The 72,089-nt window shown below is 43.3% G+C and overlaps 1 protein-coding gene across 1 annotated transcript; it reads left to right on the top strand.

Annotated features, from left to right (window-relative positions):
- The first annotated feature begins 11,499 nt into the window (after positions 1-11,499).
- MTPAP (mitochondrial poly(A) polymerase) lies at positions 11,500-39,140 on the top strand. The gene is made up of 9 exons (XM_075550361.1): positions 11,500-11,682; positions 13,987-14,159; positions 14,658-14,891; positions 18,913-19,137; positions 22,082-22,293; positions 26,486-26,712; positions 33,111-33,203; positions 33,487-33,560; positions 38,195-39,140. Exons 1-9 carry the CDS (start codon positions 11,526-11,528, stop codon positions 38,555-38,557), a joined length of 1,758 nt encoding a protein of 585 aa, XP_075406476.1. The 5' UTR covers positions 11,500-11,525; the 3' UTR covers positions 38,558-39,140.
- Positions 39,141-72,089: the final 32,949 nt, after the last annotated feature.

Raw genomic sequence — 72,089 nt, 5'->3', positions numbered from 1 at the left:
TCAGTCTCTCCCCCTAAAAGAAAGTGAATTTCGTGTGCTCGGCTGCTGAGCGAAAGGTGCCTCGGACGAAGCGCCTGGTTATTTCTTCTGAAAGCCCCAGGGAACAACTCCCCTCGGATACTCCTGGAGCCGCCTCAGGCTTTGAATGGAGTGTGTGATCCACACTGCAAGGACACTGATGGCCACTCTAAGAGCTGACGGATGTGCCTGTTTTCAGGCATGTGACATTACTCTCTTGTACGCCAACTTAGATGTAACCAATGCTTCATGATTACCCAAAAGCAGGACTTATTTAAGGAAAAAAAACAAGGGGATATGCGGGTGGTCGCATGAATCCTACTCTTTACATTAGGAGCGGGGAAGGCCTGGCCCTGGGCAGTAAGTTCAAGAAACACTGCCCTTCCATCAATGCTGACTCACAAGACCCCTGTGGGTTTCCAAGACTGTAACTGTTTACGGGAGTACCAAGCCCAGTCTGTCTCTTTCGGAGCTGCTGGTGGGTTTGAACTGCCGACCGTGAGGATCTTAACCACCTGGGCCCCCTTTGGTCAGTAAAAGGTCCGAGAAATCACCAATACCAGCTAACATTATGTGTCTCACAAAAGCGAAGCAGTACCAGCCATCACCTTACCGGTGAGTTAATAAAATGATTTTATAAATACCCAAATGGCCCTTGGCGAAAAATGGTTCTTCTCCCTAGCTTTACAAAAAACATCTCAAAGAGTAGCATGGAACACGTACAATGTGTTCATTGAGGGAACTCTTTGGGTCAGAGCTGCTGTTTAAGTCACTGAATAGACTGCAGTAGGTTATTTTGACCCTGATTTGAGGCCTATTTCAAAGTCCTTAGGGTATGCTGAGGTGCCTGAATTATTGCTATCATTATTACTTTTTTCAGAAGGATCTCTTGTGATTCTTGCTTATTTAAAGTATTGTTGACATGCTTCTTTTTAAAGTCATTTTATTGACATAATTCACATTTCATACAAGTCAATGATTTAATTATATTAAAAAGGGTTACGCAATCATTGCCTCAATCAATTTTCAAACATTTTCTTTATTCTTGTCCTCAATGTTATTAGCTCCCCAATCCCAACCTCCCCCTGCTATGCTATACCCCTCAGAAACTATGGATCTAGTGACTGCTTCTATGTTACCTAGTCTGGATTGATTATAAAGTAAACCCCACAAAGAAAAGCTACCACGAGTACCACAAAATCAAACACAGGAGAAGTTCAATCCAAAAGCAGACAATGAAACAAACTAGAATAAATTAAGAATGGGTCAAGGGAGGATGGGGAGGGGTGATGGTAGATTGCAACCTAATCTCTGTGCACTCATCCCTTTCCAATGGGCTCGATCCGAGGGCCAGACTATCAACGTCTCCAGTCAAAGCCTTCTTCCTCTCTCTCTTCCTAAGATGTATACATTGTTGCTGTGCCATCGAGGCGACTTGGACCCACAGGGTCGCCATAGGGCAGAGCAGAACTGCCCCATCGAGGCAGCAACTGATGCAAAAGAGGATCGCCAGGGCTTTCTCCAGTGAAGATGGTGGGCTTGAACCCCGAACCTTTCAGTGAGCAACCATTGTCCACCAGAACACTTCTTTCTGTCTGTCTCTCTCTCTCTCTCTACACACACACACACACACACACACACACACACACACACACACACACACACACACACAATTTGTGTATGCATATATGCTTGTGTATCCAACAAAATCAAATGGCGAAACACCCAAATCCTGTCTTTTTACTTACTCATCATACATAAGTCAAACTTCACGTAATTAAATCATTTTTAATAAGTGACTTTTAGCGGCTGCGTATTCATCTTCAATCTGACGCTCAAGTGATCAGGAGCCCGGTGGCAGAGTGGGTTGCCCGTTGGGCTATTAGCCAAAAGGTTAGCAGATCTGAAACCACCAGCTGCTTCTTGGGAGGAAAATGAGGCTTTCTACTTCCATAAAGGTTTACAGGCTCAGAAACCCACAGAGCCGTCAGTCCCAGGCCCACTGCACCGCTGTCTGCCCTCCTCTGATTTCTCCTGCAGGAGAATCAAGATCAATAACCCATGGCTGGTTCTGATGAGGCTGAGATCAGATGTGAATGTGCCTCATGTCACCAATGGATTCACCAACTTGGTCACCAGCCATCCCTCCCAGGACTTCTCCATTTCTGCTGGGCCTGATAAATGGTTTCCATGGCCACACAGAACTCACAGACCAAACTGACACCTATGGGGCTTATTAGGGTAGTGGGAGGTTCCAATCTGGGATCAGGATGGCCTCGAGGACAACAGGAACCAACTCAGTTCTGGATCAGGGTCTCACTAGCTCTCCACCTTTTGCCGGCTCTGCCGCATGTTACAACACTCTCAGCTCTGCTGGTAGATAGAAGTCAATCAGCAACTGGGTTTAGAATCATCACTTACTCTGCTTGCGGTCTTGGTCATTGTACTTAACTTTTCTGTTTCCGTTTTCACATCTATAAAAGGGAGGTATTCATGGGCGAGCTGATGGGGTTAATGAGACCATTAGACACAAGGCTGAAAACACTGGCCATAGGACCTTGTAAGAACCACTCTTCCCAATAGTGACTCCTTGCGGCCAAAAGAGGAACAGCAGCCCCAGAAAATCTGTGCTGAACCCTGATTACTGTCTGAGTGTTAACCATCAGTTCATCAGTTTGAAACCACCAGCCGCTCCTTGGGAGACATACAGGGCCAGCTACGCCGGTAAAGAGTCTCAGAAACGCACAGGGAGGGTTGCGATGAGTTGGCATTGACTCGATGGCAGTAATTTTGTTGGGTTTTTTGGTCAGTTAGGCGGCGTCCCGGAGGGTACAACCCTCTAAGTTTTAAGGAGTTCGGTTGGCGCTCAGCGGCTAGTACACGTATTGCAGACTTCTTAGAGGAGCCTGAGAAGAAACGTCTGGCAACCTACCGCTGGAAAATCAGCCACTGCAAAGCCGACAGAGCCCCGTTCCCCTCATACACACACAGGGCCACCAGGAATCAGAATCCACTGGATGGCAGCTGTTTGGTTTTGTTCTTTCTGGTTGTCAGTAATGATCATATTCATCAGTTATTTCTCCCCATCGGTGTTAACAAGACTTTAGACAGCAGAAACCCCTGCCTGGAGTTCTTGACCCATCAGGGACAAGTAGACAGACCTTCAGGACAGAGAGAAGGCATCCTGTCCATCTGCATGGAAGGACCTTGCTCAATTACTTTAAATCTCTAAAGGTGATTTTAGACCTCAGGTTGGTCAAAGCGTTCATCTTCGTTTTCTTGGAAAAATGAAAACCCAGCACAGACCTGTCTGCCTCGTTGCATAATAGAAGCGAGAGAAATCACTTGGACAATTTTATCCGTACAACCCCAATTCTGGCCATGCTCTCAGTTATGGTTAGGATTTGCATACCGATCTTGAATAGGCAGTTTCTGTAAGGCCTGAACTGTGTCCTGCGCTGTGCTTGCTTCACCCAGTCCTCCCAGCACTGAACCTTGATGACAGTAACCAGTCAGGAGACACAGAGCCTCGCCAGGCCATGCGCCAGGGTTGCTTCTTGGAGTAACAAACCCACTGCAAGATGGAGCAAGCCGATCTCTCAGACAAATGCCTGTAGGTTGTGTTACTGGGTCAAAGGCACTTGCAATTTTGACAACTATTGCCCAACAGTCTACAGGGCACACCCTCATCTCAGGTCTGCAATACATGTCTGCCATCCTTCCTCCAAAGGAGCCTTCTGGCCGCCCCTCTTCCAAAACAGACGTTTGCTCTTTTAGCAGTCCACGGTACTTTTGATATTTCATGATTTCAGTGCATCATTTCTTAGCCAGCCTCCTTTATGCATTGTCCAACTTCCACGTACCCATGAGGTAATGGAAAATGCATGGCTTGCGTCAGGTGCACGTTAGTCCTTAAAGTGACATCCTTGCTCTTCAACACATCAGTGAGATCATGTGCAGCAGACTGGCCCCACATAGCGCATCCTGTGATTTCGTGGCTGCTGTTTCCACGAGCACTGATGGATTCAAGGAACAGGAAGTCCTTGCCGACTTCAATCAGCTCTCGTTTATCAAGATACCACACCCGAGGTAATCTAAGACTACAACTATGGAGTGCAAGGTTATAAATATAGATAGAAGAATATAATTGTGCTTTCAATTTTAGAATATGTAAAAGTATACTCAAAAGCCTGTTTAGCGTAAAGAAGCAGATAGATGGGAAAGGCCATGTTGAAATGAAAGGCAACAAGGTAAAGCAGCATGAATTCAAACTTATAAGCATGCTGTGAACCCACTGTGTTCTTACTGCTGGGGAAACAAGGATAAGAGCCCACAGTCCCTAACTTCAAATGGCACACAATCCTGAATGTGTGTGTGTGTGCGCATGTGTGCACAGTCGTGTGTTTACCTCGGATTGCTTCCATTGACTCCCCCTGCCACTGTCCTTTAGCTCCACCCACCCATCCCTTGAGATCGACTTTTGCTCTCTTAACACCAGACCCACACGAACATTTGTCCAGTGTTTCCTCCTCGGGAGAACACCAACAAATATATAACTTTGTTGCTCCTGGTGTGTAACATGAATGATTCTAACGCGCCAGTAAGGAGCCCTGGTGGTGTGGTGGTTATATTGGGCCGCTAAGAGCAAGGTCAGTAGTTCCAAACCATAGATGAGACTGTCTGCTCGTCTAAAGCATTCCAGTCTCAGAAGCCCACAGGGACAGTGCTGCCCTGTCCCATAGGGCTCTGATGAGTCGGAACGGCTCAGTGGCAGTGAGTCTGGTGTGGGTCCCACCTGTCATTCCTCCAGACAAGGAGGATGCTGTCTCGTTCTCTAAAGAGTTCACGTCTCAAAAAGGCGCAGCGGCAGTTCGACTCTGTCCTAAAGGGTTTCTACAGGTTGGAATCAACTCCTTGGAAGTAGGACAAGTATCTGAATGTGTTCATTACATTGCAAATTTTTGTCAGATGGTACGTTAGACAGGGTTCTCTAGAGAAACAAAACCAGGACACTAATGATTTTATATATACTTATATATACAACATTAGAAATAAACAGTTAATCTATAAAGCAGTGCAAATGGCTCAGTGCAACTCACTCCCGTGAGACAGCTAATACACTGGTAGTCCTTCAAATCCTGAGGGCCGCCGGGTAGTCCTCTGTAGAGCAATTCAGGCTATCCGGCCATAGGCAGCAAACAGCAATGAGGGTCACCAACAGTCAGCCAGATGACTGTCCCCAGCACAAGCAACGTATACTCCACTAGCATGGCAAAAGCAGGTCTTGAAGGAACCTCAAACTACAGCAACACAATCCACAGGTTAGGTGTCCCACAGGTAGTGCAGCTCGCAAATTGAGGCAGAGATAAAGCTAAGGCAGCCGCACACTGGTCTGATTATCAGAGAGCAAGAGACAAGAGAGGCGAGGCTCACTGAGTCATTTATTTCTCCGCCCTTCAACTAATCCCACATGTGTGCATTGGCCATGTTGGCACAATAAGCCTATCACAATCCACCCCTTTCCAACTTGGCACTTGTACACAATTATTTACCCATATATAATTTCCAGAAATTAATAAAACCACACTTATATGTAACATCAAACATCTATCATACTACAAATGAAACACACCGAATCCAATTGTATCTGATACAACATATATACCAAAGGAAAGATATCCAATAAGCACATATAAAGAAAATAAACTGACAATCACAAACTTCACTTTTGCAATTGATCACATGGTCAGAACTGATAGGTAGAACTACCTTCTTCTACTGCCCATTCTGTATTACCTTTGCCCTTGGCAAGCATCTCAACTGTTTTTTTGTCTGGGGTGACCCACACCTTCATTCCTGAGGGGTCTGGGTCATTATAAGTCCTGTCAGGATTGGGTTGCTGTAACTTACCATTTACTTTAATAGCAGAGCATGGTAACACTAAGAGTCGGCCTATGGGATCTCCTGAATTCTGACATATTCTTCTTTACCTCCATTATGTAGTACCAGTCCAATTTCTCCTTGGTATTCAGGATCAATCACACCACTTAGTACAGTGACACCCTTCCTGATCTGTTGATCCAGAGGCATGAGAAGCCCAAAGTGGCCAGGGGGCATTCTCAGCTGCCAGTTCAGTGGAATCCGTGCTGTGTTTCCAGGTGGGAGAATTCCTTCCTTTGGGATCAGGACGTCCAGGCCTGAGGAACGCAGGATTGCTGGGACAGGAAGCAAAAATGCTGCAAGTGGATCACTAGGAGTAATAGTGAGTGGTGCCACTCCAGCTTCCATCCCTTGGTTCCTGGACCCACGAAATCTGGCTATTGGAGACACAGCACCATATATTGGCCGCTGGTTTAGAGAGTATGCAGCTTCTTGGAGAACATTGCCCCAGCCCTGCAAGTTGTTGCCACCTAGTTGGCACCATAATTGTGTCTTTAGGAGCCCATTTCATCGTTCTATCAAGCCAGCAGCTTCAGGATGATGAGGAACATGATATGACCAGTGGATTCCATGGGAATGGGCCCACTGCCGCACTGTATTTGCTGTGAAGTGAGTTCCTTGATCTGAAGCATGATATGTGGGATGCCGTGTCGGTGGATGAGGCATTCTATGAGTCCATGAATGGTAGTTTTGGCAGAAGCATCACGTGCAGGGAAGGTAAATCCATATCCAGAGTAGGTGTCTATTCCTGTAAGAACAAATCACTGTCCCCTCCGTGATGGAAGTGGTCCTATGTAATCAACCTGCCATCAAGTTGTTGGCCGATCTCCTCTAGGAATGGTCCCATATCTTGGACTCAATGTCGGTTTCTGTTGCTGGTAAATGGGGAACTCAGCAGTGGCAGTGGCCAATATACGGTGCTGTGTCTCCCTATCACAGATGGGTTCAGAGAAGAATCCTGGCATCCAGAAGTTACCAGACAAGAATGAGAAAACAATGACATTGACTTTCTTTGTGAAAGACACATAGCAAGTTGCTGGTAGGGTCCTGACAAGAACCCAGGCCTCCTAGTTCCCAGTGCTCCTTCCACAAGAAGCCCAAATAACATAGACGGGTGTGAACTGGATCAAATGGGTTCAGTTATGGGCGACGCAGTGCAACACATGGGTGAAGCCGAATGATAATTGGATTGTGAAAAGTAACCTGTCGAAGTCTGAAGCGGAAGGCTCCAATGAGGCACCCTCTAGAGCCCTTTCAGGAGCATGATGGGCAGGGGGTGGGGGGTATGGATCCTTGCCAGGGCTGCCATCTTGGCTCAGGGCTGAGAGATTTGGTTGCTACACAGCGCTCACTCTGCCTTTGTTTTCTAAGCAGGAGGCTAGGGGTCTAGAAGGGTGTTGGCTTGTAGTTTTTCCTGTTTGGGTTTTCATTCTGATACACTGAAATTTTACAAATTGAGCTTTGGGCCATAACGGAAGACTCCCACTTAGACCATCGTGATCAAAGGGAAAAAATATTGAGGTTGTGAAGAATTTCATCTCACTTGGCTCTACAATCAACATCCATGGAAGCAGCAATTCAATCAAAGGAATTACTACACTGGGTAAAATTTTTGGCAAAAGACCTCTGTACAGTATTGACAAGCAAAGACGTCGCTTTGAGGACCAAGGCGCACCTGGCTTACGTGTCCAGAGCTAGGAATCTTGACGGAAGCAAGCTGCCTCCTCGTTCTCAGGAGAAGCCAAAGGAGGTCCAAATGGCTGACCTTTCTGACAGCAGCCGGGCCATGCTTAACTCATGGTGTCACTAGAGCTCCTTTCCGATGTCCGTAGGATTTTTCTTTCTTCTTTTTAATGATAAAAGGAACACTTATTTGCTTTATTAATTTTAATTTTTTTAACCAATGAAAATACAAAGTCTCTAATTCCCTCCCCGGAGGTTACCACGGCTGACAGTCGGAAGAATAAATTTCCAGACATTTCCAAGGCAGGGGGCTGTCTTTCAGATAACTTTCCACAGAATTGTGCGTCTATCGGCTTACTGATGTGTAATAAATTGCATCTGATTGGTGATTGTGGTCTGTTGTCAAAGTAATTGTGGTAGTCACCTAATCTGGCATCAGTTTAAGGATTATGAGTGTAGGGGTGGAGTCTAGGCTGTCAATCTGGAGTTAGCCAATGAGACTTCTGGTTGGGCAAGGGCGTCTCCTGAGGATTCTGGGAAATCTGGTACTTCCTCCTTGGAGGTGGAAGACACCTCTCTCTCTCTGCTACTCCCTGGGAGACATTGCTGAAGACAAGTCACATGGACACAAGCAGACCGTGGAAGCCAGAGAAGCTACAGAGAGACCCCCTGCCAGCACTGAGATGCTTACAACATCACTGGACCCAAAGACTTTCTACCCACTGACTTGTGATCATCTGCATTTGGCTTTATTGCATGTGTATTGTGAGTCTGAAGAGGACTTTATAGATTGGTATCAGACATATGGGCTAATATCAAGACTTATACCCTTGGACTGGATTGGGTTGGGATATTTTCTCAAAGTTCAATTCCTCTTGTATATAAATCTCTCCCTTTTATACATATGCATGTTTATGAATTTGTGTCTACCCAGACTAACACAGTAATATTTATAACTATACTTTCTCCTCCTCCTCCTCCTCTTCTTCTTCCAGTTTCTCATTTCTCATTTGCTCCTGAGCCCATTCCAGTTGGGTTCTGTTAGCTACCAAACCAATCTCTAATGAAATCGGCTTTATGGGGGATGGTGTGTAAATATGGCTGGTCCAGTATGTCTGATTTCAGGAATCTGCAAACTGCCCATACAAGGTGATGGGTAGGCGAGTAGCTAAGTGGATGAGGTAGGTGCCAGGAAAGTTCTCAGGGAGGAACCGCCCACACAGAGCCTGGAAGACCTTTGCTCTTACTCAGGGGTGGGAAAGGCGGCCCTGAAGAGCATGGAAAGAAGAGCGACAGCATCAGCACTGGAGCCTTTGTGTTGAGAACAGCTGGCCGGAGGCTTGTAAAAGAGACCAGCCAATGCTTATGGATTTATAGGGAAAAATACAGATGAACCGGACCCAGCCATGTGTACAAAGGGTGGGTTGTGGTTATGTATTGGGCTGCTCATCTCAAGACCAGCCATTGGAAACCATGCGACAGCAGGGAGTCATGGCCCAGCTAAGTCAACACATCACCTAAAGCTCTCAGCCAGTGTTCCTCACCCCTTGACAATCCTTACTGCGGCAGACGTCCATTGTGAATGTGCAGAATAGTATAAGAAAGATTTTTTTTTACTATGGCCATACATGTGAAATGTTGGCCAATGTGATGGACATTAAGTACACAGTATAAGGCTACATATGTGTGAAAGGCTACATATTATATGATCTCAATTAGGAGATGCCCCAACAGGACAATCTATAGAGTATATGAGTGTGGTTGCCTAGAACTGGAAGAAGGTGCCCTGGTGGTGCAGCGGTTAAGCACTCATATGGCAATGGAAAGATTAGCAACTCCAACCCACTGGCCACTCTGCAGAAGAACCATGCGGCCGTCTGCCTCTACGACTGACAGCCCTGGATCTGTTTTGATTGTGTCTACTCTGTCCTCAAGGTTTACTAGGAGTTGCAAGCAACTCAACAGGATGGACGCACACTAAATGCTACTCTCCATTCGCTTACATATTTGAAACGACAGCGTTCTACCACTCTGAGGTTGTCTGTTCTTTGGAATGTTTTTAAGAACATGGCATTCAAAGTCGCTGCGGCTGTACATGTTATAAATGGTATGATACAGCCACTCTAATGCGATCTTCTCACGGGACTCAGAGCACCGCAGTCCAAGTGGTTGGTGTCAGGTGCCTGTGGTTCTGACGCCTACAACAGGACACACACTGCCCAGTCCTGTGCCATCCTCTCGAGGGGTGCCTAGGATGCGGCCACGGTGCCAATCTGCCTCATGGAGGGTCTAGCTCTTTTCCCACTGACTCTCTACCAATACTGGGCCCATTTTCCAGGGGATGAATCTTTCTGACATCTGCAAACTACATGATCTATGCTGACTTCTAAGGAGCATTCCCGCTCTACTTCTGGGATGTATTCTTTCTTCTGTAAGTCTGTGGTACCTTCAAGATTCCTTGCCAGCCCCATAATTCAAATGCTCTCCAGTCTTCCCGCTTTCGCATGCTTATGAAGTAGATGCTCCAGTCTCAGACGACAACTTGGTTCTCAAAGTAAAATCTTTGTTTTTAAATATTTTAAAGAGGTCTTTTATATATTTTCCTATGGCATGGTCTCATTTCTGTCTGCTGCTTCCAATACATGAACTGTGGATACATGATAAACAAAATCGTGAGATGTCAATATTCCCTCAGTTTCTCATGGAATAGCTTATTGGTCCAATGGTGAGGATTTTCATTTCCCTTATGTGGTTTATATGCCACCACCAATTCTTTTGATACAATGTCCTTGTTTCCTAATGCTTCCTGTGTCATTTAATGCTCCCCCCTGCCCCTAGAATCCTCCAGTCTTTCCCCTTAAATTTTTCGGCTTGAATTTTTAAAAAATTCTTTCAAATAGACTACATCCACTCCATTATATAAATTGGATGGGATCTTTATTTTGGATTTTTAAAATTCTTGTTCACTTATCGTCTCTAAAGGTATTTAGAGAAATTAAAGGTTTTTTTCCTTTTCTATGAATGGGAGCAAAGGAGTATAGTCTAATTAGTAAGGCTAATTTCTAAAATATTAATTATTCATGAAAGGGAAAACAAGAGGAGGGGAACAATTGTAATAAAAACTGAGTCAGCCATAGAAATTATTTGGCAGTCACACAACTAACATTTCCTAAAAGATCCTCCCTCTAATGTCCAAGTTTAATACAGCATTGGAAGGCAAAATCGTGTTTAGTTACTGAGCTTGTTAGCCTCCATCAATGTCCTCTTTTGTGGGGAAAAAAAATGAATCAATGAAACGTGTAAGTTGCACTCTGTGATAAAATACTACTTACCCGTGTATATAGTGTTGGGTGGATGGAATGCGAGGTGCAAGCGTTTAGATTGTGTGTGTGTGTTTGTGTGTGTGTGTGTGTGAGAGAGAGAGAGAGAGAGAGAGAGAGAGAGAGAGAGAGATTGAGAGAGAGAGAGAGAGAGAGAGAGAGAGAGAGAGAGAGAGAGAGAGAGAGAGAGAGAGAGAGAGACAGAGACAGAGACAGAGACAGAGACAGAGACAGAGAAAGAAAGTGTTAGAGGTCTCTGGATGGACTGGGGACTCCCAAAGTCTGCAGATCTATTGTTGGGACGCGACTTGAAAGCGTAGCTTGGCTTTCACTTTATTGGAATTCTCATTTAGGAAACTGCGGAGAAGCAGAAGCAGTTTGTCCCAAAGCTCAGGAATCTTCGTTTGGCTCGCGATTCACTTTTTAGCGCCCGCCCCCAAAAGTGAACGCCTTGCGCCTACTTTGACCCTCTAGGCCTCCCGTACTCTCCGTCCCAGGACGCATGCGCGGAACCCGCCGGAACCCCCCCACCCCCCGTTGTCTTCCGCGACTGCTGCGTTTGCCATGGCGGCCCGCAGCGTGGGCTGGCTGACCTACGTGCCCCGCTGTGCCCAGGGCAGGGGGCCGGTTCGTCGCCCCATTTACCGCCTTTTCAGGTGTGCAGGGACTGTGGCCGCGGACCTGAGGAGCGAGGAGCGGCTTCCCGGAAGTGTGGAGCCAGGTGAAGGGGCCACGTCCTCGCGTCGCTCTGCCTGGACCCGCCGCGGGCTGGAGGGAAGGGGGAGAGAGACTGGCTCCGCGGGCGAATCCGAGGAAACGGCCGTGGGACTTTGGGCCGGAGGCTGAGGGTATGACCTTGAGGGATTCGTGCCTTTTCTTCCTTCGGGGCGACTCCTGTACTGCAGAATTATTCGGATCTGCGATGCAGTCGGTCGGTCAAAAAATCCCTTTAACGCTTAAAAATCTTTCCCCTGGGGTATGCCAAGTGTGAGGAATACCGCCCCTGAAGCAAGGAGTTCTCATGCAGGGTTTGCGCGTTGGCTAGACAGCTGTGGGGCTCTGGGGGGTTAGGGTTTCAGATTTGAAGTGCAGGCAGTCTTCAAGGTCTAGGAGAACACACACACCCGTGCTCTTCCTCTGGGAGAAGGTTCTGGATAATGTTGACTGCTGCCCAGTCTGATGGTTCTCCTGAAGTTGTAACGCCTCGGTTCTCTCAATGGTGCCTGGTTGTAAGGCGGAGCCTCCCCATCTCGTGAGAATTCCCTGCAGATGGGAGAATGTGGAAGATGGTCTGAAGCACCATGGTAACGGTCTTGTGGTCATGACAAGTGAGCCGATTCGGCAGGGGCTCCAGGACTCCAGCCACTCCTTGGGCGAAAGATGAGGCTTTGTGCCCCAGGAAAGATGTGTAGCCTTGGAAGTGGACTGGGAGAGTTCTGTGTGTTCTGTAGCTGGAATTAAATGAGCTGGAATTAAATGGACAGTGGCGTGGTTTTGTTTTTAGGGTCAGCCAGATCACAGCATTGTGCAGAAAAAATACTGCTTTTCCTTGAGGTTCGCATTGCCTCAGCTTCGTCCACACTGGAGCGGGTGGTCCAGGAGCATGGCCACTCACAGGTCTATGTGCACACACTTACAGGTTTTTAAGGAGAGATGAACATCTTTTACCCGAATGTGGAAACTTCCAGGAAATGCTTTTTACTGATCATATGTCTACCTGTCAGACCAAGAGGATATAGTGTTGAAAATAGCCTGGCTTAGCCAATGGGGTAGAGTAAGTGTGAGGGGCCTAAAATGGCAGGGGGAGCCACATCTGATCTGGCTCCATGAGGCAGGGGCCAGCCGGACTTCTCCCTCCATCTTTCTTTACCTATTCTGATACCATCCGTTCCTCCCATGGCACTCTGCTTCTTTTCTGGGTTCAATGATCTTTGTAGTGGCACTCAGAACTCATGGATAATACTCAAGGTGACGAGGGTTTATTAGACGTTAACAGATTATGACAGAGTAGGATCTTTAAACAGCAAACATTAAGGATTCAGCTGTTCATCTTGGCCTCTGTCTCCTTGTGCCTTGAAGCCGGCCCTCCACTGCCTCAGAGTCTTCTTGTCTTCGTGCTGCTCTTCTGCTCTATCTCATGGTCTCCTTGCCTCAGTCTCTGGTTGATAAATCCTTTGTGGCCAATGAATTATTAAAATCTCGTTCTTGACTCTCACAGCCCCCCCCCAATTTTCTGTGATTGTAAAATCTCTAACCCCTAGAGTAGTTTTCAAATTAAAGAAAAAATCAGTTTTCTTAGTAAATAACCTCCCATTCATGGACAGCACCTAGCTTTTAAATTCTTTGATTTTCCTGTTGTAAAGCACACGTGGTAATGGGTTACTCATTAGTATTTGAACCAGATCAAGCCTTGACTACTTTAAACTTCCCAACCGTTGTCTAACTACCCTCAGGTTTACCTTTACTTCCTTAAGGTTTTGGACTATCACAATTTGCAGAGATTTTTGTTTGGGGCAGTATTAAATGAGTATTCTTATTTTCTGCTTTTACTCTGGAAAGTTTGGCAGAATCTTTGCTTTTGTATTCCGTATAGTGTGTCATCAACCCAAACAGGAAGTGGACATTTCTAATGAGTGTTACGGGAGAATGCTAAAGATGACAGTCGTGTTGCTTAATCTTTAGAGAGGCAGAGAAAGAGGCGATTTTAGATCTAAAATCTTTTTTTATTCTAGCAAAATGTGATTTAAATTTTAATATGTGCATGATGGAAATAGCCTTGGTGTGCCTTGGATAAAGTGTTTGACTACGGGTAGGTAGCTCAATGGGTTAAGAGTGGGGCTGCAAGGTGCGTGGTTCAAGCCCACTGACCAGGAGATGAGGCTCTCTGCTCCCATAGAGATTCCTAGCCTGGGAAACCAACGGGAGAGCACGTGGCCTCTCCCCTCTGGACGCCGTGAGTCAGACTTTACTTCATGTCAGAAGGTTTGCGTGTTTGGTGATGGAGATGTTTTTGTTTCACTTGTAGACTCTCCAGACAAGATCCTCCAGAAGAGATTCTCTGAGGTGCAAAAAGAAAGACGAGAACAGGCACAGCGGACGGTTTTAATAAATTGCCCAAATAAAATTAGTGAAAAAAAGTTTCTTAAATATATATCCCAACATGGCCCTATTAATAGTCATTTCTTCTATGAAAGCTTTGTAAGTATATATGGATTTAACAATGTTCATGACCTTCAAGAATATATGTTCCCATTAGGTATGTTTGTTCTGTTGCCTCTTCAAAAAATGGAGAAATAAGACTTACTTTGGAGACTACATCGTACTGAAATTTTCTTTATTGGGTTTTTTTTTGGTCATGAGGACAGAACTACTTATGGCAGTACTATAAAATTATAAGGAATTTATACTGGAATTCATTATTTGAATACTTTTTATAGTCCCATTGTCATACAGACAATGGGGATTTTTTTGCCTCTTTAATTTTCTTTTTTAGATTATTTTGCCTTCTTTTGAGTAATATCTGTGTGGAGGTTTTATTTTTAATCTACTTAATGAATAAAATGAATGCTCATAGAAATGTATAATTTGTAAGCAAAATGAGCTCTTTAAGAATTATGGTACTCATTCGGAAAGAAGTAACATGCTGTTTTACATCTGCCACTATAACATGTATTCTGTTTCATGTTTCTGGCACAGGGTCTTCATGCTGTTGTAGAATTTTGTCAAAAGGAAAGTGTGGCTTCGCTGCAGGATGCTGTTTGTACTCCAAAATTGGGCACAGAACCTGCAATTCCATTCCGATCACGGTTCTTCAATTTAAAATGGAAGAATCCATTAAATCCGACTTCTGAACAACCTGATGTACAATGCAGTAATCAGTTACCGCCTACAAGCAAGAAGCTTTTTCAGTTACTTTGTCGTGCAGAAAGTGTAAGTTTACCTTTCTAATTCCGACAGCCTTTAAAAATGTGTGTTCTGTGTATACCAGAAGTATTGCTACTGGGATTCTAGTTCATGCTTGCACAGGTTTATTTCACATAAACCATATTTAAATATGTCTCTAATTAGCAACTGTCTGTCGAAAAAGTCTCAGAAATACACATGCTCAAAACAAAAACCAAATCCACTATCATCAGGTCCGTTTTGGCTGATGGTGACTGTTAGGTTTCTCCTGCAGGCAGATGGTGGTTTTTACACTGCCGATCCTTGGTGGTTAGGCCCACTGACTATCCCACGGTGCCTCCCGTGCTCCTGGTGTTTTGAAGTCAGGGAGGATTCAAGTGGAAATCTTTCAACGCATTGTAACTGGTGGAAATGTATGAGAACTCTGTCCCGCATACACAAAATGTTTATGGAAGGCCAGGAAGACCTTGGAGATGAAAACAAGGTAGAGAGAGGTTAGCTCAGAGGTACCTTGCGGGGTGGAGGTGGGGTAGGATTTCCAGTGGGTAATATTGATCGATTTTCTTGAAAGACAGTATTGTCACACAAAAGTTATACAGATGCATTCCCCCCCTTAACGACAATGCACCTGCTTATTCATCTTTGAGGACAGCAAGGGCTGTGCTGTGAGAAACCTTACCCCATCCACTCTGCACTTGGCCTTGCTCTCTGACTGCTTCTTATTCCCTAAACTCAAAAATCATGCAAGAGGCACACAACTGCAGTACCCTGAGGATCTCAAAACTACTGCTTGGAGATGATGTAAATTGAAGAGCACAGAATTGGGGTAGAAGGTGGGGGATAGGGTTAGAGAGATGGAAGGAAAAGTGTATGGACCTAGACAGGGTTTGGTATTTTTGTTTAATGAAGATTTAGATGATATTTTTAGCGATATTTAAAATTTACCCTTGTAAAATTTTGTAAAGCCTTGTTGCTATTGATTTCTTCTCATGGCAACTTCATGTGTTTCAGTATAGAACGGCGTCATCGGCAACATCCCTGTAATCGTCACAGAAACACATAGCCAGGCATCCCTTCCGTTAGAACTGCTACTTGAGCTCAAACCACCAGCATTTAGGCTGGCAGTAGTCGAGTGCTAACTGTGTGTGTCAGCCAAGTACCTTGTATGTTTACATAGGCACACGTGCACACCTCTACATGCGCCACTATTACACTACTCGGGCAGTTCAGAACAAACTCACTGTCAGCGAGTTGATTCCAGCTCCCAGTGACCCCATACGACAGGGTAGAACTGCCCTGGGGAGTTTCCGAGACTAATTCTTTACAGGAGTGCAAAGTCCCATCTTTCTACCACCCTGACTTATGTTCCTTTCAGGTAACTGTTCTCCCAAAGGGGTTGGCCGTTGAACTTTACAGGTTTTCTTTTTCTTTTCAACAAGTTAACACAAAATTTTACATCATATTTTATACATTGTAAATATTTATTACTAACTGTATCTTCTCCTGTCTACAAACTACCCGTCTTGACTTTTTTGCTCAGTCTTAGCAAAGTTTTGTGAACGCAGAACCTTAAAGGAATCTGTACATACTTTGGTTTATCCAAATACTTTTTTAGTTCAATTTCTGATTTTAAAATTTCTACTGCTGTGTAGGAGGTGCAGTGTAGTGGTCCTGGTCCTCATTTTGAGACTCCCAGCACTTTTGAGGGAGAAAGATGAGGCTTTCTAATCCCGTAACAAGTTAGTCTCGGGAACCCACAGGGCAGATCTACCATTTAATAGGGTCGCCATGAGTCAGAATTGATTCAGTGGTAGTGAGTCTGATTTGGTTTTTTGTTGTTTGAGAGTATACATAATAGAGTATATACCAATCTAACAATTTCTTCTTTTTTTAAATCATCTTATTGGGGGCTTGTACAACTCTTATCACAATCCATACATACATCCATGTGTTAAGCACATTTGTATATTTGTTGCCATCATCATTCTCAAAATATTTGCTTTCTACTTGAGCCCTAAGTATCAGCTCCTCATTTTCCCCTCCCAATCTAACAATTTCTACACGTACAGTTCAGTTGCATGGATTGTGTTCTTCCAGGTGTACAACCATTCTCACACTCCCTTTCCAAGTTGTTCCACCCCATTAACAAAAACTCCCTATGCCTGATCTGTCTAGTTGGATCTTCTTAGAAAGAGCACAGTGCTCAAGGCAGACATTTATAAGTTAAACCGAACTATTGTTAGGCTTTAAGAAAATTTCAGTGGATTTTTTGGTGTAAAGCTTTAAAAATTATATTAGGGTAGTAGTTTGGGGGTCCATCCAGCATCAGTAACTTTAGAAAGTCAGGATACAGTGCGCATTTTAAATTATTTTCCACAGCTGTCCCCCCTCTTTTTAAATTAGTTTCATGAACACATGCAGTTCAAGAGTTCAGTCATATTAAGAAGCATTGTGCAGTCATCACCACAGTCAACTTTGGACCATTTTCTTCCTTCTTGTGCCCATTGGTGTTGACGCTCCATTTCCCCACCCTCTTCCATGCCATCTGATAATTATAATTTCAGTTACAGTTTTTAAAAATCCACCTATCCTGCCTGTCTTCCTTATACAAAGCATACAAAAGAAGGACCCCCCCCCCAAAGAGGAATAAAAGGACCCAGTAACAATGATCATATAAAGCAGAGAAAGACCCCAATCCAAGAAAAAGGAGAAGATAGTGAAAATTTAGAATAAATTGAAAGTACCATATATACTCGTATAAGCCGAGGCACCTAATTTTACCACAAAAAACTGGGGGGCTTTTTCAGCATTAAAAATGTGCTCAACAAACTTGGCTTATCCTTGAGTGTGTACGGTAGGTCAAAGAGCTCTAAAGCCAGGGAATTGCATTCCAGCCTAAAGAAAGCTGCTCACACCCTTCACGGTGTTCTTTCCTTGTCGACTGTTAGGGTTGCTCACATGCCTGGACCCTGGGCGGTGGGGACTCAGTGGGGGTTCAGTCCAGGGAGGGCCTGCAAATGGAGTCTGGGCTTCCCCTAGCATCCCTTCCACAAGCCAGGTGCTTAGAATTTAGGCACAGGGGCTGTTTCCTCCTGAGGGTTTGGATCTGCTTGTTTAAAATCTTAGGGTCACACAGGCTGGTGTGTTGAACTCAGGCTTCTCTATGGACTGAGCTGACTCTTCAATTAAATGGCTGTTTGTTTTGAGACAAGCCTTTAAGACCCCATATGCCATTTTCCCTGATAGCCAGGCACCAACCGATTTTCACGACACTTTATTAGGGCATCCCTATCTTCAGTGATCTCATGAAGGCGAGTACCGGACAGGGCCTTGTCACAAGAACGAATTATTCTTATATTAGGGCTGTGATCAACAGTTCAAAATCTATTCAAGTTAACAATGTTTCTCTATGTCCCTGGCCCATTTTTAGTGACAAGTTTATCATTTTATTGTAGGACATTATAGCTCATCCCATGAGGCTTAAGGTAATTCTATTGATGTTAACATTAGGGTCATCGATAGTAAACCACTGCTGTGCAAAGGATTTTGTACATGGATCGGGCATCATTTTAGACCCCAATACTTGAATTGTTAACGTGTACATCCTGATAGCTTGGTGATTGGACACCCGTTGTACAAGCTGTGAAGGTTGTGATACGACAGTACTATGAATAGCACTCATTTACAAAGGCAGAATCATCCTGTGGGTATACTAACACATGTACCAGAAAGGATGGGAAAAGAGCAAATATATGTTGGTTTGGGGTCACCGTTCTTTGGGCACCCTCAAACCAATAGGTCTGAACTTACCCAGTCACCCATTTTGATTTTTGATCAAAATGTAAGTAATAGTAACCCAGTATTTAAACATCTCTGCTGTTTAAAGGACGTTTGAAAAAAATGTGCTTTGAAGGTTGAAGAAGGGAAAATGGAATATTTTCAAGGTTGGTCTCCAAAGCCATCAAATATCTAGAAGTACAAATGGCCGTTTTATGTGATGTGACTTGTGCATTGTGTGTTTTGTCGTGGTTTTGTTTTGGCCAGCTAGATAGATGATCAGCTGAACACACTCTTGAAGGAGTTCCAGATCACAGAGGAGAACGCTAAGCTCCGACATCTTACCTGTTCTCTTATTGAAGACATCGCCGCTGCCTATCTTCCATACTGTACCGTCAGACCCTTTGGCTCTTCGGTGAATAGCTTTGGGAAGCTAGGATGTGATTTGGACATGTTTTTGGATTTAGATGAAACCAGAAGGCTCAGTCCTGGAAAGGTAATTATATTTCTATAGAACATGGTCATCATTTCAAGTTAAGAATTTAGAGGACTGGGGAGTGGTAAGAGAAATCTTACAAGGGGCACAGTGGATTATGTTGTTGGACTGATAAATCACTCAGGGTCAGCGCTTCGAATCCACCAACTGCTACCCACAAAAATTTACAGCCTTGGAAACCTTCGGAATCAGTTCTACTCTGCCCTATCGCGTTTCTCTGAGTCAGAATCAACTTAATGACAGTGAACTTGATTTTTTTTCCAGAGACTGATGAATGGCATACTTATCATTGCTATAACTCTGCTGCTCCAGTGCTGTAGATCAACGTTCTTGCTCGGTCCGCTCCTCTGGGTATAAAGGGTTGAGGTCTTGGCCCTTTCACTCGGGGAAAGCTCAACACTCACGTTGTTTACAACCATGGTGGTGGTTGCATACCAGTGGGGCAGTTAGAACTCACGACTGCATTTGGAAAAGTGAGCTTCCTCCTGGTGTCCCCTAGCGTGAGGTCTTCCCTGGCCGCAGGCTTCCAGGTCTCTTGTGCAGAATTGCTGGTGGCTGTGACCAGCTGGCCTGAGGGTTAGCATCCAACCCGGATCACTTACTGCACCACCAGGACTCCTGGTCCAGGATGGGCAGTCTTACTGCGAGAGGTGGTGGGTCGTTGCCAGAGTCCAGGGAGCTCCCCACTCAGGGTGACCACCTGCGTATCTGAGCAAAACCCTGCCAGGCGGTTCTTCTCAAAGGGAGGCAGAGAGTGAACAGCAGTGTAAACACAGCTCACTGATGCTAATGTGCCATTGCAATACATTTCTATACTCTGAAATCAAAGTATCATACACAAAAAGCTTCAGTAGATATTGACAGATTCTCCAACGCCTTGCCAGTTTAGACTCTCTCAATGTTGAGTCCGTGTTTCACTATACAGACCAGCGCCTGGCCTCTTGGCCTCTTTGTCTTTGCCAGTGTCGTGCCCTGTCAACCCCACTGTTTTAAATCTGCGTTTTTCACTGTTCTCCTTTCTGCTTCTTTCGTTTGTAGAAAAGCTATCTTTTATATTACTCCTTAACCGTTTTCCTTTCTTAGATTGTGGTCTCCTATTCAAGTATTCTTTTGTTTGGTTTTAAAACTGTGTATTTTGCTTCTCTTACTGTAAGAGCTAGGCATAGTGTTCTGCATTGATCTGCAGTTTGAAACCATCGGCCTCTTTTCAGGAGAAAGACTAGTCTTTCTACTTCCGTAAAACGTTCCAATCTCAAACCCACAGGGAAGTTCTGCCCTATCTATAAGGTTGCTATGAATCAGACTCAGCATATGGCAGTGAGTGAGTTTCAGTGTCTGAATGCACTTCATATATTAAATATATAATTTTTATATAAATATGTCTATAATTAAATGTTTAACTTATATATACTTTCTCTAATAGAAATTAGCCCTTTGTGTGATATAGGTATTAGTGTCTCACTTTATCATTTTGTGTTTTATCCTAAGATAGTTTTAATTTTTGTACAACCTTATTTCTGCTTTGATATAGCCTGGAATTTGTGTGCTCTTACTGTAAGATTTTGAGAATGTTTGCACATTGTCTTCTAGTATTTTTCTGATAAAACGTTTTCCATTAAAATCACTGTTCCATGTTGATTTTACTTCGGTTTTCAGACTGATTTGGAGATCTAGGCTTTATTTTATTTATTTGGAGTTCAGTGGTGCTCGCTCTGGGTCAGGCATTGGGCTGCTCAGCACAAGACCCAACCCAGCAGCAGCTCCCCGGGAGAAAGATGAAGCCGCCTGCTCCCGTAGCGACGTAGTCTCCATAACCTTCCTTATGGTCACTGAGTCAGGATTGACTCTCTGGCCGTGGTGGTTAGACTGGCCACTTCAGTCAGTCATTGAATAACAGGTAATCCACAGACTTCAGGGAGCCCCCATTGAGCTGCTAACTGCAAGGTCAGCAGTTAGAAACCACCAACTGCTCCTTGGGAGAAAGACAGGGCTTTCTGCTCCCAGACAGAGTTCTGGTCTCGGGGCAGTGTCCCTGTCTTCCAGGGTCGCCGTGAGTCGCCATCGACTCCTTGGCAGAGAGTGGAGCTTGTGCAGACTTCATGTCATGAAAGATCACCTTCCTAACGTAGCGTGCGCTGGTGGCACTGTGCGATGAGCGTGGAGCTGCCAGCCCCAGGTCCGTGGTGCAGCCCCCAGCTGCTCCTGGAGAGGAGCGCGAGTCGTCTGCTCCAGTAAAGAGCTACAGCCTTAGAAACCAGGCGGCACCTCTACTTTGTTCTCAAGGGTTGCTGTGAGTCAGCATCGGCTTAATGGGAGTGGGCTTTTTTGTGGGGATGTAAAGTAGGCCTCTGGAGACACTTTTTTCCCCCTTTCTTCAATTGCTCTGCTGTTCTTGTGCCATTGCGGATTTTAGTCTATTAAAATTTAAAGGCTAATTTGAAAAGGGCAAATGTATGTTCACTGAATATATAGAGTAAGTGATTATATAATACTGCTTTGTGATATGTAATGTATTGCAAAATAGATTATTATGTGATGATGTAGTGGATTGAGCCTTGGGCTGCTAAACAGAAGGTCAGCAGTTCAAGCCTACTGCTTACTCCTGAGGAGAAAGATGAAGCAGTCTGGTCCTGTAAGGACTGAGCCTCAAACCTCAGAGAGCGGGTGCTCTGTTCTGTAGGATCACTGGGTCAGAATCAGCACCATGGTGGTGGAAGTGTGGGTATGTACATCAATTACAAAAAGGGTTTTCAAATGAACAACTTATGCTCTGAAGAAACAAAAGACAAATAGAGATTTTTTTTACATCTACTTTTGGCTTTGATTGCATGAAGAATTATGTTCAAGGTTTTTTTATTTTCCTCAGAAATCTTATAGTGCATACTTTTTAAAAAGTTAAATTCTTTTTTATAAAGTACTTCTCTATTCAATTTTTTAAATTCAGATCTCAGGAAATTTTCAGATGGAATTTCAAGTGAAAAGTGTCCCTTCAGAAAGAATTGCAACACAGAAGATCCTGTCGGTGATAGGAGAGTGTCTTGACCACTTTGGTCCAGGCTGTGTGGGTGTACAGAAAATATTAAATGCTCGATGTCCTCTTGTGAGGTTTTCCCAACAGGCCTCTGGATTTCAGTGTGATTTGACTTCTAACAATAGGTATGCTCTCTTCAATTTTTTATCTTAAATAGGAATCTTGTAAGATGTTAGTACAATTGTAGACCCTTAAATATATTGTATTACTGTGTTTGATTTTTTTTCTTTGAACACTGGTTTTGACAATATGAAATGCTCTGTTCTACTAAATGCATTTTTTGGTGTTCCTAAACAAAGTGTTAGGATAGCGTGTTAAACCAAAATGTGAGCTATTGCTTGAATAACTAGACGAACCAACACAAAGCTAGTTCCTATAAAGTGGTGGATATTAGAGATGTCCCAAGTGTCTAACTTTTCCATGTGCTGTGCCACTCCATCATCCCTAGCATCTCCTGTTCCTCCTTCATCCCCTGCCGCTTCTTACAGAACCCCAAACCCACCAAAGGCATGCCTCCCAGGTTGTGCAGGCTTGTGAATCCCACATCTGTGGATCGGCTCCTGGGACTCACATGGCTGTAGGAGCTGAAGAACCCAGGTCAGCAGGTTAGAGGACAAGCCACTGTCTCTGAAAGCCACAGGAGCTGACGGATCAGATCCAATGATAGGCTGCTGGCTCAGGTCTCAAGAAGAACCAGATCCAGAGCAAGAGAGAACTTGGCCATTCTGCACCAGGGGCATTGAAAGGGGCTTGTAAAAGTAGAATTAAAAGACAAGATCCTCCCTTACCCCCACGAGCTTTTTGAAATGTCATCCAATGTTGAATGTTGACCACACTCCCAAAGAAACGAAGGGTGGCGATTGGAGTCACACCCTCTTGCAAGCCTGGAACTCAAAATCCATCCCTCTCTAGTGCTACTGTACTGATGTAATGGACAACTCACTGAAGGTGGAGCCGTAACCAAAAGTGCCCAGGCCGGTATTTACAATAAATATGTCAAAGAATGAAGGACTAGGATGGAAGGGCTAAATTAAGCAATTAATTGCAGTTCTTCTCATAAGCATTGTATTTCATTGTTTGTACTGGTATATCCTGATAACCTGACTGCATGGTAGAAGTATATATTCATATGGTATGAATATAATTAGAAAATAGAGAAATCATTTTTGACCTCTAAGTTCCTCCGGCCCAGCCTTTTATAATAACTGTGATCTCTTTTTCTTAGGTAAGTGGTTTAAATAGCTTTACCATATTTGTATTTTATTATCCTTGCTACCTGGTGTCTTATAAAACAAGGAGACTGACAAGTCGTTGCATACTCTGATTCCATTCCTGCAGATTTCAGTGGGGAGACTTGTCAAGTGAGGGATTTACCTCCTCACTCTGCTGTCCTTGGTGCCTGTGTTTGATTTCACTATATTAACTAGTATATAAATAATTGTAACTGAAATACAGTCCAGTCGAGTCCAATAATTATAACTAAAATAAATAGTTTAAGTATTTGTTTAAGCTTAAGTTAGGCTTACGTATTCATAACAAGCCAGGCCAGGCTCCCTTTACTGTGAAGTAAAGTATCTGTGAGTTTTATGTTTTGCCAAATTTTAATAAAGATAGAAACGACACTTTCTAACATTGCCACATTTTGTTTATAGTATGTAAAGTATGACAAACTGATATATGTTTATAATAGTTTTCTTCCGGAGGGACAGGCTTTAAAATGTTTGCTTTCTTTGAGGTTTTACACTATTTGTTTCTTTATATCATAGGCGTCTGTTTGTATTTCATTTATTTTTCAGCTTAGTTCAGGTTTATTTACATAAAAACCAAATAGTTATTCACTGTGAATGTCTCTCTTTTCTTTACACCCAGTAAGTATATGTCCTGGAGACATTTTCCAGAACTTTGAACTTGTTCTTTTTAAACAAAGGATATTGTGCCCCCTGTTGGTTCTTTTAAAAATTGCAATTTAGGTTATGGTCAATAGGTACTTGATTTTAAATATGTCTAATGAATAGTTCTTTGAATTTTCTCATGGAACTCCGACTTCGCTGCCATCAGAGTTGGATGAATCCCCAAGACTATTGTCTGGAGACAATCATTAAACCTTAAACTAAAAAAATCCCACGAAGACTTGAAATCAAATGACAATTTAGCTTAGTAAGGAATGTCGGGTTTTATAATTGTGTTTTATTTTCCCCAGAATTTTACTTATCAGAGCCACCTAATTTTACCATAAAAACTGCATTAAATGTGCTGAAAGACTCGGCGTAGACACAAGTATACAAGTGTACACGCTGTATTATTGAGGATAGCTGCAGCAGACATGACAGTTCAGTCATTTCTGCTTGTATGATTCGGTGACACTAATTCCATTCATCTTTCCCACCTTTTCTGAGTCGCTCTCCCTCCGTTAATATAAATCCACTGCCCCTCCAGTTTCCATCTGCTCTCTTGGCTTGTGGTGCTGTGGTTGTGTCGGGCTGCTAACAATGTCAGCAGGTCGAAATCCCCGTTTGCTCCTTGGGAGCATGGTGCTGTCAGGTAACTCGCTAGGAGCTGGAATTAGCTCGATGGCGGTGGGTTTGTTTTGGTTTAGTTGTTGAGTTCGTCTCATAAAGAGCATAATGCTCAAGGCGGACCTTACTACTAGTTCAGCTCAATTGCTAGTTGACTTTCAGAGGAGTTCCTGGGTTATTTTCAGTTTTAGGTTTACAGATTAAGGTAGTAGTTTCAGGGTTAATCTGTCTTTCATGGCTCCAGAAAATCTAGTGTCCATGGAAATTTTAAGTTCTGTTCCCTCTCGGATGGGAATGTTCCCATAGCAGTTTTGATCAACAGGTTTAATAATGGCAGCTGACACCCCTAGTTCTTCTGGTCTCACGGTAAAGGAGGCGGTTATTCATGAGGAGCATCCTATTTTTGTCTTTAAAGAACTCTCTTTGTGGGACCATCTCGGCAAAAGCACTTCAGACGGTTAGTTGGGCAGCTCAGGGGACAGGGAGTCTATCAGTGGGAGGAACAGCTCGGGAGGACGCAGAGAGCGCTGTGTGGTGTGAGAATGTCATCAGTGTGACTGCATTGTACACTCAGACGGTGTCGCTGCTGCTGCATGCTCTGCTGTGTGTATTCTCTAACAACAACAAAATAATTCTCGAAAGATGCACATTAGGATTAGGAAATGTATTGAAAATAGGGCCTGAAGTGTGATTTCTTTAGAAACCCTGCTTGATCTTACTAGATTTTGCTTTTATTAAGCTTTTTATTAAGCTTAGATTTTAAAAATTAGAATATTTTCACAGTTTTTATTTTTCCTTGATGAAATGAATAGAATGTTTCCTTTCATTTTTAGGCTAACTTGTATAGCAAAGGACTAGCTAACCAAGGTGTACCGGGGTAAGTCAAGAAGTATTGCTACTGGGGTCCACGTCCTATGTGCACGGGTCTCATTAGGGTGCCTTCAATACGAGGTGCAATCAAAGCAGTGGCTGTCTGCTTAGCTGGGTAAATTTGAAGCAGAGTGGTCAGCTCCACAGGTTATGACAGCTGCTCGTTGGGCTCCAAAAGAGTAATCCTGTTAGATTTTCTTAAAGTAAGGTGAGCCGGGGCTGAAGTTGAAAGGTTTAAAAAGAGCTGTGAAGAAAGGCCAGGCAAGTGTCCCTGGGGACTTTGTTTCTCTCAGGACAGTGTTCCTGTGAGACCCTTCCCTCATCTGCTTACCCCACGAGTGCTGTTTTCTTCCCTAAAATTCAAAGACCTTTCAGAGGAACGTGATGTGAGTGAGTCAGTCCCTTGAGGAGGCTCAAGCTGTCTCTGATGTGGTGCAAGGCAAAGAGCACTGGGTTTGGGGGAAGGTGAGAGATGGAAACACGTCCCCTCAGCACTGTGTAGACTCATGTAGAGGGATGTCCAACAGTCACTTCTTTGCAGTTTTCTAGGATCTTGTAGCAATAATTTTTGACTTACCTTGGTAAAACAGGCAGAGAATCTCCCTCCGAGGTGCACTGGTATCTCTAGGGGTAATTGTGAAAGAGCACCATAGGTAGTGTGCTTCACTTACTATTGAAGCCCTGCTTGGGGACTGATTGAAGCTTCTAAGTCTTGGGAAACATATAAAAGAATGTTTGAATAATGATAATGAGTATATTTGATATTTACCCTTTCACTACTGCAAATACATCGTGCTTTCGATCTGATTATGTGTTTTTTTTCTTTCAGTGCACTCACATCTAATGAAATAATGAGATTAAGTTCCTAAGTGCGTTTTAATCTACCCTTGCATGAGAATTTAAGAAGTTGAAAATTCTTTTTATTTTCAAGGATTGCCCTGAAAAGTTCCGAACTTCTGTACATCTATGGTACCCTGGACTCCCGTGTAAGAGCGTTGGTGTTCAGTATACGATGCTGGGCCCGTGTGCATTCGCTGACAAGCAGTATTCCCGGTGCTTGGATAACAAATTTCTCCCTTACGATGATGGTCATCTTTTTTCTCCAGAGAAGATCCCCCCCTCTTCTCCCAACTCTCGATTACCTGAAAACTCTAGCAGGTAAGGCTAGCCTCAGACCGCTCTGAGTTTCTACTTTTTCTTTCTCGTGGTTTAAGTGGCTGTAAGTAATTACAATGTGTTAACCAAGTCATGTGTGTCCTGGTTGTTGAATTTGTCTTTGTATTTTTAAAGCTTTATGAATGTGAAATGACATGTTTTTGTAATCACCACAAGGGGTCCTGGGAACAGATGACTTGTGGAATTGGGCTTCTAGAATTCTTTGAGAGTTCTCTCTTCTTGGTATCATCAGCAGAGTTGACAATGTGGCAGTACAGTGATCATGAGACAGTGGGAGTCCCCCATTTCCTGATCAAGCTTTCCATGAGACCACATTTTCAGAGATAATTTTCAGAATCGAAATACGACTCCAGACTTACAGGTGCTGAAAACTGCTTCAGGATGTTTAACGACCTGAACCACTGCTGCGAACCACGAGCTCCGAGCTCCGTTTGAACCCATCTCCTGCCCCTGGGAGAGAGAGGAGTCTGTGCTCCTCATGAGAGCCCTGAGGCTGTGGAGCAGGTCCCAGGCCCAGGCCGACCTGTAAGCTCCTCTGAGGCAGAATGGATTCCAGGACAGTGGGTGGGCTTTGAGCTTTAAATATGTATGTGTTCTGCTTGAAAGTTTAAGCAGTCTTAAGCAAATGCTTTTAAGATTAGCACACTATTTTATTTCAATTATAAATGAATTAAAATTTCAGTAGTCTGGTTAAGAAGATGCTATTCCTGTTTTAAATTGATTTTCAAACATATTTGCTAGTAGTAGAGTCCACCTGTGCTTCCAGATGCTACCCCTCAGCTTGCCAGGGTAGTCACCACTTAACAGCCTGGATTGATTTGTGCCTGTGGTTCTTTCTTATGCAGAAGCCATATAGGATATATTCTTTTGTGCCCCGGCTTCTCCCTCTTAGCTGCTTGTCAGGCAGATTCATTCACGTTTGTATACCATGCCTTTTGCTCTTTCCTTGCTGGGTCCTTTCAATCTAGAGCGCTGTCTCTTTCAATTACACGGAATTTCCTTAACAATTACGCGTGTTCTTTTCTCCTTTACTCTAAGAGCAGCTGTTGTGCAGATACTGGAACTCTAGGATTGGGCCTTAACTTTCTCCTCTGTTCTCTTGCCCTTTGGGGGAGATGGTCTCAGGTGTACCTTGAGCTTTTCATTTCTGCTATCTGATTTTAATTTCCAGGTGCTTATTTTGTTACTGAAATATTCTTTATTTCTTAAATTGTCTTCTATTTTCAGGTGAGAATTGCCATATCCTCTAGCCTTTCTTGTGTCTTTTTTCATATTATTATTAATCATTCTGTTGGGAAACTCTTACAAATCTTATAACAATCCATCATTCAGTTGTATTAAGCACACTTGTACATATGTTGCCATTAACATTTCTTGTGTCTTTTAAGGACTTTAAACATCTTTTTTATGTTGCCTTGTTTTTCCTAAATACTTATTTAATTTGACTTTGTTTGATCTCATGTTGAAGGCTTTTCTTAAAAGTCTGATAATCTTTGATATTTTGCTCTTGTGTGAGTCAGAAACTAAAAAGCTAATCTGAATGTCTAAGTTTGTTTTTGGGTCTGTTGCTTATGAGATCTGGAAGGAAATTTTTCTGAGCTCTTTCTGTTCCGGGCTTCGGAGGCGACTTTCTAGATTATTCCTCTCAGGCTGTCTACATTGCGTAGAAAGACTCTTCCAATCTCTCACTCATTGATTTATGTAACTGCCATGGAAGGCCTTGTGACCTGCGTCCTGAAGCTTTGACATTCACCGTGTGTGTTAGTCTAAGTACTTTAGAGAAACAAATCCACAGAAACTCATGTGTAAGAGAGAGTTTTATATAAAGGTTAAGTGTGCATCAAGAAAACATCCCAACCCAGTGCTGCCCAAGCCCACAAGTCCAACATTAACCCATATGTCCAACACCAATCCACAAAGCCCTCCTCCATCTCACAAAACACACACTATGACACCAACTGCAGGAGGAAAGCCGAGTCAGTGAATGTGTAAGCATCTCAGCGCTGGCAGGGGTCTCCCCACGGCTGCTCCAACACGCAGGGCTCCATGTGGCTTCTCAGGGATGTATTGCAGGAAGTGAGCCTTGTCAACTAAAGCAGGGAACTGGCTAAGGCAGCTGCACCCTGGTCCCACCAACAGAAAGCAAGAGATCTGAGAACTAGAAAGGTGAGGTTCACTGAGCATCCCTCTGCCCTTCAATTAACCCCATGTGTTTATCGGCCAGGTTGGCACAATAAACTAACTCACTGTGTTTTGTTAGTGGTGGAGACTCAATCTCATACCACCATCTGTCATTGGACGCTGCATTTTGTGGTGCTGAGCAAGTTTCTGCTGACTCTAGCTAATTCAGATTAGAATTAGCAATCTGGTGTTGAAAAATCACCTGTCAAAGTGTGGGCCACATGGTCTAATCCTGCTAAGAATGGGTCTCTGCGGCGATGGCCGGCATAATGGCAGCAGACAACAGCAGTATGCTCTTGTTCACATCCTGTGCTGTGGGGAAGGGCTCTTTTCCCACCCAGTCAAGAGAGTCATTCTTTCTACCCTCTCCAAAGAATAAACACCTCCTCTTGCCAAAGAAGGACTCTGGAGGACCTGTTTCTTTAGCTATCAGGCTTCCAGGAATAACTTGGTGCTTCCAATCCCCAAGCCTTTGGGAGTTGTGTAATGTTTATCTGGTTTTCTGTCGCTCTCTCCACTGTTGGTTCAGAATTCTAGGTGGTGGTTTTTTTCAGGTCTTCTACATCATTGTTACCCATTCTTGTGTTGTTCAGCTGAAACAAACTTGGCTGCTCTTCTCTCCTGTTCTCCCTGTCTGCAGGGTTTTCTATCATTTCCTCTTGTGTCAGTGGTGCTTGGGAAGAGGTGAGAATAGCGGCCTTGCTTTGCTCACCATCTTCACCCCACAGCTTGAGCTCCTAACCCCCACCCAGGCTGAGTGCTGTTGGAGCGTGCCGCGTGGTGGTGGGACAGGTAGCATTCCGCCTGTGTGATGAGAACCAGCGGTTTAGAGTAAGTGGGTTGTAATGAAGGTGTGACTGTATGAAGGACAGTGTTTTAAGTTTCAATTCCGTATTGAGTGGGGGAGCGGCATAGTCATAAGCTACCCCGAAGCCCTGCCTGTAACCATGTGGAACTCACTGAGATTCTTCCCGTAGTCACGTCCAAGGACACAAGAAGTTGCTTAGATTTGCATATTGGATAATTATTCTGGCCATGTGGGTCATAAACAAGCAAAATGGCAGCTTGCTTAAGCTTCATGCTTAGCAACTGCCCTCACCCACACATATTAAGCAGTTCATGAGCTTGCATGGATTGATGGGGCAAAACCATCTGTGGACTTCGCGTTTCATAACTGCTGACCGACAGCATGCTAGCAGGTGTAGACCTGGTAATAATTATAACAGAAGCTGAAGGTAATTAAGCGATTTTTGCTGCTTACATGTATTTCCACAAACTCTTCTTACAGTGAGTTGTTAGTTGCCATCAAGTCAATGCCAATACATGGTGATCCTAGAGTGCAGTGGAGACCTGCTCCATGGGGCTTTCCGGATGGTGGAAACAGATCACTAACTAGGCCTGCCATCCAGGGCTCCTCGCAGTGATTTCTATAAAAGAAAAACTACTAAGCCTTCGTGGAAACCTGATGTCATCTCGCCCCTCATTTCTGTATGTACCACGTTTGGGCTCTTTATAAAAAATGTATGAGGTTAACGTAATGCATTTCTGGTTTCTGATCAGAAAGATTAGCCTAAAAGATGACCCAAAATCCAAATGCCGTGGCATCAAGACGGCTCCGACTCAGCAAGTTAACCTTATGTGTATTGCAATTCCTAATAATCTCTTGATACCACATAGTGCCAGTGTGGGTCTCTGCCCAGCTGTGATTTATTATAGGACCTTCTCCAAACCAAACTCCCTGCCAGGTCATCAGTGCCAGCTCACAGTGACCCCACTGTGGGTGTCCAAGACAACTGCTGCCCCTGTGGATTGCAGCCCAGGCATAAGAGTGCCCTCCCAGGCTCCTCGATGGGAATGCGGGCAAGTGCATCAGTCTGGACACACCTGTGGGGAAGGGAGCTCCATTGCATTGGGTACCCGCTTCGTACAGGAAAAAGTAGCTGCTACGCCAACTGAAGCAAGAACTAATTTTGAAGCTTATTGATGCTTTCTAGGTATTCAAACCTCAAGTTTCAGTTACAAGCTAACAGAGGTATTTACAGGCTGTTTTTCTCACCACAGAGAATTTATGTTTACTTCTAAACTTCTGTTCAAAAACAGTGTTTTGCCACCCTGTTTTAAGAAGAAAGCCATGGGATTAAGCAAACGATGATGAAGGTGTCATTTGTCTGAATGGGTTTAGAATTTTTTTCTTAAGAATATTCTGAAGATGGAAGTGTTCTAAATGTGCCTGCAGTGTGCTAGGAGTTAGCCACACATTGGTATTCTGAACTTGAAATCTGCCTAGTGTGACGGAGAGGCTGCAGTTTTCATTCTCAACAGCCAGATGTGGCCTGTGGCTGTAGCACTGGATCAGTTGGAGTTTTGTTTTCAGGCCATAGTGACAGGAGAAGACAGTAGACCTGACAGCTCTGTCTGAGCCCCGTGCTGTGGCTGCTGTGTCGTCTGCCGCCCAGGGCTTCCCTTGCTCACCCAGCGCCGTCCGGGCGACGTGTCCCAAGAAAGGGAGGCAGTCTCCCTCCTCACCTCGGATGATTCTATTGTAGTTCTTCTAGAAGCGACTTGTTTCTTCTGCAGTTCACCTGCATCCATTCTTCTGTCTTCTTTTGCACTGTCCAGCTTGTTTATGATAGTAATGTTGGATTGGAGATGCAGTGATTTTTGAGAAAATCTCATAACCCCAAACTAAAATAAAATACAGCCAAAAGAGGAAGTTGTTTTTCCTCGGTCTAATTTCTCTCCAATAATGATTGGCATTTACAAATATCAGTAATCGTTCAGAACATTGTTGGCTTTGTGTTTGCTATCTGTGACTTAGCAGCAAAGGGTTGGTGTCATTTAGTGGACTTTTTCTCTTTTTTTGGTTTCGCCTAGATACTGTGGTAGTGGGTGGAACGTCATTTAGTAGGCTTTTTCTCTATTTTTGGTTTAGCCTAGAGATTGTGATAGTGGGTGGAACTGTGGAAGCAGCATTGATGAGTTAGACAGTGGGCTGTGAGGTCCCAGGCTGGGGCAGGGGTGGACAGTGAATGAATCACCCTATAGGGTGCCCCTGGAGGATCCACGAACCGGGGAGAGCATCCGCGTGGAGTTCGATGTTTACAGGTGGGGATGGCTGTTGATTGGACTTTTGAAGAAAGCATGGGCGTTGCCCCACAACAACAGTGGGCTATAGAGTGGATGAGGTATTTCATGGTGACTCTAATCATCAATGATTAGGAAAATGATGATCTCTTAACAGAATATTAGAAAAGGTATATTGATAAATTTGTTGTGCTAAATTCCAGTCAGACGAACGCAATCTGAGCAGTTGCCTGCAAGTTGGTTCTTACTTGGCCACCCCATGTGTGCAGAGTAGAACTGTACAGGCTCCACGGAGTTTTCATGGCACCTGCTGCCAACCTGTGCTTCTGAAGCGCCTCTGAGTGGGTTTGAACCACCAGCCTGTCCGTCTGTAGCTGGTTTGTCCCACTCAGAAGCTCCCCAATCATTTTAGAGGACTGCCTTTAAGGAAGTGCCCCAAGTTCCTCAAAACTCTTAGGGTATTTAGTTTGAGTCATGGACGAACAGTTAAGCAAATGCACAGGGCAGTGGTGAGAATTGGAGGAGAACTCTAAATGAAACATTACTGATTAAAGATAGTGCCAAAATTTGACTTGGTGACAAATGGGACCTACCTACATATTCATTTATACTTGCCGTATATACCAGTGTATAAGCTGAGTTTTTCAGCACGTTTTTAATTCAGTCCTTGTGGTAAAATTAGATGCCTCGGCTGATATTTGGGTTGGCTTATACTCGAGTATATACAGTAATTTGAAAACAGATTTACCTCTAAATACAGACTGTTGATAGGACATGAAGCTAGTAGTAAAATGAATGCCATGTTAATTTTACTGTTATAACCTCCAAATTTTTTTTTGAAGTTTTAAATTCCTGTTATTGTTGTTGTTAGTTGTTGTGATGTCACCCCCAGCTCTTGGAAACCTCATGTACAACTGGATTTGGACCATGGTGTGATTCGGGGCTTTTTCATTGGCTGCCTTTTGGAAGTAGATCGCCAGGCCTTTCTTCCTTTAAAACTTTGAGTGACGGCCCAGATTAATCTACAGCACTGATTACTCTAGGCCTTAGATTCCTCTTCTGAAGTAGGGAATATATTTGAAACGTGAACTATTTTCCATTTCTGTTTGTTTCAGATGAAGGCGATCAGTGTGTCATAGAAGGCCATAACTGTACATTTACTAGTGACTTGAATCGAATTAGGCCTACAGAAAACACAGAGACACTAGGTAAGTGATTTTCTCTTCTTCTTTGAGGGAGCCCAGGTGGTGCAGTCATTACTAGTTGGGCTGCTAGCTGCAGTGTCGGCTGATGAGACCACCACCTGCTCTGTGGGAGGAAGACTGGGCTTTCAGCCCCTGAAAGCGGTCCAGTCTCAGAAACACACACAGACAGTTCTGCCCTGTCCCTTAAGGTCGCTTGCTATGGGCGCATCAGTGTGATGGCAGTGAGTTTGGTTTCATTGTTTTTTTTTCTTTGGATTAAAACCATTTCCTTTTTTTTAAATTACAGAATTACTGTTGATGGAATTTTTTGAATATTTTGGAAACTTTGCCTTCAATAAAAATTCCATAAATATTAGACAGGTAAGTATCTTAATATTTGATTATTAGGTATCTGGTCTTCTGTACTAATCATAATTAGCATAATTTAAAGCCATACTAAAAATGTTTATTTAGACTGTATTTATAGTTATTGCTAGAGAAACGACGCCTGGGTAAACTAATCACCTGGCTGTTGAAGAATAAGAGTGTGTCTTTCAATTTCACATCACTCACTTCACCCTGCCATGATAGCCCTACCATCCTTTAGTGTTAACATTCTGTCTTTGAGAAAAAAAAAGTGGAACATATTCTGAAAACTGCTGGGAAACGGGATTTGTGTTCCTGAAGAATGCCAGGCTCCGTCTGAGAGAGGATAGCGGTGCCTTCCTTCTTCACGTTAAGATTTAGCTTATTGGGAGGGAGTGAAGGAATGAGTTGGCCCTTTAAATAGTTGGCCGGATGAACGCTTGTCTGAAAAGGGCTGTCCGGCGCAGAGCACTAGGCAGGATTGGTGCACAAGGGTCACAGGGGTGCTCGCCGTGGCATTCTCACTGGTTTTTGTCTGCTTATCATTTGGTTATTGGTTGTAAACTTTGTAAAACTGGCGTCTTAAAACACACACCCAAATGCTCAGTTTTATTGTTTTTTCAACTTCCTTTGTTCATTCTTCTCAAACTCTTACCCTACTCCTTGAAACTATGTGTTTTGTTTTAATTTTAGTAAATCATTTTATTGGGGGTTCTTACAACTCTTATACAATCCATCAATTGTATCAAGCATATTTGTACATAATGTTACCATCATCATTTTCAAAATATTTTCTTTCTGTTTGAGCCCTTGGTATCAGCTCCTCTTTTTCCCCCACCCTCATGGACCCCTGATAAATTATAAATTATTATATTCATATTTTGCACCACTTGCTGCCTCCCTTCACCCATGTTGCTGCAGTTCGTCCCCCTGGGGTGGGGGTGGGGTGACTTTTACATCAGTCATTGTAGTTGGCTCCCTGTTTCTCCCCCTCTCTCCCCACCTTCCCCCTACCCTATCCTACCACCTTCCCCCTACCCTCATGGTGTCGCTACTGCTGTCCCTGAGGGGTTTATCTGTCTTGTATTCCCTGTATGTTTTTGTTATTTTTTATGGGAGTAGAAAGGCTCATCCTTCTCCCAAGGAGCACTCTGGTGGTTCCGAACTGCTGAACTTATGGTTAGCAGTCCAACACGTAACCACTGTGCCACCAGGGCCTCCTGTTTTTGTTACTTTTTTAAAGGGCTCAGAAATCTCTAGAATTCAGTTCAGACTAAAAAGGTCACCTACCAGGCATACAGAGTCCTTTATCCTCTTGTCCTGATGCTCCGGGGCGCACAGAAAAGGCAGAGGAGACGCTAGCGAGTAAGCAGGCACTGCTTGGGTTGGGGAGCCCTGATGGCAGTGGGTTTTGTGATCAGTCGCAGTAGCTGCCATCGAGGCAGTTCTGACTCTTAGCAGCCCTATGGAACAGGGTCGAACTGCCACTGTGGGTTCCCGAGGCTTGAACTTCAAGGGAGCAAGAAAGAAAGAGGAGCGGCTGGTTGTTTCCACCTGCTGACCTTGTGGTTAGTAAGCCCAACACGTCATTACTGTGACACCAGGACTCCTTTGCAGTAAGTAATTCACGTGCTCTTATTTGACACAAGGAAAGGTGTTTTTTTTAAAAATTGTTTTATTAACATAATTCAAGTATCATGCAATCTAATCATTCAATCATATTAAGCAATTTGTGGAATCATCACCATGGTCAATTTCAGAACAATTTCTTCTTGTATTCGTTCTTAGCTCCCCATGCCCCTAAGTAATTGTTAATCCAGTAACTGTCTATTTTCCTATTCTGGATTTCTATACAGAAAATCATATAAAACACAAACCAAAAGTAAGCAACCCCCCAAAAAACTAACAATGACTAAACAAACGAAAATCTCAATCAAAAAGAAAACAAAATATTTAAAAATTGAAACATTAAAACAGATCAAAGGGGAGATCAAATGATAAAACGTAACGTAGGTTACATTTTAACCAAAGTACATCTACCATCATCTACTTAGGGGTGCTTTCTGCCTGGTCTGCAGGCTGGTCACAGCCCTGCGCTGTTGAGAGCATTCGGTGGGGGCTTACTCCATGTGGGGCCTGCACATAAATGGATGTGGGGCTGCTGCTGCCACCCACAGCCAGTCAACTAGGTTCAGAGTTTAAGCTCTGACCCCTTTCCCTCCTTAGGATTTGGATCTTGTTACTTATAATCCTTAGGTCACAGAGGCTGGTATGCCTCTTCCATGCGGACTTAGTTGACGCCTCACTTAGATGGCTGCTTGTATGAAGAGAAGCCTTTAAGACCCCAGGCACCACCTGGCTTCTCCACCACACTTTCCTGTAGCACCGTCTCTGTAGTGACCGATCCTCCTGAGGGCGAATATCGAGCAGGGCCATGTCATAAGAACAAATTGTTCTTAAATTGGGCAGAGACTTGAGTGGGTGCCCCAAATCCACTCATGTATCTCTGCTTCACTTTAGAGGCATTATCACTTCATGATAGACACCGTACATGGATGGTCCCCTTGCCGGTTTAAGATAAATCTGTGGATGGCATCATTAATTTAACCAGTAGTATTGAACTTAAAAGATTGTTGAGCAAAGGAAATTATACAAGTATAAGGCAGCTTTAGGCTACAATACATGAATTGTTGACTTGTACAGATTAAACTCTTACGTGACTGGACACTGTTTGCATGGACAGGGGAGGTTTGTGATAGGGCAGATTTTTCCATGGCGATCATTCAGAGAGGCAGAACCATGCCTAGCGGAGAAAAATCAGGAGGACCTGACAATAGGGAATATGTGGTAGTCCTGGGCCACCATTCATTTGGCGCCGTCAGAGCAAGAAATCCCGAACCAAAGTCCAATAACCACCAATTTCATAACATTGGGAAAGTAGTCATGTGTTTCTCACATTAGAGCACTCCAGCCTTAAGTACAAGAGAGTGTGTGGACTCCTTAAATCTACCACAGGTGAGTGAGTTAAAGTCCAGTTCCCTTAGTGAGGTCTCCACTTCAAATCCTTCTGGTGTGGTCTGTGAAGGATGTGTGCCTCAAAGGGACAGAACCTAAAGTCCCAGTTGTCTATATAGCTCATGGCCTGGGTCAGCTAGAGCTGCATAGAAACTAGGTCCAAAGCGACTAGTTAGGAACCTTAGCTGCCAGACATAATCTCCCCTTGGTTCTGACTAACTGTTGTTCAGTGTTCTCTCCTGAGGGGAGTTCGCTCCTCCCAGTCTACCCACCCACAGAAGTATACATGCCCCCTCCTCGTAGCTTGACTTGAATTTCCAGAATGTTTGCTTATCACTCTGTTCAGTGTCTCTTGATTTGGGGTGACCTTAACACATTGTTAAAGGGCAGCGACTGAATGGTCTTCTCTTATCTTGAGAAAATGACCCAGTGAAGTGAGGTCTTTTTGTCAATGTGGCTTTTAAGATGCACCTTGGAAGGTCACTGAGTCTGAATCGACTTGTTCGCAGTGACCTTGGTTTGATTTAAAAGGGGTGATACGTAGTTCATGGGTACAAGGCAGGCTCTCTCTACCTTGTTACTTGGGAGACCGGATTAGAAGATGACATGACCGGGGAGCCGAAGCCCGCCTTCTTAGTGTTTATCCTTGTAGGAGTAGACTCGTGTGATAGGTGCCCTTTCGTGATTGACTCACCAGTCAGCATTGTGGTTTCCAGGTCCCTCCACGTCATGAGGTGCTTCATGGTTTCATTGCTGTATTTTTAGAGAAGCCTGATTTTCCACTGTGTGTATGTACCAGAGTGTCCTTACCCATTCTGCTACTGGTGGTACTTGGGTGACTGTTTCCAGTTTCTTGCTGTGGTGAACTGTGCCGCAGTGAACGTGGGAGACCCTGCACCTGGTGTTGTGTTCCTATTTCTTAGGGGTGTGTGCCCAGCAAAGGTAATGCTGGGCCGTGCGCTAGTTCTTTCCCAGTTGTTAGGAGCTCCCTATTGCTGCCCACGTTGGTTGTACAAGCTTTTGTTTTACTTCTGTCCGTGTGTCTCGCCTGGCAGACAGCCTTATGATTTGGTCTTTAGATACGTAGTAGAACATGTTAATTGTTTTAAATGAGTAATGAATAACCTTTCGTTCCTGCTCTTCCATTCTCGTTTCATAGTTGAGAAACATAAATTATACGGTAAAGGATCTAAGTTTGTATGCTTCTCTTTGCACTGGCTTTCCATTAATAAGTTTATTTTTAGCTAGGTTCAAAAATAAATGTATCTCTGTACTTTTTTTGCCATTTTTTAAATTACTTTCTAGCTCTATTCTGTTAGCTAAAAAATGGTTATACAGTTTTAAAGTACTTTTATTTCTTGACTTAGCCCAGACACCTCTCATCTGAGCAGTGACATCACCACCCATGGCTCATAAACAGAATCTATTTTTCTCCAGAGCAAAAAAAAAAGAAATACATATACACACACACACATGCATATACCCAATTTCCGTAGGAAAGAAATTCTTTACTATATAAAGTTAATGCTGGTATTTTGTTTTTTGACAAGTCAGTAAATTAGCCAAATTGTTCTCCTATGTAAATAAGCCCTTCATATATCTCTATCCATGTTCTGTTCTGTCTTAATCTGTAGGGAAGGGAGCAGAACAAGCCGGAGTCTTCTCCTCTGCACATTCAGAATCCCTTTGAAACTTCTCTCAACATCAGCAAAAATGTAAATCAAAGCCAGCTGCAGAAATTTGTCGATCTGGCCAGAGAAAGTGCCTGGATTTTACAGCAGGAAGATAGAGCTGGTCCTTCCGCAGCAAGTCATCAGCCCTGGGGACTGGCGGCCCTGTTGCTGCCATCTGTGTCGCACAGTAAGTCCCTTGCCAAGAAGAAAAGGAAAAAGCCCGCAAGTGAGAGAATCAGAAACTTGCTGGACTGTATAAAGAGCAACCGTGCAGAAGGCCCCGTGGACAGCAGTGGGGAAAGAACAACGCGTACTCAGGCATGACGACCGCGCTCGCGGGAAGAGCTGGTTTTATCATAGCTATCATCGTTGGGGTGCCTCGATGAACTGGGGTGAAACTTTCATCTGATACTGCTTGTTCTAAGAACGTTGGCCCGCTTTGCTTGGTCTAAAGTTCTGAGAAAGGTTTCTTTTTTAGTGTGTGCCTGTGATCAGTGCCTGTGACGCCCAAGTCAGGAACTTTACGAGAACTTCAGCCACAAGGGAGAGATGAGAGAAGATTGGGAGGGACTTTTCAGTTAATAGATCAACTAAGTATACAAAGTGAATGGTACAAATCAGTTATGCAGTCGAACCAGTATTGATCTCCGCCTCAGGCCTCTGGCTGGAAATCATTCAAAAGTTCATAAATATGTAGGCCATGATTACAATAAAACTTTAAACTCAATCCTGTGGAGCCAAATATGACTCCAAAGTGGCCCTACAGGACAAAGGAGAATGAGCCCTGTGGACTTCTGATGCGGTGAACCTCTACAGGAACAGAGTCTTTTTAATGCATATTGTGTTTTTCACACAAGATACTGTTATTGAAATATAAATTAAAATAGGGTGGTGGTATTGTTTTCCATAGGTGTTTGTCTTTTTTGAGTAGACACTTCCGGCACTACTTTCTAGCTATTCTAAGTCAGAAATACTGCCGTATTGTATTCTAAAAGATCTAGTTCCTTTCTCTCTTTGCAAATAAAACTGTAATCTGTTAAAATGTGATAATCCAAGCATTTGTTCAAGTGTCATTTAAAAACGTCTCTCTCTATGGGACATTATGTGTATTGTAATTGATTGTTTTTGTAATTCCCCAAGGAACCACTTTTAGTTTAAGAAGCCACATGGCACTCAAAGTATTTGGAAACACAAGAGTTGAGTCCAACTTGCTCCGTGGGTAGTCACTGTCTCTCTGGGTCCTGGTTATTCATCTGTAAAGTGGGGATTATAATAGTGTCACCTTGACCTCATTCTTGTGGAGATTGAAGGAGGTACTTAGCGAAGTATTAGATCAAGGGCCTGGCACATGGTAAATGCTACTTATTTTTAGCTATTGCTTTTCAGTGTTTGTGGTATATAATTATTGTTTTGCAATTGAAAATTCTTTAAGATTTAGATAATATAGTGGTACTAAAAATAATCTCCCATCCAAATTTTAAGTACCAAACTATAATAGGCTCTGCTTGAGATATTTTGAGAATGGAATTCTATGCCCATTTAACAACTGTTCTTGCTGATTTTATCAACTAACAATCAAAGAAAGCCATGGGTCACATCACCTTCATTCATTGGCCAACTGCAGCTGTGTCCCTGGCCTCACCAGACTATAGTAAGAAATCTGGATGCGAGAAGAGGAGGTTGTGGACTTCACAGGACATAGTGAATGGGACGGCTTCCTGTATGCAGCACATCTGTGTCATCATGTCTCTTGTATGCAAAGGGGGTGCACTGCCAGGCGTGTGAACAAACACATATATAGCCTACGACCCATATGTCTTGATAATCATAACAGACACCTGTCCTACTTGCATGTGTGTTTGCTACATTGTATTTTGAATGAGAGTCGAAAGCCTGCAGTACTTGGTGTTTGCAAATGGAGCAGTGTGAAGCTAGATCCCCACCTCCGTCTTAAAATCTTCACATGAGTCTAGAGTCTGTGCTGACTTTCAAGGCTGCCTCTTCTAACAGCGTTTTCTCTAACCTTTGTACCCACTTACCCATCTGTCCGAATGGGAACGTTTTCTTTCTGGTCAAGCACATGGGCCATATCACCGTTCAGCCCTGGGCATCCTCTCCTTGATGGTCAGTCACGCAGGGACGACAGTCTGTATCTAAAGAGCCTTTTTTGTTCCTTTATTTCTTCTGATGGATCTTGACATAGCATTCACTACCAAAGCTCCCGGTGCCCCCTCAGGAACACATGCTTGAGAAAGTAATTCTCATAGCAGTTACACCCCCCCCCCCCCCCCCGTCCATCCTGTGCTCCTCCTGTCATTGACTGGAGAGCACTTACTCTGCAGTTATGACCCATAACCAGGGGCCCTTCAGCTTCTCCCACTCGAAACCCCTTTCAAAGCCTGAGAGGCTGGCATCACAAGCAAGCAAGCGCTTCCACAAATACCCGGATTCATGATGCATTTGATTTTCACTTTTGGTCTTTTCAGAAATCTTTTACTCTTGCCCAATTTCTCGTGGCTCCCACTTTCAGTTGCACATTGTGACCCACAGTTTAAGAAACTTGGCTTTAGCCATGGGTTTTCACATAGCTGTCACCCACTAATCTGTGCTGAAGCTCCTCTCAGATATCCTGAGCTAGCTGACTCATTGTTTTGCCACACAGTCAAGATTTTGTAGGTTTCCTGCTTAAACGGAACAGCAGTGCTTGCTTATTGCCCATGGATTGGCCATCTTCACAATGAATTTGCATGGCATCCCAGTCGGGACCATCTCTGGACTTTCAATAAATTTCTTGATTTTGTACTGTGTTTTCACTCTCAAACTCAGTACTGACTCTTGGCAACCCTATAGGACATGGTGGAACAGATCTTGGGAGTTTCAGAGACTTAACTCTTGAAAAGAGTAGAAAGCCATGTCTTTCTCCTTTGGAGCAGCCAGTGGTTTTGAACAGCTGACCGTATAGTTAACAGCTCATTTACCATCTTTATACTTTCCCTTTTCAACCTGCCTGCTGGGCATTATGGCAAAACAGGTAGGTTTGTCTGTACTGACACCTAGTGCCCAGCAGCCAGTACAGCTAAACTTTTTGCTGTGTCTTCTCCAGATGCAACACCACACAGGAGGTTCTGCATTAAGAAACACGAGCTGATACCAGGGGCTCAAGTAAAAAGAAAATGTTTTGAAAATGATGATGGCAACAAATGTACAAATGTGCTTGACGCAATGCGTGTATGTATTTTCACAAGAGCTGTATGAACCCCAGTAAAATGATTTAAAACACAAAAAAGTGAGTCCCTATGACCATCTGAACAGCGGTTCTCAACCTTCCTAATGCAGCGCCCCTTTCAGACAGTTTCTCATGTGGTGACCCCCCCCCCAACCATAAAATTATTTTCGTTGCTACTTCATCACTGTCATTTTGATACTGGTATGAATTGGGCAACCCCTGTGAAAGGGTCGTTCGAGAGCCAGAGAGTGAGGTGGGGTCAATTAGAGCGACAAGTGCCTGGTTCCTAACCAGCACTGGATGCATGAATGACTCCCTGTGCTATGTAACGCAGCACAGGGAACATACATGCCAACTTGGACAAGTGTTACCGTCACTTCAAAGGCTGAAACATAGCAAACTCACTGCCATCGAGTCAGTGCTGACTCCCAGTGACCCTCCACTTGATGCTCATGAGTCTTCCTGACAGGTACCCCTTACCTGTCAGCATGAACTTACTTAAAAATAGGGTCCTTGCTGGGTTTGATAATGTGTTGCGAAGGCTGCCCAGGCTCACAGGCAATGCCCATGATGCAGGGCTTGTGTTAGGGTAGTTAATAGGCTACCACAAGTCAGGGTCAGCAGACAGTAAGAACGAACACAGTCACTGGTCCCCAGCAACCCCTCTCTCCAGTCTCTCTGGCACTCAGCATCTTAACCACGTGGTTCCTTGGCTTTGGCCTTTGTGGGCCAGGAAGCCAGCCACCTACCTTTCCGTCCCATAGAATCCGAGCAGGTGAGGGGGAAAAGGTCCCTCATCGTGTGAGGTTGCTTCTCGGAGACTGCAAAACTGTCTCTGGTGCATCTGGTTTTGGAGCCCTCTGCCACTGCAGACAGTGACCGTGGACTTGCCATTCCCAGATGCCTCTTGGGCAGAAAGCATTGTAAAGTCGATTGTAGCAGATGTGGTTAGATAAAAATTTAATATTTGATTTCCCTTTTGACCCATTTTAAAGCTGTTACAAAAAAGGGGAGGCAGATATACAAGGTTTCAGCACCTAGTGAATCCCTCTGATCATGGACCAGGCATGGAATAACCTCGTTAATTTGCAGAGTGCACTAAGATTGTTCCAGATGCAGTGGGGTTAAAATTTAGCACCCCATCGTTTGATCTCCTTATGATCCGTTTAATTTGTTGTAGCTTCTAATATTTTCTGTTTTCAATTGCTTTCATCAGTTTTGCTGTGTTATTGTTGATATTTTGGGGGTTTTATTTTAATGTGTTTCTGTATAAGAAATTCAGGATAGGTAAATCTAGAGACAGCACCTGGATGCAAGGTTCCTTAGGAGTATGGCAGGAGAGGGTCGGGGGAACTAGGGAGCGAATAAGGAGTACACCAATGAAAGGACTGTTCTAAAAGCGAGTGTGATGATGACTGTATAACTCTTCTAGATGCGATTGAGTTATTGGATTGCATGATATGTGAATTATATGTCCACAAAACTTTTTAAAAAGCAAGAGAGAAATGGGGCTGCCACAGTTAAAAGATCAGGCTGGACCACCTTCAAGTACTCCAGTGGCCTACTGATAAGGCAACTTCAAAAGTTCACGAGAAAACTTAACTTTTTCTATTTCATTTGTCTTTAATGTAAGCATTCTGGACCCCGTGCTACTCTGCACTCTGAACATGGGCATGTGATTATCAAGGGTTCTGTAGAAAGTCAGGGGCACATTGAGTTTTGGTTTGTTTTTTCCACCGACATTGACTCAGCTTTCAGTGCAGTCAGTTAGAATCCGATGGCCTCTGAATTAACCCCCTCATTCTTGTTACTTGACTTCAAGGTTCTCGGCGGCATAGCAGTGGCCTAAGAGTTTGGCCGTGAGAAAACTTGAATCATTTGCGAAATTTCTCATTTGGGAATTATGGGTGTCATATACTGGCTTAAGTATTGTTTAAGAGAAACAAACTTATTATTTGTTTTGGTCCCTCAGCTGTGATGTCACCAACCCACACCAAGGGAGAAAGCAGGGCTTTCTACTCCCATAAAGAGTTGTTTCTTGCAAACTCACAGCGGCGGTTCTACCCTGCCCTGGAGGGTCACTGCGAACCAGCATCGGACAGCAGTGAGTTTTAGGAGCCGTGATACTCTTTATTTCCTCAAATGTTCTGACCACTTTTAAATACTTTCTAATTAGAGGGACTAACATACTTAAAATAAGAATAGGTATCTCGATTTAAAAGAAATAATCCATAGGTTGTATATTGTCTAAACTATCTTCACAGGTTGGTAAATTTATGTCAATGATTCGCCTCGCGTTATGTTTAAGTGTTATTTGTTATCTTGTCTCAAGAAACTGTGACTAGCAGTTGGTCACTTTCTCTCAAAAGACAGCCTTGAGTTTGCGTAGTGTGCCTGTGTTTCTAATAGCTACTTTGAGAAATTTTGCTATAAACCGGTATGTTTGAAACATGTTCGGAGGAAGGACAGTTTGTTTATAAAAAATTCTGTAGCTACCTATGGAAGATGAAGTTATGAAAATACAACTTTCCCTTTTCATGTGGTGTCATTACATTTGATTATAATATTTCTTCAAGGAACTTAACTCGGTTGTGCTTATGTAAATTGAAGAGTGCTAATATTACCAAGAATTAATAAAGAATCATCTGATGAAGTTTCTATATTTTTGTAGCTTAGTGTGTCAACTTAAAAGCAGCTCCCAGATTCTATTTTAAAAAGCATAAGCTAAGAAATGAGGAAGAGAATAAAGTAGAAAAAGTATTTGAGTGGCTATGGAAGGTTATAAAAGGCTAGAAGAAAGTTAAATACAAAGTTAGGAGTTAAGATTATTAAAGAAACTATACTAGAGAAGGAAGGTTGTTATTTTAAAAATAGGGGTATGAACAACGGAAACATGGGTGAAGAGAGACATTGGATGGTGTAAAATATGAAATAAAAAATAATTGATAAAATTATCAAGGGTTCACGAGGGCGGGGGAGGGAGGGAGGAAAAGAGCTGATACCAAGGACTAAAGTAGAAAGAAAATGTTTTGGAAATGATGATGGCAACCTATGCACAAATGTGCTTGATACAATGGATGTATGTGGATTGTTATAAGAGCTGTAAGAGCCCCCAATAAAATGATTTATTAAAAGAAAAAAATGTATAATTAATCACATGAGGAATTAGGGTCAGACGGGTCATATTAATTGACTACATCTCTCCTCTTTGGAGTTTTTGTATTTTAGTTTGGCAGAAAATTGAGCCATGGCATGGGGTGGGGGTGGGCGGGCCCCGTTCCAGGCTGTAAGGGTGTCTGAGGTCTATAGGGATTTCTGCCAGTCTCTGCCAGTAAGCCTCGGCTTTTGTTTAATGCTCTTTAGGTTTTCTCCCATGTTCTCCCACTCTCCACAAAGACAAAAATAGTCTTCAAATTGATGGTGGTGATGATTGCACAACTCTTTTTAATGTATTTAAACTTGAATTGTACGACATGTGAATTATATGTCAGTTAAGCTTAAAATGAAAGAAAAACGACAGCTGTGGAAAGCTGGCCATTCTAGTCTGTCTTGTAGTATTGTTCGGAGTCGGAATCAGCCCTAGGAAACATGATTGGGTTTTTGTTGGTTTATTTGAAAATAGACTACCAACAATTTGAATTTTTCCACATACGTTTAGGATGTCATGTCCCACATTTTTAAAACGGACTTTTTATTGCTTGCTAGAGATAAATCAGCAATCTTTTGTGAATGCCGTTTCCTCATGGGCCAGGCAGGTCTTGAAGGGCTGGAAGGAATGGTGGAGGAGCCTATCATTCTAATCAAAGGGAGTAGTGGAAATCGTAGCCAGGAAAGCCGGCAGCTGTTTGGGAGACTTGGAAGGGCAGAGTGGCGGGGTGGTGACTTACTGCAGTGCACATGTCAGGCAAGTCAGGAGAGGCCAGTGGACTGGCAATGGTGGGCTGGGAGACTGAGTCTATTTTCCATGGTACGCCATCAAAGGCTTTTGTTCAAGACTAACAGCACTGCTTTCAGAAGCTTACAATGATGGTGCCAACTTACCTTAGACCCCTGTTTCTCTTCTCAAAAATGAGTACCATAGGTCCTGTCGTTATGTTAGAAAACCTTTGACCATTGAAACTTCCACAAACGCCCAGACGGTGATGCTTAATACACCTCAGAAGAGCCTTCCTTCTTAATGTTTCATAAGGAAATAAGGCTCAAGTGGTGTTGATGCTATCAACAGGACACACCAGATTGTGACTTAGATGTAAATTGATAGAAGCTGCTTTCATGAGAAATTCTTTGCCATATCTATTTGGAAAGGAATAAAAACATGATCAGGAATCAATTTCATTTTGGAGGATATTGGGAAAATATTTCAAATGCTTGAAAGGCTTATTTTGTTTTTTATGCTGAGTTCAATTGCTTGTGGATACGGATCCCAAAGAAGAGAAACATTACAACCCTCCTCTGGAATTCCCATGGAGCGGCTCCCAGAAAATGTCTGTTTTAAATAGAATTTTTAATCTGCAATATCTACGATGCAGGAGACATAAACTCACCACAAATTACCAAGAAATACACTATGTTTTACATGTGATTCTTCAGGTTTTATGGCCTAGGCGTGAGTGCGTATCCACCCACTTTGAAGTACTCAGCAGAGCACGCCATTTGAGGCGGCGTGTGCCTCATGTTTCTGTCTGTTCTTAGGTTAGTATATTTAAATGTCTTTTCCTCACAGCTCTGTTACTAAGCTTTTAGAGTTTTGCACTGAGAATTTATATATAACTCGAAGCAGTAGATGTTGTGGTATCTAGAAGCCATACTATAGTAAAATGTTTAATGCTTAATTTGATGTAGATCAGATCTTAATGATTCAAAAATAGGAACGGTACATTCTTATTTCTGTTTGGGTTTATTTTGAATTATGACACATTGACGACTTACTGTAATGGATGCTGCCAAATGTTCTCTGTCCCCAAGATTCTTGAATATGTGAACGTCTCAATTTTCCAACGGGCTTTTCCGTCTTTTTTTCTTTGTACAGTTACTGGTACTTGACTTCGATTAATGCAGCCTAATGATTAGCATTTTGATCAACGTTTAGAGTTTATTTGTGCAAGGGCTTGGATAATAGAGTCAATTGCATTTTTGCTTTGTTTTCTTTTTTAGTTTCAAAGCTTTTTATTCACTCATCACTCAAGACATCATTATTGAGTAAGCCCTTGGTACCAGGCCATGTGTCAGATGCTGGTGATCCCCAAAGACACAGTTCTTGCTCTTCTTGCTCTCCTGGAATTTATAGATATGTGAGGAAGGTAGAGGGGAAATATATACAGATAGACTTATATGTAACATTGATATGTATTTAAATATATTTAGGTATCTATAGTAGATATATTTGAGAGTGTCTTCCCCATTAAGTAACGGAATAGCAGAATGATTTAGGCAGGAATTGCTGTCTTAGCACATGAGCAGTCTAGAGTTAGCAGGATTGAGGAGTGGTGAATTCAGTGGCTCAAGGATGTCCGGGGACAATGCATAAAAATGAAAAAAAATCTGTTGCCCAAGTTGATTCCAACCAATGGCGCTTCCATGTATGAGGCTAGAACTGAGCTCCACTCTACTTCTTGGCTGTGTTCTTTACAGAAGCCAATAACTAGGCCGTTCCACACGGTACTTCCTCATAGAATTGAACCACCAATCGTGCAGTGAGTTCAGGACTCACCTTTGGCACCACCAGGGGACCTCTGGGGTAATGATAACACTGGCCTTAGATAGGTCTGTAATCTAGTTGACGCCAGTTTACGTTGGCCTTATATCTTAGTAAACAAAATGTTGCCTAATCCTGTACGATCTTTCAGTTGCTGGAGCTCATTGCTATGGATCCAGGACAATCCGTCTCTGAGGGTCTCACTGTTTTTTTTTTTTTTTTTTTGCTGACCCCATGCCTTATCAGGCATGCTATCTTCTCCAACCATTGGTCGCTCGTGATGACATGTCCACATAGCAAGAAGAAGCTTTGCCATTGGTATTCCCGAGGAGTCCTCCAGCCGGACTCACTCCAACAGAGTCATTGGTCATCCTCGCAGGCAGTGGCACATTCAGTATTCTTTGCCAACACCGTGGCTTGACTGTATCAATTCCCTGTCCTGCTGTCACACGCATATGAGACCTTTGGAAAGACCGTGGTTTGAGTCAGGGGCACATTAGTCATCAAAGTAACATCTTTCCTCTTCAACACTAAAGATAACTCTTAGCGGATTCGCCTGATGCAGTAGCTTTGACTTCCAGAGGCATTGGTCATTGATCCAAGAAGAAGGAGGACGTTCACAACTTCAGTGGCTTATGCATTCATCCAGTTGTAAGAATTGTTATTCTGTGTTCAGATGTCGTCCATAATGAACTACTTCAAGTATTTCAAGTTGTTTTCCTTTTGAGTAAGCAAGATTTGGTCAGCAAGTACTTCAAGTTATCTTCCCTTTTGGTAAGCAAACTTGTGTCATCTGCATATGTCAGGTTGTTAATAATTCTTGGTCTAATCCTGATGCCCCTTCTTCGCATCCTACTGCTTCTTGGATTATTTGTTGGATTGAATAAGTATGGTGAAGAACACAGCCTTACTGCACACCTTTCCCACGTTTACACCACACATTATACCCTTGTACGTGAAGAACTCCCTCTGGATCCATGTACTCGTTCCACATGAGCACAGGAACATGTTCTGTAGTTCCTATCCTTTGCCATAGTCTCTGTAACGTGACATGGCACACACAGCCGAATGTCTTCACGTTGTTGATACACCACAGATAAACATATTTCGGATGGTCTCTGCTTTCAGTCAAGTGCCATCTGCCAGATCCGGCTTGAATTTCTGGCAACACCCTGTTGATCAAACATGTAGAATAATTTCTGAAGCATTTTCAGCAAAATGTGCCTAATTATTGAAATGCTAGTTATTGAAATGCTTCTTATTTAATTTATTTAAGGTAGCATGATTAAATATTTAAAAAATAATTCCCACATTTTGTTTGATTGCCTTTCTTTGGAATGGCCACAGGTATGGATCGTTCCCAGTCACGCAATTCTCTTCCAAATGTCTTGACCTACACAAGTAGCCACTTCGAACATACTGTTGACTGAAGCTTCCATCAACACTTGCCATCAACTCCCAGGGCTGTTTGTCACCAGTGCCTTGAAGGGGACTTGCATCTCTTCCTACAAGTAGTTCTTGATCACATGCAGTGGTTGAATGTGGACTAAATATTGTTCATACACTGGCTGTATTGTTCCTGTTTCATATTTGATCACTAAATGAGCTCATATATTTAAAACTAGGTCCTAGTTTCCCAATCGTATTTGGCCTACCGCCCCCTTTCCAGAAAACAACTACTTAGCGCCCCCTGGCAACTAAAAGCTTTTGAACTGTCATGCATAGTCGACGATAAAGTTTGGTTTCAGCCTTTTGCAGTCCCCTAGATTATTCCAGCTCTCCCCATGGTGTGCTATCACTGACTGGGACACGCTGCCCTAGCCAATGCAGAGCTTGTTGTTGTTCGATGGTGACCAATCAGTTCCAACTCAGAGCCACCTTGTGTACAAACAGTTCCCCGTGCTGTGCCTGTCTCACGGTTATTAGGTTGGAGCCCATTATGGTCGCCACTGTGTCAGTCCAACTCAGTCAGGGGCTTACTTGTTATTACTACTATAGCTGCCTTTCTGTTTCTCCAAGCACGATGTCCTTTTCCATGTGCTGACAGCACGTCCAAGATCCGTGAGAGCAAGTCTTGCCGTCTGTGCCTGTAAAGAGCACTCTGCTTGTACTTTCTCCAAGACAGACTTGTTGGTTCTTCTGAAAGTCAGTAGTCCTTTCGATACTCTTCTCCAGCACTCGAATGGAAAGGCATTAATCTGCCTTCGTCTTCCTTATCAAATGTCCAACTTTCACACACGTATGAAGCTGTGGAAAATACCACGGTCAGAAGCGCCTTCGTTTTCAGGGTGGCACCTGGGCTCGTTAACACTGTAAAGAGATCCGTTCAGCACGTTACCCAAAGCCATATGCAATGTGATTCCTTGGCTGCTGCTTCCATGAGCGTTGGTTATGGACCCAAGCAAGACAAAGCCTTTGACAGCTTCCATCTTTCTTCAGGTTGTCGTGATGTTGTCTCCTGATCTAGTGAGAGTTTGCCTTTTCTTTATGCCGAGCTGCAGTACATACTGAGCGCTGCAGGCCTTGACCTTCATCATCAAGTGCTTCATGTCCTTCTCCCTTTCCAAAAGTAAGGTTGTGTCATCTGTCTGTCACAGGTGGTTAGTAAGCCTTCCTCCAATCCTGATGCCACATTCTTCTTCATATCGTCTAGCTTCTCATATTATTTACTCAATGTGTTAGTCTGGGTACTTTAGAGAAATATATCCACAGAAACTCCTGTATAAGAGAGTTTTATATAAAAGGTAAGTGCACATCAGGAAAAAAAATCTCAATCCAGTACTACCCAAGCCCACAAGTCCAACATTAACCTATTAACCCATATGTCCAACACCAATCCACTGAATCCTCTACCATCTCACAAAAAGACCCAGTGAATGCGTGAGCATCTCATCATTGGCAGGGGTCTCCACATGGGTGCTCCAGCACCCAGGCTGCCTTAGGGTAGGTCCATGTGGCTTCTCCTTGAGGGTGTCTTGCAGAAAATGAGCCTTGCCAGCTAAAGCAGGGAACTGGCTAAGGCAGCTGCACCCTGGTCCGACCATCAGAAAGAAAGAAAGACCTGAGAACTAGAAAGGCGAGGCTCACAGAGCCATTTATCCCTCCGCCCTTCAATTAACCTCATAGGTGTTTATCAGCCAGGTTGGCACCATAAACTGTCTACCTCCCTCAGCATACAGACTAAGTATAATCCCTCCACCCTTCAATTAACCCCATAGGTGTTTATCAGCCAGGTCGGCACCATAAACTACCTACCTCACTCAGCATACCGACTGAGTAAATGTAATGAAGAGACCTACCCCGATGCCTCTTTCCTGATTTTTCACAGTGGAGTCTGATCCTGTCCTGAACAGGCGCAGCTGCCTCTTGGCCCATGTAGTTTCCACAGGAGCACAATGAACTGTCCTGGAATTCCTGCTCTTCTCAGCGTTGTCCAAATCAATGCTGGCATTTGAAATATTGGTGGTGCAGCTTCCTGCATCACAGCAACATGCTAGAGTGACAGACCGACAGACAGGCGTTGAAGATAACGCTAGGCACCTCATGTCTAAGAAGTACGTGTTTCAGTCTTGTGAGTGGTAACATAACACAAAATTTGCTATTAAGTATTTTCTGGTAGTGTACGATACAATGAATGGCCCTACTCACACAATATTGTGCAATGATTACCACTATTTCTCTCTCTCTCAATTACCTAAGGAGAAATTCTGTCCCTAGTAAGCAATAGCCCTTTATTCCCTCTTGTCTTGAGTCCTTTCTGTCCATACATTTATCTAGTCTAGTTAATTTTTAAGCAGGATCATATAATATGTGCCCTTATGTCTAACATATTTTGCACACCATCAAAGGAGCCCCTAAGGTAGCCCAACAGCTCAGTGCTCACTGTGAGCCGAAAGTTGGGTGGTCCAACTGATCCAGACCTGCCTCAGAAGACATGCTTCGCAGTCTGCTTCTGAAAGGTCAAAGCCTTCAGAGTCCTGTGGAGCAGTTCTATTCCGTTACACACGGGGTTACCATGGATTAGATCCTACTGGACAGTAACTATAACAATTACACATAGTTCAAGCTGCTTCCGTGTTCTAGCATGCATTAGAACTTCATTTCTTCTAAGCCAGAATAATATTCCACTTTATGTGCATACCACATTTTATGAATTTGTTCATCTGCTGATGGACAGTACATCTCTTACAACTTTGACAAATGTGAATGATGTTGCAACAAGCATGCGTGTACACATATTTATTAGACTCCTCGTGCTCAGGTCTTTTTAGATATATCTGAGGGGACTTCAAAGAGTTTGTAGAAAATTTCCATTATCTTTTCATTCCATTTTTTCCACAAACTTTTTGAAGTTTGTACCTCGCAGTGGAATTCTTGGGTCATATGGCAATTCTTTGCTTAACTTTTTGAGGAATTGTCTACAGGGATTGTACTATTTTACATTCTACGTCCTCATCATTTGTATTTTAATTTTTTCAATAATAGCCATCTTAGGCCTGTGAGGTGCTTTTGATGAGCATTTCCTTGGTGACTAATGACATTGAGTGTTCTTCATGCACTTATTGGCCCTAGATGTCTCTTCTGGTGAAATGTCTACTCAAATTCTTTGTTCACTTGTTGCTTTGGCTGTTTTTGTTGTTGTTGAGTTGTGAGTCCCTTATATGTTATATATGGCGAGCCCTGAACAGATATATGATTTCTAAATACTTTCTCCCACCTGATTGTCATCTTTCCTTTAAATGTCCTTTACTGCACATACGTAAAAAAAAAGTCTAGTTTATTTGTCTCTTGTTGTGCTTACGCTTTATGTGTGCAATTGAAGTGCCCAAGGCCAAGGCCAAGCCCCTCAAGAATTGCTCCTGCATTTTTCCTAAGGGTTTTATGCTTTCGATTCTTAGATTTACATCATAGACTCAGGTCGACTTCATTTTCATATACAGTGTGTGGTGTGGAGTTCAACTTTATTCTTCTGTATGTGGAAATCAAGTTGTCTCGGGATTTGGGGGGTCAAGAGACTATTTTTTCTTCCTTCCCTGCTTGTAGTTGAACCCTGCTCAGAAACCAGCCAACCACACACTCACTGCCCTCCATTCATTTGGACTCCAGAGGCCCTGGGGCAGAGCAGAACTGCTCCTCTGGGCTTCTGAGACAGAGACTGTGACTCTTTATAGGAGTAGAAAGCCCAAGACATAAATGACCCTTATGCCATAGCTGTGTGCATTTATTTCTCCACTCACTTCTATCCCATAAGCCTACACGTGTATCTGTGAACTCCTCCCAGACTACTTTGACTACCACAGCATCGTGCAGTACGCTTGAACCTGGGAAGTAGCGGTCTTCTTTTTAAAAGACTGGCTACTCGGACCTCTTGTAATTTGCTTATACCTTTAAGGATAAAATTTTCCATAAACTAGCATATGGACACATTCTCTCTGTAGTTCTCTACTGTTTCCAAAATGAACAGAAAGACTGTCCAACTCTTCTTGATATGATTGAGCTACTGAGTTCCATAATAGGTGGCTTTTGTGCCCATAAAACTGTTTAAAATTTAACAGAGATGGGTTACGAAATTCAAAGCCTGATGTATTTGTCTTGACTTCATTTAAATAAGCAGGCTGAATAGGTGTTGGAGAGTGAGAGTATACCTAAGAATATTTCTACTTTTTTTAAATCTATGCTGCAAATACAAAGGAGATTTTTAAAAGTTCATGGAAAGATTTCATTATCTTTGAATCCAATTTTTCCATGATCTTTTCAAACCATCTGGTGTATCTCTCTATAAATGTGATAGAGACTAATGAGAACAACGTTATGAAAATCTCTTAGTCATAATCAAGCTCCTTGAGAGAATGAGTCACTGGACCTGTAGGCTTAGAACTAGAGACTCTGGGGACATGACGGTCAATTGGCATAACAGTCTACAAAGACAATGTTCTTCATCCTATGTCTGTGAATAGCAACTGACCTTGGTCTTAAAAGCTCAAGGTGCAACTGTAGGTACCTCTGTCCAAAGGAAAGAAGACTAAAGAAAATGCAAGATGCCTAGAAACCACTGAACATCAGTCTCCATGATCTTGAGACCAGAGCTAGTTGGTCCTTGGCTACCATTCCCCAGTGTTCTGAAAGGGCTTCTCTCTGAAGACTCTGGATAGAGTGTGAGAAAAATGTGAACAGGAGTCAAAATCATGGAAGAGGTCAGGCTGACTGGTTGCATAGAGACTGGTGGCACCCCCAAGACTAGTCACCTTTCAGATCTGGAAATAAACACATTCCCGTGGATCACTGCTCAGTCAAACGACAGACAGGTCTCTATGGGAGCCTTTAACAGTAAGGATACAGGCACCGCTTAAAATCATCAGCGATTTGAGAGCAAAAAGGTGGCATTTCCCCAAGGACAAAGTTCCAGAGTTTAGGAAAGAAGGGGCCGTGAACACAGGAAGTGGCCACCTGGCGCTGGCAACTAACCACATGAAGCAAAGCCTGTCTGAATTGTTGAATGGAAACTCCCCTGTGGATCCTTGATAAAAAAGCAAAGAAAATGTACCATCTGAAACAGATGTATCTTTTTATTCTCTAAATGTGCATCTTAATAGAAAACTAGCACAGACTTTACTGTTTTCCTCTTTACTAATTAGGTATGGTGAGTTATAAGGTTACTTATTTGTTAAAGATTTTTGTGAAAACTGCCTCATTCTGATTCTGTGTTGAACCTGCAGTAACGTCTTAGAGATCCCTAGCTAGATCCCTTAGCATTACCAGTTAGGATGTTCAATTGTTAGAATTGGGTGGTTTCATTCAGTTTTGTGTAATTATTTGATTTTTTTAAAGAGGACTTAATTGCCTTTATTGCATACTTCCCTATTTAATCACACACACACACACACACACACACACACACACACACACACACACACACACACACCCGTTAGTGAAAGACAAAGCGGCACTTATAACAGTGAGCTGCAGCATTAATTTCTTGGTTGTTAAGGGGTAAGATGGGTTCAAATAAGCACATTTTCCAACTAGCTTTGCTTTCAATGGCCTTGTTACCACTTCTGGGTTTATGATTCTCAAGCCATTATCTTAGTTTCATCCTCTAATACTTCATCTTTTATTATGCACCGAGCCTTTAAACCATGGCTCTTTAGATTCCATTCAATCTGTTCAATTAAAATTAGTTTCCTCCTTAAAATTGGTTCGCCCTGTAATTTGCCCATTTCAGTCATTCTACCCCGATTCTCTGCTATCATCACTCCGATTCTGGGATTTGAGGCTCTGCTATCCTTCCTTGTTTCATTAACCTTTTCCTCTATATTTCACTTGCCATTAGCTTAGTCCATATTGTTAGTACCTTTCCCTAATTTAAGCAGCAATCCATCAGCACTTTCCCAGCTTAACGGTTCCCTCCCTTTTTACCCGTCAATTCTAAAGGACTGGACATCAGTAAAGTACGTTTGGTGGTAAATCAGTATTAACCATCTGTTTGTTTGTTTATTATAATTCCAAAATTGCTTAGGGGAATTTACAGAGCTGTAAGGTCACTGTAATATCAGTAAATACTTTTGCACAGATCTTTAAAAAAATAGCTGCTATAAAGAATTATAGGAGCACTGGTGGTGTAGTGGTTATGTATTGGATTACGATCCACATGGCTGGCAGTTGAAACCCACCAGCAGTTCTGAGGGAAAAAGACTGAGCTTTCTTTCTCTCTCTCTTTTTTTTTTTTTAAGACTGGGCTTTCTACTCCTGTAAATTGTCACAGTGTTAGAAACCTACAAGAGGCCGTTATGAGTCAGTACTGACTCGGCAATGAGTTTGGCTTGGTTATAAAAAATTACAGTTAGTGAATAGTGCAGTATATTTTCCTGTTGTATCTAAAATGCATGAATTCTGTTTATAACTTCCCCTTCTTGAAGTTTTCAAACTAATAACAGTTAATCCCAAAATAACAAAAGTAATGTAGAGTCATTCATTCTGTAAACATTTACCCAATGTTTAATATGTACCAGACAGCATAAATCAAGACACAGATACTTATTTAGCCACAGGAAAGATTTCAAAAGGGTAAAAATTATTTTTGTCCTTTAACAGGATGCTTTGCTATAAAAGTTGACAGTTCTGCCAACATATATTTATCCATAGAGTACAAGCACAATTAAAATCCAATACCGATGGTGAACAAAACAAACAAAACTTGGAATCAACTTTGAATTGTACCTGGAAGAATAATCACAACAGCTTGCAGTAAACATAAAAATAACTGGGGAAGTAATTAAATATAAGGTATTAGAGCCACATTTACTGGTTCAGGACAGACAAGTCAGTGGAACTGCTTTCAGCGTACAACAGAGACCTCAACTGTAGCTTAAGGAAAACATTTATTAATTCCTAGATAGGAGAAGACAAGGCCAAAACACAAAGACCTATTGCAGGAGGTCATGGTGGCAATGACTGCTGGACAGCAGCGTTTCTCAACCTGTGGGTCGTGACCTCTTTGGGAGTCGAATGTTCCTTTCACATGGGTTGCCCAATTCATAACAGTAGCAAAATGACAGTTATGAAGTAGCAATGAGAATAATGTTATGGTTGGGGGTCACCACAGCATGAGGAACTGTAGGAAAGGGTCAAGGCATTAGGAAGGGTGAGAACCACTGCTACAGGGAAGAGGAGACTTAAACAGGACAAAGGGAACTGACCCAGAAGTACGATTGGCATCAGATAAACACACCCCAGCTGCGGATGGGTCTATAGAACCGGGACACACACATTATACTAGAAAGACATGCTTTCAAAATTGGCCCAGGACCTGCTGAACCAGGGGGTCAGGGCATGACTGTGACCCCAGTATGACAGTTTCCATTAAGGATGCACCGAGGCAAGCCCTAAGGCTCAAGGCCCTCCTTGGGTTGGTTAGGACGGTGGTGGGAATCCGCTCTTTAACGCACTCAGCCGGAGGACAAGCTGTTCATAGTCCTGGTTAATGGGCAGAAGGAGTTCAACGGGCACATTATCTGCATGGGAACTCTGCAAATGGATTTTGTACCTTCCCTGTGCTGCTTAGTCTTCTGCGAACCTAGGGCTCCGAATTAAGCTCTAACACAGAGCATAAAAGAGCTGCTAGAAATATACTCAACTTCTGCAAGGGGCATTTCAAATAAATCGAAACGTGGGCTGTGTGGTAACTTGCTTTGAGAAACCTGGCAACAGAGCGACTAAGTCAGAAGATCTGGATCTCACTCGTACGGCTCCCTAAAAGCTTTGTCGTGGGAGCGCGGCAATGGAAGTCAAAGCGGTAAGACCAATCGCAGGGGAAGAGGATTGTAAGGGTAGATAGAGTCGAGAGGGTTTTTCCAAGAATGACATGACTGTGGTAAAGAAAATATCGATAAATCTCAAAACGGAGCACTCACTGCCATCACGTCGATGCCGATGCATGAATCTGGCAACTTTGAAATGGAAGCTTTGTGGTGACAAACAAAATAAACATGGTTATAAACTAAGATAAAACCTGAAAAATTCCGATGCCAATAGAAAATGGCTAATTTTTCTCATATGTAATAAACCCTTGCAAATCAGGAGAAAAGATAAAAATGTGGCATAGGAGAAATTAAGATGGCTGTGCAAACAACAGCGGTGGCCAAGCTTACCAATAATTATATACAGCTGAAGAACTTTGAACTTGCATCAGTCCATCACCTAGATCAGCAATTAACTCATGGGAAAGTATCTTTTGCAGACACCCCTTTTTACATACCCATCCTGTAATTACCCAAGAGATAGCCGTGTTTGTTGTAGTGGGTTGTGGATCCTGCTGCTAACCAAAAGGTCAGCTCATCAAACCCACCCACCACTCGCATTCAGAAAAACGAGGCTGTCTCCTGCAGTAAAGAATCACCACCTCTCACACCCACAGGGGCAGTCCTATCTGGTCCGACAGGGTCGCTAGGATCCCCCCCAATTGCATTTTTTGAATCAGAATACACATATTATGGTAGACTGGTAAGTTTCTTAAGGCACTCTGACTAGGTTTCCACCGCCTCTTTCCCCCTTGCACTGTATTGCAGATACGAGGCTGTTTGAAAGACTTTCTCACAGTATGAATTGTGCACCTTGTCAGCACGGGATTATGTGCTTGTGGAGTTTCACATTACTTACTGATTTAAGAACATTTTAAAATTTGTTTTGGAAACTGATCAACTATTTTGTTATGTGTGTCTTAGAACCTCAATCCTGAGCATCCGGTTTGCAGAAGACTGAGTAACAGTGGGATAGCAGTGGGATCCCAAAATCCGTTTGCAGAGCCCCCATGGGGAAGAAGCCTCCACTGAGTTTTTTTCTGACCATTAACCAGGGATGTGAACAGTATTGCCCTCAGGTACCATGCAGAGAAAAGAGAATCACCTCCACTCACTGGCCAGCCCAAGGAGGGGCAGTAGGACCGTGGTTCTCAGCGTTCCTAAGGCCACGTCCCTTTAAGACAGTTCCTCATGTTGTGGTGACCCTCCCCCCCCAACCATAAAATTTCTTTCATTGCTACTTCATAACTGTCATTTTGCTACTGTGATGAATCAGGCAACCCCTGTGAAAGGGTCATTCGACCTCCAAAGGGGTCGCGACCCACAGGTTCAGAGCTGCTGCCTTAGGAGCTTGCCTGGATGCATCTTTGATGGAGACTGCCATTCTGGGGCCGAGTGGTCACGAGTCGTGCCTGCCCTGACTGCCTTGTTGAGACGGCCCTAGACCAATCTTGTAAACTCTTCTGTATAATATCATGTACTTGTCCCAATCCTGCCCCAGGGAGTTTCTAAGACTGTAGGTCTTTATGGGAATGGAAAGCCTGATCTTTCTCCTGCGGTGTGGTTGGTGGTTTCAAACTGCTGACCTTGCAGTTAGAGCCCAGTGTGTAACCACTACGCTACCAGGGTAGTTGCTACAACAGCTGCACCATTTTATATTCCCATCAGCAATTGCTTTCTCCACATTCTTGCCAACATTTGCTACTTTCTATTTTCCTGAGAGTTGTTTTCCTAGTGGATGTAAGAAGTCCAGAGGGGGTTGGTTCAAATGACGAAACAGTTGGCTGCTAACCAAAAGGCCATGGTTGGAACCAATTCAAAACAGCCTTGAAAGGAAGGCATTGTGGTGATCTATCTTACCAAGCCCACATGGAAGAAGCACACCAGCCTGTGTGAACACGAGGTATCTAAGGGATCAGGTATCAGGCATCCAAAAACAAAAAAAATCAAATCACTGTGAATGAGGGTGAGTGCAGATTTGGGACCTAAGACCCATCTGTAGGCAACTGGACATCCCCTTACAGAAGGGTCATGGGGAGGAACAAGCCAGCCAGGGTGCAGTGTAGCAACGATGAAACATACAGCTTTCCTCTAGTTTCTAAATGCCCCCCCACATTATTGTGATCCCAATTCTACTTTACAAATCTGGCTAGACCAGAGGATGTGCACTGGTATAGATAGGAACTGGAAACATGGGGAATCCAGGACAGATGATCCCTTCAGGACCAGTGGTGAGAGTGGCAATACCGGGAGGGTGGGGGAAGGGTGGGGTGGGAAAGGGGGAACCGGTTACTAGGGTCTACATATAACCTCCTCCATGGGGGGTGGACAATAGAAAAGTGGGTGAAGGAAGAAGTCGGACAGTGTAAGATATGACAAAATAATAATAATTTATAAATTATCAAGAGTTCATGAGGGAAGGGGGAGCGGGTAGGGAGGGTAAAAAATGAGCTGATACCAAGGACTCAAGCAGAAAGCAAATGTTTTGAGAATGATGATGGCAACAAATGTACAAATGTGCTTGACACAATGGATGTATGTATGGATTGTGATAAGAGTTGTATGAGCCACCAATAAAATGATTAAAAATATATATACCAAAAGGAAAAAAGAAAAAAAAAGAGAGATAGTTAAGGTTTATTGTGTCAACCTGGCCAATAAACACATGTGGGATTAATTGAAGGGCGGAGAGATAAATGGCTTGGTGAGCCTCACCTTTCTAGTTTTCGGGTCTCTTGCTCTGACGGTCAGACCAGGGTGTAGCTGCCGTAGCAATTTCCCTGCTTCAGCTGGCAAGGCTCACTTCCTGCAAGATATTCCTGAGGAGAAGCTACATGGACCTACCCCGATGCAGCCCTGGGTGCTGGAGCAGCTGTGTGGAGGCGTCTGCCAGCGCTGAGATGTTTACATGCTCACTGATTCGGCTTTCCACCTGCAGTCGGCATCCCGCCTGCAGTCGGCATCATGGCGTGTGTTTGGTGAGTTTGAGGAGCACTGTGTAGATCGGCGTCAGACATATGGGCTAAGTCAGACTTATGGGCTTTGACTGGACTGGACTCATATATATATATATATGAGTTTCTGTGCATTTGTTTCTCTAGTTTACCTTGACTAACATAGCGATAGTCATGAAGACCTCGTGGGGTGCTGCCCTACTCTGCAACCCATGGGTTACTGTGAGTCAGAGCTGATTCGATGGCATTTAGCAGGTGTGAGGTGGCGCCTTGTAATGGTTTGGCTCACATTCCTCTAATCTGATGTTGCTGCCTGGTAAGCACTGGACTGCTGACCACAAGGGTGGCTATTCAAACTGACCAGCTGCCCCAAGGGAGAAAGATGAGGCTGTCTGCTCCTGTAAAGATGGACAACCTCAGAAAACCTACATAGGGTCCATAGGCATCCCTACAGGCTTGATGGCAGTGGTTCTAGGGTTTTTTTGCTGGGAGTGGGGGGTGTGGTGGGGATGGAGGTAATCTTTGGGCAAAAGTCTATTCAAGTTCTTTGTCCATTAAAAATGTGTGTGTGTGTGTGTGTGTGTGTGTGTGTGAGAGAGAGAGAGAGAGATTTGGGGTGAATATATATATATACAGGCAAACATTCCTATCCACTAATTCTACACACATTGTGCAATTACATTCGTTACATTTTCCACATTGTGCCAACCGTTTAATTATTTCCATTCTGATTTTGCTCGCATTGACATACTCACTCTGCACGTCCCCTACGATTGTATCTGTATGGGACCAAATGTTTACCAGCCCTTGTCTGCTTGGTCTCATGCAGATACCAGTTCAATGAGTGCAGTGCTCAGGGTGAGTTTTTTGTTTACTACCTGAGCTGTTTACTTGAAAGGTAACTTCAGAGGGTAGCTCCACTTCAGACTCTCAAGAGCATCTCCGGGCGATAGAGAGTCCCTGTGAGTGGGAATCAACAGTAAAGTTGTTGTGGTTTTTTGTTGTTTTGTTTTCAGGACAAACATCTTAAGGACTCTTCTTGTCTCCACGGGCCCAATAAGTCTGGATTCTAAAGCACGTTTTTCTTTCTTTCTGCCAGATTCTGTCAATTGTGGCCCTGATCACGACGTTGGTTAGGGGTCAATCAAACTAGAGGAGACACTTCATTAAGATAATTCGCCTTTGATTCCTGTGTTGCCTTCTTCCCCTTTAGCTCCAGAGGAACAAAGATCAATAGTTGGTTGCTACCCAAGCATTTTATGTGAAGCCTTAAAGCTTTTAAAATCCCAAACTCTACTCATAAACCCAGGAGGTAAAACAGAAACTCTATGAATGATATTATGTCAGTCGACTTAATTTTCCCACAATCCCATGGTCCTACGTCTTCAGACCAAGAGAAGCAGTCCCGTGAGGCGGACTGGTTATGTTGAAGGAGTATCAGCTTCTGAGTCCCCGCATCTGTTTATGAGAGCTAGCTTGTGTTTGTTGTTGCAAAATTAGACTGCCTTCACCCACAATCAGTGCTACTTTTCCCATCATGCTAAGCAAAAAAGTGATTACTACCTAAGGAAGTAGTCGCCCCGCCCCCATTGCCAACCCCCACCCCCCCACCCCTGGGCCGAATCACCCCTGGTAAGCACCATAAACATCAGTATTAGTATATTGATCTATTCTTGTAATTTCATACATTTCCTCTGCATTCATCAGCATTGCCAGATGATTCAGAGCCACGTTTTCTTTATGACTGCACAGTATTCAATTATATGTCTCACGAATGACAAGTTGCTTCTCCGTTCATCCGTTGAGGGGTACTTAGGTTGTTGCCCTCTTTTGCCATTGTGAACAGTACTATCGAGAACAGAGGAATGTATACGTTCGATCCGAGGGTGGATGCTTAGCAGTGGAATTGCTGGGTCACATGATAGCTCTATGCTTTTTAGAATTGCCGTACTGTTTACCACAGTGGTGGTACCATTTCATATTTCCAATAGCGGCGGATAAGCGTTCCAATCTCCCTACATCCTCACCAGCCCTGTGTTGCTTTCTGGTTTGTTTGTTTGTTTGACCAGTGCCCTTTGAGCAGGGTCAAGGCAGTATCTTATTGTAGCTTTGACCTGCGTCTTTCTAATGGCAATGGCGACGTGCATCTCTCCACGCGGTTGTGGTCCTTTTCCCATTTTTTAAAGGTTGTTTTTGGTAGCCACTGAGTCATAGTTCTTCATCTACTCTGAAGTTTAGACTTCCCTCAGAGATCTCACTCCCAGATGCTTCCTCTTATTCCGGAGGGGTCTCGTTGCTTTCTTGGTGACGTCTTTCGATGTGCGACAGCTTTGCACCTTAACATCTCATCTATCCACTTGGTGACCGCGTCAGTGTTTAACTTTTAATTGTGGTTTACAGAGCAGATCATCAGCGTGACATTAGACAATTCATGTACATTTTGCTTCAACTCAGCCATTGCAATCTCTTCGATGGACCATCCCCCCTCCTCCCACTGTTTCCTAATTCTGTCCTTTCTTTTGTCCTAAACCCTCTAAACTGGGCGTTTGGGGAAATGCTGCCCTTTGGGCGGATTATTCTAATACAGTGGTGAGTTCCGTTTCAGACCTGAAGGGTGACTAAGGGTCATTGTCATGGCGGTCCCCGTGGTCTCTACCAATGAGTAAGCCCGGCATCTTTAAAGATTGCGAGTTTCATTCCACATCTTTCTCCCACTCTATCCAGTACCCGCTCGTGTGATCCTTAGAAGAGCGAAAGTTGCTGGGCAGCACCTAGTGCTTCTGCCTTCAGTGTTGTGAAGACCTATGTTTGCCTGGCCCATTTGTCCACTCCACTAATTGTTTCTAGATGCCAATTTTCATCGTCCTTCTGGACAAGGAGAGACTAGAACTTAATTGCTTTCTGTTTTGTTTTTGACCAGAGCCATTTAGTCAGGGCCACGGTAATATCTTGCACCTTAGTGCAAGGTAGTAGTCGCACCTTACATGGCTGCTCATGAGCTTTTAGATTCCAGTCATTACTCATCAAAACAGAATGAAGAGCATTGTCTTTATAAATTATGTTATTTATCCCAATTGACCTCAGTGTCCCCTGAGTAGGGTTCTGGTCCCCCAGGCTCAGCAATGCATTCCCTCCCAGTGTTTAACTATGTCTAAGAAGTTTTTATAACTTTACCTTTCGTGGGCTCCACCACATTTGTGGGTGCATTTGCAAAGGTAAATACAGGTATACAACATCCTTTTGCAAATCTCTATGTGTTCCTAGGTATACTACACTCTTCTTCAGACCAAGTGTCTCTCCACGCAATACTTAAAGATTGCCACTATTGCAGGGTTGTGTAGACAACAGTATTTGCCTCTGTTGTCTTTAATTCTCACAAACCTCCCAACGTCTTTCCCTGCCTCCATCATTGCTTGCCGTCCTCTCTCTTACTGTATGTGGTCATCCCCGGTGAACACTTGGCTACTCATTAGCCTGTTACTGCACTTGCGCCCCTTTTCTTCCCACCTGGGAAGCATCGAAGAGAGTTCCTTTTAGCGAAACCATTTTCTTCACTTTTATAATAGTGGCTCCATACAACATTTGCCCTTTTGTGACTGACTAACCTGACTCAGCGCACTGTCCTCCGGGTTCGTCCATGTTGTGAGGTGCTTTGCAGATCCATCATTAGTCTCCAGGGCTGCACAGTGTCCCTCTTCTGGCTGCAGGGAACGTGGTGTGCATGCTTTATTTGTGTCGCAACTCTCAGTTCTCTAGGATCTAGACCGTGCAGAGAGACGGCCGGGCCACATGTATGTCTGTTTCTCCCTTGTGAGGAAGTGTCCGACTGCCTTCTGTTGTACGTTCCCTCCGCCTGTGGCTGACGGGTTGGGACTCTCCACACACCATCTCCAGCATTATGTTGTTTTCTGCTTATCTATCTATCTATCTATCTATCTGTCTATCTATTTATTTATTTTTGAACTTTGCTATTAACTCTGGGGTCAGGTGGTACTTTATGGTTGTTTTGATTTCCATCTCTTGAATGGCTCATGATCTAGAGCTTTTCTTCTTACGTTTGGTTACTGTCTGAATGTCTTCTCTGATGGAGTGTCCATCTATGTCCTCTGCCCATTTTTAATTGGATTATCAATCTTTTTCTTGTTGAGTTGTAAACGTTTTCTATACTTTTTTGAGATTCGTCCCTTGTCCGATATGTCAGTGCCCCTCCTCCCCCCAAAATTGTTTCGCCCCTCTGTTGATTCTCGTTTTGCGCTCTTCGTGAAATCTGTTGATTCACATACATGCCTACTTTTTTAGGAGGTCCGGTCATGTAGTTTGTCTTCTGTTGTTGATGTGTTTTTCATTTAGCATCGTTATTTTAAAGTCTGTATCTGATTACTCTGTTATCTGGTTCCCTTGGGGCCTGGTTTTGGTTTTCATGTTTCATGATGTTGACTTTTGTGCTTGTATCCTGGGCTCTTGTTACTACTTTGCAGGTTGACCTTGTGTGTGAATAAAGAGCATACAAGTTATTTGTGGGAGGATGATATTGTTCTTGAGTTTCTTTTTGCTTCTGGAAGCGGGCTTGGGACCCTCCCAACCCCAGTGAACCTAATTCAGTAAGGACTTGAGATTCTGAAACTGGATACAATTCCAGATGGTAGGGCATCATGACTCCCAGTGTACACTGTTCTGGTGGGAAAGAGCCCAATGTTGACCTCTTTGAAAAGGCAGCGGTGTTTGCCACCGTCCTTTTCCTTGAGAAAGGAGTTCTTGTGGTGCTGCGGATTCAACATTGAGCTGCTGGCTGAAAGGTTAGCAGTTCAAAACCACCAGCCATTCTGGGAAGACAGATGAGACTTGCTGTTGTGGCTTCAGACACAGTGTACAGGGTCACTATGAGCTAGAAGGAGCTGACTGGCAGTGGGTTTTGTTTCCCGCTACTGGTCGTCCTTGGTAGACCCTATACTCTAGTTTTTGTCTCCTGTCTCTGTGAGTCTTTCAACATTTATGTTCGTACTTGAACTACCTCTATAATCAGCTAACACCACCAGGGGAAAAGTGGCCTGTGATAGGTAGGTTTATTGTGCTAACCTGGCCAATAAACACATGTGGGATTAATAAAGTCGCAGTTTAATTGAAGGGAAAAAAGATAAATGACTCGGTGAAACTCCCCTTTCCGTCTCTTGCTCTCTGATGATTAGACCAGTGTGCGGCTGCCTTAGCTAGTTCTCTACCTCAACTTGAGAGCTACACTTCCTGTGGAACCCCCAAACTGTGAACCATGTTGCTATAATTTGAAGTTCCTTTGAGACCTGCTTCGCCACACTGCTGGTGTACACATCACTTGAGCTGGGGTCTGTTGGCCCTGTCATCTGGCTGACTGTTGGTGACCTGCCCTGCTGTTTGCTGCTTGTAGCAAAACTGCTTGTATGGCTCTACAGAAGACTCAGCTGTCTGCTTCCTTGACTTACACCCAGCGGCCCCTGTGAGTGGAAGGATTGCCAGTATATTCACTGTGTCATGGATGTGAGTTGAACTGAGCCCTCTGAACTGCACTGTGGACTAATTAGCTGTTTATTTCTTCATGTTGTATATATCTGTTCATATATATGTGTGTGCATAGATAAATAAAATCATAACTGTCCTGGTTTTGTTTCTCTAGAGAACCCTGTCTAACACATGGCCCAAGTTCAAGGCTCACCTGTATAAAATTTATTCTCTACAGGCTGAGCCCTGCCATGTTTTACTGCCTTATTAGGATTTTGATGCTTCAAACAGCTTTTTTGGGGGGGTTTCTTCTAATTTTTCTAGTTACTTGCAGTGAGAGAGTTGGATTGTTTTATTTCGTCTGCCTTTACTGGAAGCTGTTAACCTCTTTATAATTCCAGCTTCTGATCCCCATTAACAATAATCTTGTAGGCATGTGTGTTAATGTATTTCACTCCCTGTGAGGAGCTTTCACATGGAGCCTGATTTGCCGATGCGTAAGAAGTGCACTTGGGCCTGGATGACGGAAGCAGCACCTGGTTGTGGTGAAGGCCGGGCCCACCACTCAGGGCAGCGGGCTCTCTAAGTGCGGTTCTGTTCTGTGCTCTGGCTCAGAAATGGCTAGCTCTTATTTGTGGACCGTGATGTCCACAAAGAGAATTTTGTGCAGGCTCATTCAAAGTTTAAATCTATGCCATGTGGAAACATGGGTACAGAAATGCCCAAATAAGGAATGGGGACGTGATACTTTCCCAACTGCATTGAGACACCCTCAAACAGCTACATGTTCTCCTCCAATTTTCCAAACTATGTTTGGGATGAGATCAAGAATGAAGCATTCGAGAACAGAATGCTTTTGGGAGATTTTATGGCTTATTTAAAAGGGAATTGAGAAATTGTCTCTTTTGAACTTTAAGCATATATTATCATCAAGATTTTATTCACGAACACCAATTTTTAGTGCACAGGTAGTTTTACATATTCACTCATCCCACTGAGTTAGTTCTGACTCGCAGCAACCACATAGGACAGAGTAGAACTTCTTCAGTGGGTTTGCAAGACTAAATCTTTAGGGGAGCAGAAAGATTCACCTTTCTCCCTGGGAGCAGCTGGTGGGTTCAAACTGCTGGCCTTGTGGTTAGCAGCTCAATGTATAGCCTGCTATGCCACCAAAGGTCCTTTTACCCAGGGTAAAATAAGATATGCGATCTGATCATGCAAGCCAGTTGTTTCTATAATGGTAGACCTTTTCATATTTGTGATTGCTTGTCTATCTTATCCTGTATTTATTGAGGTAACAGAAAAGTAATTATTAATAAAGTTGTTACTCGGTGCTCTCCATTCAGCTCCAGCTCGAAGGCAAGGCTGCCTAGTCCTGCACCACCCTCACAACTGTGGTCTGAGCTCGCTGTGGCAGCTACTGGGGCAGGTCATCACCTGCAGGACCTTCCTCCTTTGTGCTGGCTCTCTCCCTTACCAAGCAACTGTCGAGAAATCAAACGAAACAGTGCGTCGGGCCACTTTCCTGACTCAGCCCTCTTTCAAGTGTTGACGAGCAAGGATGTCATCTTGAGAACCAAGTCGCGGCCTGACCCAAACCCTGGATTTTGAATAACTTCAAATACATGTGACAGCTGGGTAGTGAATCAGGAAGACCATGGAAGAATGGATGCGTTTGAATGTTGGTGCCCCTGAAGAGTAGGGAAAGTGCCATGAACTGCCACAGGTACAACTCTGTCTTGGAAGAAGGACAAGCAGAAGTCTCCTGAGAAGGGGAGGATAGCAAGACTTTGCCTCACAATGTTTGGACACGTTATTAGGAGGTAGCAGCCCCTAAAAAAGAGCATCGTGCTTAGGAAAGCAGATGGGCAGCGACAGAGAGGTAGATCAAGGCATTGGACTGGCACAGTGGTGGCAACAATGCTCAAACAACAGTTGTGAAGATGGCACAGGACAGAGCAGTGTTTCATTCTATGGCTACGCATTTGAACCAAATTGAGGGCATCTAACAAGAGTGAGAATAAGGAGGCCTGGTGGTATAGTAAGGGACCCTGTGGATGTTGGGGGTTACTCACAAGACTGCTACTGCAAGGTTAACAGTTCAAAACCACCAGCTGCTCTGAGGGAAAAAGATGAGGTTTTCTATTCCCTTAAAGAGTTACAGGCTGAGAAACCCATAGAGGCAGTTCTATGCTGCCCTATAGGGTCCCTATGAGCTGGAATTGACTTGGTGGCAGTGAGTTTGGTTTTTAGTTTGGTGGGTTATGTGTAAGGCTGCAAGGTTAGCAGTTTGAACCCACCAACCAATCTTTAGGGGAAAGATGAGTTTTTCTACCGTCTCAGGAACCCCAGGGAGCAATTCTAGTCTACCCTACAGGGTCACTATGAGTAGGAATGACTCAATGACAATTTAATTTATTATTATTATTATAGCTTAAATTATTATTATAGCTTAAATACATTGTCAGAGTCCTTAATTCAAGTCTTTAAATGGTAAAATTACTTTGAAAATCAGAATAATTTGATATTTGTTCTCCTTATTGTTCTGGACTAAAAACAGTGCTTCAAAGTTCTTGATGCTTCAAGATAAAAGTTATGTGAAGTAATATTTGAAATTTGAATGCACTAAAATATTTCTTAATGCTGACCTTTTTAGTTCCCATTTTCTAAGCAAAAATTAGCTATATTTGATCTTCTGGATGAAGAAATACTTGACTATGATCAAATATGTGTAATGCCATCCTGGAATAAATTTTATTCAAAGATTAATAAAATATGTGCAGCAGGATTCAGGAAAAAATACTTTAGACCATTAAATTTAGTTACATAAGCCACAATCTGTTTCAAATTCTATTCTACAATCTGTTTTGGTTTAAAAAAATTCAAATTATACTGGAAATATAGAGTATTTGTTTACCAAGAGCTTCAAAAGCATACCCAATTGCACATTTAGAAAAATTTAGAAAATATTGGTTGTAGCCTTTCAACTTAATGACAGCTGTTATCATTGCTTAATTTCCTTATCTGTACTTAAAAGCACTTACAAACATGAAAGTATTTGATTTAGTTACATGTTTCTTAAAGTATTTCTTTGGTTCAAAGGCAATTATTTCCTCAAAGGGCCTAGCCTAGAGTCTGGCCCATATTTGGCAATGAACAAGCATTTGAGGTTCCTTAGTGGTGGTAGAGGGTAGGCATTCGGCAGCTAACCACAAGGACAGCAGTTAGAAACCACCAGCTGTTCTGCCTGAGAAAAAAAGACTTTCTACTCCTATAAAGAGTTACAGTTTAGCAAGTCTGCCTGGACCAGAGGATGTACACTGGTACAGACAGGAATTGGAAACACAGGGAATCCAGGGCGGATGATCCCTTCAGGACCAGTGGTGAGAGTGGTGATATTGGGAGGGTGGAGGGACAGTGGGGTGGAAAGCGGGAACTGATTACAAGGATCTACATGTAACCTCCTCCCTGGGGGATGGACAACAGAAAAGTGGGTGAAGGGAGACATCTGACAGTGTACGATATGACAAAATAATAATTTATAAATTATCAAGGGTTCATGAGGGAGAGGGAAGCAGGGAGAAAGTGGGGGAAACGAGGAGCTGATACCAGGGGCTTAAGTGCAGAGTAAATGTTTTGAGAATGATGAGGGCAATGAATGTACAAATGTGCTTTACACAATTGATGTAAGTATGGATTGTGATCAGAGTTGTATGAGCCCCTATTAAAATGATTTTTTTTAAGTTACCGTTTAGGAAACTCACAGGGGCAGTCGACTCTCTTACAGGGTCACTATGAGTTGGAATTGACTTGATGGCAGTGAGGCTCACATAATTTATCAGCCCATGATTCTAAAGATGTTAAGAAATAAAAGCAGCATTAATGCCGGAGTCCAGCTCCGGAGGCTTGAACTGGATACCCGAAGGAGGTGTGGAGTCGGCGACCACAGACGAGACAGACTTGAGAGATGTGCTGGTGGAAGCAATCTCTGCTGAGTTCTTCCAAATAGCTTTATTTATATCATAAAGTTTTGCAGACCACTACATAAAAACAATGCCTTATGATTAACTCACATGATTAAAATCACCCTTACTGTTTCCACTAAAACCTGATAAAACACCCTTATAAGGTCTGTACTTTTTTCTATCACTTCCTGTCCTCTTCCTGGTTCTTCCTTTCTGTACTGTTTGTCTTATACGTCACATACTATTCTTGACTGAGGTGTTCAGAAAATTTGGTTAGACTCATAGCCTACTCACTGCCCTAGTTTTTGCTCACAAATGAAACTACCTCATATGCTACTTCAAAGCCTAATATCTACAAGCAGAGTTAAATGCTTCTCAGAGTTAAATATTTTCCTTTACAAACTTTCCCATGGTAACTGTTCCATTGTCTACCTATGTCTCTTTTATTTTTATACTGAGGCACCATGGGGAGCCAAACCGTCTGATTCTTAGCCAAAGACTTACCGTTTCCCCTTTTACATGTTTTCTATTAATGTTAACCATTCTCTCTCCTTCTATGTAAGCCCCTGACTAGGTAAAGGGGCATCAGTTGGGGGAAGCAGTCTATAAGGTCCTCTATCTCGGGGAGACCAAAAGAGTCCCCCACTACCTAATCTGAATGGAATCCAGGTTTTTTTTAATTTAATAAATATTTTTATTGGGGCTCATACAACTCTTATCACAATCCATCCATACATCAATTGATTAAAGCACCCTTATATATTCGTTGCCCTCGTCATTCTCAAAATTCGCCTTCCACTTGGGTTCCTGGAATCAGCTCGTTTTCCTTTTTTTCCCTCCCCTCCCTCCCCGCTCCCCTCTTCCCTGTGAACCCTTAATAGTTTATAAATAATTATTTTATCTTATCTTACACTGCCTGGCGTCTCTCCTCACCCACCTTCCCATTGCCCATCTCCCAGAGAGGAGGTTACACATAGATCCCCAAGATTGGTTCTCCCTTTCTACACCCCCTTTCCTCCCAGTGTTGCCACTCCCACCTCTGGTCCTGAGGGGTTCATCCATCCTAGGAATCCAGGGGTTTTTGGTGGGTTTCATTTTCTCCTCTGACCTCAACTTTGGGTTTCTTCCTCACTCAATTCCCACATATCCTTCTCAGAATTCCCAAAGATGTCTCGCTGTCTGCTCCTTTCCAATGCCTCAGTTCAGGAAAGCCCCATCATATTAAAGCAAATTTTAGATCTGGTTTCATTCGTACTTCTGAAGACTGCCCGGGCATCCGCTCCAGGTACGGTAAACATAACAAGGCACAGAATTCTCAAGAATGGATTCAACAACAGCAAATAGTTGAGGGATGTTGGAGACCCTCTCTGGGAAGCTCTGCTCTGCAGAAGCTCCTTCTACCAAGCTGTAGTTTTGCTAGACAGCATGGCTGGGATGACTCCCAACACATCAAGAAAGATTTGAGAGTCCATCTACCATTTTAAATCTTTAAACGCTGATTCTAAAAGAAAGATCCAAAATTAATGCATGATTTGATGATGATCCCAAGGTTCTTGTACCTTGTAGTATGCATCCTGTATAATCTCCTCACATTGAGTCTTACAGTCACAAGGAAGGGATGAGCCAGCCAGGGGGAAGCATAGCATGGACAAAAACCACAACATTTAATGCTCCCCCCATCCGCTCACTATTATGACCCCAGTTCTATCTTACTAATCTGGCTAGACCAAAGCATGTGCACTGTACTGAGAAGAGTTCTTGACACACAGAATCCAGGACAGATAACCCCTCAGAACCAACAATGAGAATAGCAATTCTGTGAGGGTAGGGAAAAGGTGGGTAACCAGGTTACCCACTCCCTTGATTCGCTTCGATTTCGTTAGAAAGGTGATGGCATAATCATTCCTTTGATTATGTTACATGACATAAGACCACTTAACTGACTCAATGAAATTCTTCTCTAAGAACTTAATGAAATTCTGGATGGTTTTCTACAGGAATCTGGTATGTTGTGGGTTAGGACCTGGGAGCAGCATCTACCAGGTAAGAAGCTTTCCAACACTTAGCCATCCTGCCAAAAGGTGACGGAGATAATAAATGTTTGAAACGAGAAGAGGACTCGGAGCCCCAGAGGAGTCACATCCTGATCGTAATCTTCTGAGAAGCTTGTCAAAGGACCCAGTTCAACCCGAGGCACAGAAACTTCAAGAAAGTGGTGGATTACTACTGCTGACCGTTCTGAAAGGGGTCACACTAGAAGGTTCTAGACAGAGTGGGAGCAAAACTCAAAATCCAAGAGAAGGCCAGGCTGGCAGACTGGATAGAGACTGGTGGAACCCCTGAGACTAAGATTTTTCGTTCTGGAATGGAACTCACTACCTGACTCAATTTTCAGCCAAGCAATAGACAGATGGATAAGGAGAATAGTAATACTAAGCAGGTACACACTCCCTAGGATAATCAACCGTTTGAGATATGAAGGGGAGGGTTTGCCCTTGGACAGAGTTCAGAAGGCAGGAAGGGCTGAGAAGAAGACAGAAATGGGAAGCACAGGGAGAAACTGGGAAAGTGATGCTACATTGTGGGGACTGCGATGAATGACAGGGAAAAATGTGTATGAATTGTTGAATGGAAAACTGATTTTCTCTGTAAACCTAATATGCAGTAGAACGTTTAAAACAAAAAGGAAATTATGGAAATGCAAATCTATATTGAATTAAACTAAGTTAGTGATCACTTCTTCCAGAGTAACACATGGAAAAAGAAAGGAAATTAATTAAAACCTAGAAGATCTGAGAAAGATGCATCCCTACTCAGACCTTCAGTCTAGGAATTCTGCTCCCCATAACAATAAGATAACAAATTTATAATTTTTATTATGTTATAACTACCGGGATCAGAAGTCCTCCTATAATGTTTCAGTGTCCTGTAACTTCCTTTATTTCTGTCTTCCGTGTCAGAGGCTTTGCTCAGATACCTAAGTATATATATTTTCTATTGCTGCTGTAGTCAATTACCATATAACTTGTGGCATAAGTCAACACGAGAGCCAGATGGGCAAATCAGGCAACCAGAAAGGTAAAGAGGCACAAGAGAGAGAGAGAGCAGTTCTCCATTTCTCTCTTAGATAAAATCCATACTACAGAGGACACAACATCAGGCTGTGACCTGATTGATAGACTGGGCTCCACCTTTACCTCCACGTAGGTAGCATCAAGTTGACATCAGAGTAAGTAAGCATTAGTAGG

This window comes from Tenrec ecaudatus, chromosome 5 (genome assembly GCF_050624435.1).
Source record: "Tenrec ecaudatus isolate mTenEca1 chromosome 5, mTenEca1.hap1, whole genome shotgun sequence".
Lineage (NCBI taxonomy): Eukaryota > Metazoa > Chordata > Mammalia > Afrosoricida > Tenrecidae > Tenrec > Tenrec ecaudatus.
The sequence above is the reverse complement of the archived record's forward strand: the minus strand, read 5'-3'. Positions and strand labels throughout refer to the sequence as shown.

Coding starts and splice junctions, on each gene's coding strand:
- MTPAP (XM_075550361.1), top strand. CDS start 11,526: ATGGCGGCCCGCAGCGTGGGCTGGCTGACCTACGTGCCCCGCTGTGCC. Junction 22,294..26,485: donor GATTTGACTTCTAACAATAG/GTATGCTCTCTT, acceptor TTTATTTTCAAG/GATTGCCCTGAAAAGTTCCG. Junction 33,204..33,486: donor AGAAAACACAGAGACACTAG/GTAAGTGATTTT, acceptor TTTAAATTACAG/AATTACTGTTGATGGAATTT.